This window comes from Nicotiana sylvestris, chromosome 11 (genome assembly GCF_000393655.2).
Source record: "Nicotiana sylvestris chromosome 11, ASM39365v2, whole genome shotgun sequence".
NCBI classification, from domain to species: domain Eukaryota; kingdom Viridiplantae; phylum Streptophyta; class Magnoliopsida; order Solanales; family Solanaceae; genus Nicotiana; species Nicotiana sylvestris.
The window spans coordinates 148,039,690-148,111,778 of NC_091067.1; the positions used below are offsets into that span (position 1 = coordinate 148,039,690).

Sequence of the window (72,089 nt, forward strand, 5' to 3'; positions counted from 1 at the left end):
ACTTGAGTGAGGGCACTGATTGCTTGCCAAATGGGACTCGCAATTAATGAAAAACTAAAAAAAAATAGTCCCGCTTCTCTCTCTTCCACTTTCTTCTTCCTCCCAATACACCCCCTATATCAAATCTCCCCATATTCTTTTCACAATTTCACAATCTACTAATGAAACTTTTATGTTCAAAAATTCAAACACAACAGCTTTGTATCTTTGTCCCCTCTATTAAGAACGAAAGAGTCTTTTATTTACTGGGGTTCAACAAATATTAGTAAAATTAATATAGTCCATCCCAAAATTATTGATCTACTGATGGGAAAAGTTACCTTTTTTTTTGCACGTGTATGTTTCTCTCTAATCTTGTGGATATATACAAAATATTTTACTTTTTTATTGATTTCTAATTTGATGGGTTAGGCCTAGAAAACTTAAAAATACCGAAAAAGTTTCAAATCATGAGCTTTGTTTAATTTTCTACGGTGTTCAAACTGTTTTTAAAGACTGAAATACATAGCAACTTAAAATATTTTTTGAAACTGAAAAAGATAATAGTAGATGGGTTGTTTTTCTATATGGTGATGGGAGGAGGAGGAAGAAGAAGAAAGTGAGAGGAGCGGGTTTTGGGGGGAAGGGGGTTGGGGGCACTTAGGAACAGTTTGGTGAATGGAGAGAGAGAGGGAGTATTTTTTTTAGCTTTTCATTAATTGCGGGTCTGATAACTAGGAATTTTGACGCATTTTATATTCCTTCTTGCTCATGCTTTGATTAGAAACTCATACAAAGAGTCCCAAAAGGCTCGTAAGTTGTACTTGATTGCAGGTTTGATCAACAAAGTGACAAGATGTCAAATATCAGCTCAAAAGGAGTGAAACTTGCACAAGTACCAAAGACAAGACAAGCTCAGGCAAAATACGTATAGTGCGGCCGCACACCACTTTGTGCGGTCCGCACTAGGAGGTTCAGAGGGCAGGTATTCAGGCTAAAAGGCAATGCGGCTGCACTAGATTTAGTGCGGTCCGCACTGGAGTCCATGCGGCTGCACTACCATTCTGTGTGGTTCGCAGAGCCAAGATTCAGAGAAGTTGCAGTTTGGAGCTTTCAAGCCAATGCGATCCGCAATCCATTTTGTGCGGACCGCACTAGAGGTCACCGTGGCCGCAGTCCATTCTGTGCGGTCCGCGGAGTCTGAGTTCAGAGAGCTGGATTTCGGAGCCAAGAGTCCTAGCGTGGCCGTAGTCCATTCTGTGCGGTCCGCACTAACCCCGTAGAGACATTTTTGTCCAGATTTTTCAGCTTAGTATAAATAGATCTTTTTTCCATTTTTAGGTTAGCAGATATTGTAATAGCATAGCTGCGCTCGTGGGTCGACTTTCCTTAGTCATTTTGGGCAACTTTAACTACATTTCATCATTGAATCTTTGTATTTAGCTTAGCAATTAATTAATATGTGTTTATCTTCATCTATTTCTTGTTTTTCTTCTTTGAATATGAGTAGCTAGACCCCATAGCTAGGGTTGTGGCTCAACCCTAGTGTGAGTAATTGATGGGTCTTGTATAAGGCTAAATTGATTATGGGTGTTTGATATTTGGGTCAATTTCATGGTTAATTGTTGAATTAGTGGTTGCAAACACTAGTTTGTGTTTAGTTGACTAGGGCTCTTCTTGATAAAGAGAGCATGTGTCTCCGAAATTGATCCAACAAGGAATTGGGGCATACTCAAGAGATTGATAGCCCCAATTAAAGGGTTAAACCTCGAGAGAGTAATACCCGACTTGAACCCTAAGTTGCTTGTGCAAATTTGCATACCCAGTTGGTCTTGAGAAAGTCAATTGGGCAAAATCACTTGAACCACCGAGAGGTGTAGAGTGGGTAAAGTAGTGCAACGGTTATATCATACTCCCCAATCATGTCAATTGTGCCTTAGACTCAAGTACCCGTCAATTGACCACCTAGGCGGATGTCACTACCCTAGTGCCCTTTAAACTATTTGAACAACCGGTAGCATTTAACTCTTAGCTTAATTTACAATTTGTAGTTTGTTAAAAGTAGAATTATAAAGAAAACCCCCAAAATGATGAGAAGTATAATTTGGAACTCTACGCAATCCTAAGCTAAATAGATACACCACTCCAATTCTAGCTCTTTATGAAAATCGATCCCGACCCAAAATCGGGTAAAAGCTATTGCGACCCTCTCTCGCTAATTATTAGTAGTGCGGAGTAAGTTGCGATCACTTCTTGGCGCCGTTGCCGGGGAGCTAACGGTTTTGGCTATTTATTTAGTTAGTTTTGTGTATTGTTCTTCTTTCCTTCTTTGTTACTTGTTTGTGTCACTACTCATGTACTAAAATGGTATTGAACAACGCAAATAACCCTCTTGGAAATGTGATTGCGGGGGAGGAGGTAGATGATGTTGAACAAGATGAGGTGCCTCTTGTACCTCAAGGACAACGTAGAGGCCGCAATGTCAATGCTAATCCAAATGACAATATTCCAGACCCTCCTCCGCCACCTCCAAGAGTGGTTCCCAGAGTACTTCCGAACCAGGGTTATGCAAGTGCTATTGTCCCACCCAAAATCCGACCGGGAAACTTTCAGATAATCGATGTGACGTTGACTTTACTTGAGCAGCGTGGGTACTTCACGGGCGCTACGGATCAAAATGCCTACAAATATCTCAAGGGGTTCGTGGATACATGCTGGGGGAGCAAATAGACGAATGTGTCTGAGGATGCACTTAGGTTGAGACTTTTCCCATTCTCACTTCGGGGGAAGGCATTAGATTGGCTCGAGAGACTTCCCAACCATTCCATCACAACTTGGGATGAGTTGGCGGATAAATTCATTGTTAAATTCTTTTCACCCGGGCATATGGCGGCACGTTGAGATGAGATATTGGCTTTCAAGCAAGAGCCCATGGAACCTATACCTGATATTTGGGAGCGGTATAGAACGATGGTGAAGGAATGCCTCAACAATAATATGACCGAGGCTATGATACAACAAACCTTCTATCGGGGCATCAATACAACAAATCAATGTATAGTGAACCAGCTTGCCGGGGGAAATTTTATGAGGCTGTCGTATGATGAGGCATGTGATGTACTTGATGAGATGGCTGACACTTCTTCTACATGGCAAAGTAGAGCCAATGTGCCTCAAGGTGACCCTACGATTATTCATTTGCATAAGGAATTACATGACCATGGGCAAGCTATAGCGTAGTTGACGACTACTATGAACCAATTGGCTAAGGTACAGTTGTAACAAGTCCAAAATCCTCGCCAAGTGAATGCCATGGAGGGTGTAAGTATGCTTGTCAACAAGAGAAGGCAAAGAAGGCAACAAAACCAAGGGAATTCTGAGCAATATGATGATGCATGTGATGGGTTTCAAAATGATGGTTATAATGACCAAAGTGAAGAGGTTCAATATACCAACAACTATCAAGGTCAATGGGGCAACTTGTCCAACTAACAACAATGGCGACCTCAAGGCAATTGGGGCAATCAACAACAAAATAATGGTAATTGGGGGAACAACAACCAAAACAATAACTGGGGAAATCAGAACAGTAATCAAGGGAATTGGAATGGTAACAACAATAATTGGGGTGGCAATAATAACTAAGGAGGATGGAATAATAGAAACCAAGGGAACCGGGGGCAAGCTTTCAAAGGCCCTTAATGTACCAACAACCGAACAATCCACCTCCATTTTCATCTCAAGGTCCTAGTTCTTTGGGTAATGTTATGGATAGAATTGAAATGATGTTCGAGCAGATGATGAAGAAGAATGTGGATTCTGATGCACAGTTAGCTTCTCACAACACCTCTATCCGAAACTTGGAGGTGCAATTAGGCCAAATCTCTCAGTCATTGAATACTCGCTTGAAGGGTGCTCTACCAAGTGATACGGTAGTGAACCCAAAGCGTGGGAACAATCATGTTATGCCAGTTACTACAAGAAGTGGGAGAGGCGGTGATGTGGATGCCTCTAAGCAAAAACAAGTCGTGGATGATGATGTTGAGTTGCAAGATGACGAAGTCCCTTTGGTAGTTGAAGATGTGGTTGATGAAAATGTGAAAAATGAAGTGAGGATTGATATTCAAGAAGTCGAGGTGGAAACTCAAAATGATGTGAACCCATCTAGGGAACACATAATTAACATGCTGGAGCCGGATGTGCCAAAAGCCAAGGCTCCTTTGCCAAGGCCACCTCCACCTTATCCTCAAAGGCTCGCGAAGTAGAAGAATGATAATCAGTTTAAAAAGTTCATTGGTATGATGAAGAGCTTATCTATTAATGTGCCTTTGGTGGAGGCACTTGAACAAATGTCGGGCTATGCAAAATTCATGAAAGACTTGGTTACAAAGAAGCGTTCTATGGATTGTGAAATTATAAAGATGACTCACCAAGTTAGTGCTATAGTGTATTCAATGGCCCCGAAGCTTGAAGATTCCGGTGCTATCACCATTCCTTGCACTATTGGGAATGCGGATTTTGCCAAGGCTCTATGTGATTTGGGAGCTAGTGTCAATTTGATGCCCTACTCAGTTTTCAAAACTTTGGGTATTGGGCAACCTAGGCCGACGTCCATGAGGTTACAAATGGCGAATCGATCAATGAAGCGACCTTTGGGCATTATTGATGATGTGCTTGTCCGGGTGGACAAATTTATATTGCTGGCCAACTTTGTGATTTTGGACTGTGAAGTGGACTATGAGGTCCCAATCATTCTAGGGAGGCCTTTCCTTGCGATGGGGAAGGTATTGGTTGATGTTGAAGCAGGTGAACTCACTTTCTGAGTGGGATATGAAAAGATCGTCTTTCATGTTTGCAAATCTATGAAGCAACCCAATAGCACCGAGGTGTGCTCATTTGTAGACCTTGTCACAGCTGTAATTGTGGATGACACCAGTGCTATGATCAACGTGGAGGACCCTTGAGGCCGTGCTATTAAATCTTGATGTCAATGATGATGCAAGCAGAGTGGAGTGCGTGAATGGCTTACATGGAATGGGCTCCTATTCTTATGAGCCTAGGAAATTGTCTTTGGATCTTGAGAATAGAAAGACTCCACCAACCGAACCTTCAACTGAGGAGCCTCCGGTGTTGGAGTTGAAATCACTTCCTCCACACCTCAGGTATGAGTTCTTAGGCTTAAATTCTACTTTGCCAGTTATTCTTTCTTCTTGCCTTACTAACATGCAGGTTAGGTCCACATTGGCGGTGCTTCAAAATCGGAAAAAGGCAATTGGATGGATTTAGCTGATATTCGGGGAATAAGCCCCGCATTTTGTATGCACAAGATTATTCTGGAAGATGATGCAAAGTCGTCCTTGGAGAATCAAAGGAGACTAAACGAGGCAATGCAAGAGGCTGTGAAAAAAGAGGTGATCAAGTGGTTGGATGTCGGGGTTGTGTACCCCATCTCTGATAGCTCTTGGACTTCGCCGGTGCAATGTGTACCAAAGAAGGGTGGCATAACTATGGTGAAAAATTCCAAAAATGAGTTGATTCCGACATAAACCGTCACCAATTGGAGGGTATGCATGGACTACCACAAATTGAATAAAGTGACCCGCAAGGATCACTTTCCTTTGCCATTTCTGGATCAGATGCTAGACCGACTTGCTAGGCGTGCCTTCTATTGCTTCTTGGATTGATATTATGGGTATAACCAAATCTTGATTGCTCCGGAAGATTAGGAAAAGACCACACTCACTTGTCTGTATGGCACATTTGCTTTCTCTAGGATGCTTTTTGGGTTGTGTAATGCACCGGCTACATTTCAGCGGTGTATGATGGCCATTTTCACCGATATGGTGGAAGACATTTTGGAGGTGTTCATGGACGAGTTTAGTATTGTGGGGGACTCATTTGATGAATGCTTGAAGAATCTTGATAGGGTGTTGCCCCGTTGTGAAGAAACCAATCTTGTCCTCAATTGGGAGAAATGCCACTTTATGGTAGAAGAAGGAATCGTTCTCGGGTATAAAATTTCAAAGCATGGCATTGAGGTGGATAAAGCAAAGACAGATGTGATTTCAAGGCTCCCTCCCCTACATCTGTCAAGGGAGTCCGAAGTTTTCTTGTGCATGAAGGATTCTACCGGAGATTCATCAAAGACTTTTCGAAGGTAGTGAACCCCTTGTGCAAGTTGTTGGAAAAAGATGCTAAGTTCGTATTTGATGACAAGTGTATGCAAGCCTTTGAACTTCTCAAGCATTTGACCACCACTCCTATCATTAATGCACCTAATTGGAGCTTGCCCTTTGAGCTCATGTGTGATGCTAGCGATGTTGCAGTTGGGGCAGTTTTGGGTCAACGAGTGAACAAAATGTTTCATCCGGTATACTATGCGAACAAGACAATGAATGATGCTCAAGTGAACTACAAGGTGACCGAGAAGGAACTTTTGGCTATTGTGTTTGCTATGGAAAAATTCCGGCCGTATCTTATGGGTGCCAAGGTCATAGTGCACACCGACCATGCCGCCCTTAGGTACTTGATAACAAAGAAAGACTCCAAGGAAAGGTTGATACGATGGGTGTTACTACTTTAAGAGTTTGATCTAGAAATTATGGACCAGAAAGGTAGTGAGAACCAAGTGGCGGACCACTTGTCCCGTTTGGAGGAGGAGGGGAGGGCTAGTGATGGCCTGGAGATCAATGATTCATTTCCCGACGAACAACTCCTTGCGGTATCGGTAAATGATATGCCATGGTTTGTTGATGTTTCTAATTACCTTGTGACCGGAATAATCCCGTGTGAGCTCTCTTCTAACCAAAGGAAGAAGCTCAAGCGGGATAGTTTGGATTTTTATTAGGATGAGCCATACTTGTTCAAGATTTGCACGGATGGTGTCTCTCTATGGTGGCCATCATGGCGGGGTGAGGACGGCTTCTAAAGTTCTTAGTTGTGGATTTTATTGGCCAACTTTGTTCAAAGATGCGGGTGATTTTGTGAAGAGATGCGACGAATGCCAAAGAGCGGTGGAATTTCGAAGAAAGATGAGATGCTTCTCAATACCATCCTTGAGGTTGATAGTTTTGATGTATGGGAAATTGATTTCATGGGCCCATTTGTTAGCTCTTGTGGGAACACTTACATTCTTGTGGCATTGGACTGTGTTTCAAAGTGGGTTGAAGCCGTGGCTTTGCCCAATAATGAGGCCCGGAGTGTTGTTGCATTTCTCAAGAAAAGCATTTTACAAGGTTTGGTACTCCTCATGCAATCATAAGTGATGGGGGGGTCTCATTTTTGCAATAAGGTTTTCGACACGTTGCTTTCTAAGTACGTTGTCAATCACAAAGTTTCTATCCCCTATCATCCTCAAGCAAGTGGTCAAGTGGAAGTCTCTAACAGGGAAATCAAAAGCATATTATCAAAGACGGTCAATACAAATAGGACTGATTGGTCGAAGAAGTTGGATGACGCTCTATGGGCTTACAAGACAGCTTACAAGACTCCGATTGGTATGTCTTCATATCGGTTGGTGTTTGGGAAAGCTTGCCATCTACCGGTTGAGTTAGAGCACAAGGACATGTGGGCTTTGAGGAAGCTAAATCTTGAGTGGGATGTTATAGCCAATCTTCGTGTGTAGCAGCTTAATGAACTTAATGAATTCAGATTCATGCCTACTCCATATCGTCCTTGTATAAGGACAAGATGAAGTACCTTCATGATAAATATGCTCGTGGAAAGGAGTTTAAAGTAGGTGATTTGGTTCTCTTGTTCAACTCCCGGTTACGTTTGTTTCCGGGAAATCTCAAGTCCAAATGGAGTGGACCTTTTGAAGTGGTATGTGTGACCCCGTTTGGTGCTCTTGATTTAAAGAACAAAAATGGTGAAGTCTTCAAAGTTAATGGGCACTGGGTCAAGCATTATCTTGGAAAAATTGATGACAACCACGTGATGGCGCTTCTTCATTTCAAATTATGTGATGGTAACCTGCGTCATGCCGCGATGTTAAATCAGGCACTTCTTGGGAGGCAAACCATGTGTTTTTCTTCTTGTTTTCTTTGATTTTCTTTGTAGTATAGGATTGATTTTTGGTCTAACTAGTTGTGAGATGTTACAGGGTTGTGTTGATGCAGTGCAAGACATAGTGGAAAAAATGCACAAGTCTCTGAAGTTTCTAGTGCAGCCGTAATACATTTTGTGCGGACCGCTCTGGTGAAGGGTAAAATGATAACCTCTCTGAAGTTGCCACTGCGGTCGCACTATATTTTGTGCGGTCCGCAGTGGACCACTGCGGCCACAGTCCATTTTGTGCGGACCGCAGTGGGTGCCCTGTGTGAACTTGAAGCAAGCAGTTTAGTGCGGACCGCAGTCTATTTTGTACGGTTCGCACTGGTTGGTGAGAATGGGCCCCAGGGCCTTTCTATAAATAGTCTCTAAGGGCCTCCTTTTATCCTTTTCGCAATATTGAACCTCAGCCCTCTATTAAAGTACTGTTCATTATCCCCTTGCCCATAATTAACTGTTTGGAACTAAGTAGCTGAATTTCGTATCACATCTGGTACCTTCCTTTTAATTATTTTATTTACTTTTGTTAATTTACTTTAATTTTTCTTTTCCTTACATCCCTTTCTATGTTTCCGTAGTTTTTCTTTAATTGATTAGGTTTAGGTTGTAAATTTCTTGATTAGGGTAGGCTAGGGTAGGCCTAGGTAGTTAACACAATGGGCAATCATTTAGGGACGTACTTAGATGCATAAATTGGACTAAAATTCAAGAATTCGTAAACCCTAACTTAGTGCCAAATCTGGGCACTCAGTGCGGACCGCAGTCGTTTTTATGCGGTCCGCGGTGCCCTAGTGCGGTCTGCATTACCATTTTGTGCGGACCGCACTGATGAACTTCTGTAAAGCTGAACCTTGGGCAGTGGGACCGCACCACATTTTGTACGAACCGCACTGGACCCTGTGCGACTGCACTACCACTTTGTGCAGTTCGCACTATCAAGATATAGAGGGTAGGTATTCTGAACCCCACCCCTGTGCGGACCGCATGGCCATTTTGTGCGGTCCGCACGGACCCCTGTGCGGCTGCACTACATTTTGTGCGGTCCGCACTAGGGGACTTCTGAGAACTTTCTGCAACTTTTCTTCCCTGTTTTGCAACATTGGTTTTAACTGCTTCTCTACTGCTGCAACTTATACTAACAAAATCATTTCAATTGTGCTGTAGACAATGGTTAAACAATGAGAAAAAGGTTCAAAACAACAGTGCAGAGGTGAATCTTCCCGGGGAGGGAAGCAGAAAATGATAAGACTCATCCCCCAAGTTAGGCAAAGCATCAACAATATGCGGAAGGCAATAAAAGATGCTGACAGAGCATGTGATCAGTTGGGGAGTGAGTACGAGCCCTCCCGGGAAATCTCTTCAGATTCTATGCTTGAATATATCCCTGACTGGCCAGAGAGGCATAAATTGAGAGACACTCTTCAACCATCACCCACTGCCCAAGCTCCAACACTTGTGAATTATGAGTCGTCTAAGGGCTCAACAGCAGGTAGTGGGGATTACTCCACCTCTCCCACAGCTTCATTATCTGGAGAGGATGCAGTAGGAGGTGATGAAGAAGTAGCAGAAGGAGGTGAGCCTCATGTGGGAGGCATTGCTAGAACTAGAAAGCCGGAGGTTTGGCAAGATAGATTTGTGAGTGAGGTGGTGTACCATAAGTTTCAGGAGTGGTGGCCAGTGAGAAAATTGATTTCGGAGAGGAGCTTCATAGATAGAGACCTACTACCTCACAACCCCGACTTGCAGAGACAGTTTAGGACTAGAGTGGGCTGGGAGCACTTTATGGATGACTGTGTGGAAGCCAATGAATATTTGGTCAAGCAATTTTATTGCAATGTAGCCCACATAAAAAACGGCTCCAAAGTGACCAAGGTTCGGAACTAAAAGTGTTGTTTAATAGGAAGTCGATCAATGAATACCTGGGCTTCAATGAGGAGGATAAGACCTTGTACATGGCGAAGATGGAAATGGGCGAGGAGGTCCGTCCATGGCTAGCACAGTACCTGGAAGTCCCAGGTACCGTCCCCGACTAGTTGACTGTTGGAGTCAAGATATTGAGAAGGATCTTGAACTTTGAAGCAAGGGATGTGAGACCTTTGTTTGCAGCCGTTTGGACCCTACCACTCATGACAACACCTTACCTCTCCACCGGGCTGTATTAGTGGCTTCTATCATGGCAGGGTATCACATCAACGTGGGGAATGTTATGTCTAGAATCATTACTATTATGGGCGTGGAGCATGACCGGAAGTATCCTTTCCCCATTTTCCTCACAATGTACTTCCGGGACCTGAAAGTGGACAAGAGGCCCTATGACATCAAGGTGAAGGCGAAATCCCCATTTTCCTGGTACAACATGCAGGGGGATGACAACCCCAAAAGTAAGAACTTCAAAGGTACTGCTACTGCTCCAACTGGCCAGTCTGAAGAGACAGTTGTGGTAGTGGCTCCTGCTAAGCCTACCTCCATTTCTACAGACATCCCTCCCGGTCCTTCCACATCCACAGCCACTCCTGCCGGTCCATCCACCTCAGTAGGCCTGGAGATTCCATCTTCCCGGGCCCATCCTATTACTGCTCACCGACTGAGCCAGGCGCTTCTTAGCATAAACAACTGGATGCAGACTGCCTCATCCAAGTTGTCCACACTCACCATTGTGGTAGAGGCTCAGTCGACAACTCAGCCAGCACAGGTTCCATAGTCGATAGAGGATGCGCTTAAGGAGATACTTGACAACCAGAAGAAGATCCTCGACACTCAGGCAGCGCTCTCCAAGGCAGTGGATGCATATAGCAAGGCTCTCAAGGAGCTTGCTCGGGAGCACAAGAAGCTGAGGAAGACACGGGCCTCTAAAGAGTTCGTGAAGGTGTTGAGAGCTGATGTAGACAGACTGATGTCACACCTCCTTTTACTACACCCCGTAAAGGGTATAAATACAAGGGAGTTTTTCCAATTAAAGGACAATCGAAACAGGATTATTTACATTTAATTCAGAGTCGCCACTTGGGATAATTTATGGTGTCCCAAGTCACCGGTTTAAAATCCCGAATCGAGGAACGGTTGACTCTGTAATACAGTCCGCGAATACAGAAATCTGGGTAAGGAATTCTGTTAACCCGGGAGAAGGTGTTAGGCATTCCCGGGTTCCGTGGTTCTAGTACGGTCGCTTTAATCATACTTGGCTTATTAAAATTGTTTAATTACTGATTTTAAACTTATGTGCATTTACCTTTTAGCGCTTTTTAATCAATAAAATTATCTTGAAACTGGTTACGCGCACGTATACCCATTTGTTTGGTGCGTCAAAAATTATGTCACGCGAACGTGTCCATAATTAATAACGCTTTATTAATGTTAAGAAAATTGGGCCGAAGTTGCGCATACTCCGATTTTGCTTTTAGAATCGTAATTATGTCACGCGAACATGTACGCAATCACGATAGTATTTTATTAAGATTAAGATTGTTTTGCTCAACATTGCGCAAACGCATACGTTGGTCTTAATTCTGGAACCCGTAATCATGCCACACACAACAGAAAAAGTTATTAAAAGGTTTTATGCCTATCAAGTTCTTTCTCAACTTATTCATTCTTAGAGTTTAGCCCAATAGACCTCTCTTTATTTCAATATCTACCAGATTAGCTCACAAAACAAACCAAATAATCATTCCAACAGGCACATCATGAGATATGGAATTTAGAAGCTCTTTGTGATCAAATCACTTCGAAACTGCCTAGGAGGAATTAACAGCATATTGAGATTTGAGATCAAGAGAAGTCCATATCGTTAAGAGCACGAAATCATTAGCCTGATTACTAAACCTCAAGATTTCTTGCATCAATATGTAGTACTTTAGATATGAGCAAGAATCAAAAATATATTTTTTCCTACTAATTTGCAACCATCAAATTAAAGGGCCATAATCATTCGCCCAATTGGTATGATAATCCCTTTTAAAGAAACTAACACAATTGATTTGTAACATTAGGGAACTGGGCCAATCTTAAAACGAAATTGTACCAACCCCAACTAACAATGAAGAACCCTGTTTTGAAGCAAATAGAAGAAAACTCATGCAGCAAGGCCTATCACTTTTATTTCTTATTAATTTTAAAATTTGGGCCCAAATTGAGCCCAAGCAGAAGGCCCAAATTCTTTAAAAGCCTCAGAACCAACACCAATTAAACTCGGCATCGAGTCTGTATCGTGATCCAACGATGGCTGAGCAGTAAAAATTCAGATTGAACCTAAATAGCTAGTCACAACATACAAACAACTCCATGATTTTGAAATAGAAAACAATTAAGGATCCAATTCTTGAGAAACTATACAACATATGATTCTAAATTTTCAAGGCCCTAAATTAACTTGAAATGCTGATATTTAAACCTTAATTAAATCTCACGTTGACGAAACTTGTAGAATTTAAAACAACCAAATCTGCTCAATTGACATGCAAGCAACAGTAGATAACTAGTGAATCATTTTCAACATAACTAAACTAACTTGAATTTCCCTAAACACTGATAGTCGCCAAATCAGTACATTAGAATCTGGTTCTCTCATGAATTCCAGAAAATCATACTAAACTTTCAATATAATCCTTAGACATTTCAAACTCATTCAGGAGCAAATGTAAACATAGAACATGTTTGCCAAATACTTCGAACCATACTGATCTCAAATAAGAATCATACGTACATGTCCAATCACATATACATACAACTATTGAATATACACAGCAGAATGTGCAAATGATAGCTTAGATAACTTCTAAAACTACATATCTATTACAGAATATTAAAGCAGTATGAAAAACAGGGGAAACTAAGTTCAAATGCAGCCTGTATCCAATTAGTATTCCATCTTATTTATATGTTCAACAATCAATCATCATTCAGGGGCTAACAAGGTACCTAAGATTGAAGGGACAAAGAAATAAAGAAGGATCAACAATTTTTAAACAGCAGAAATCGACAGCAGCAACAACACAACCCAGATTCAACAAATGAAACTAGAAAATTGATTTAAAATCCAATGGAACAGTAGTCTTTAACCCAATTTGATCAAAACCTTCCAAAAACTAGTATCAAACCAACTCAAATCCCATCACTGAACATTATTGTTTCCAGAGCTTAAAAGAATCAGGAATTACTGAGGCTCAATGGTACAGTAGAGAGTTTTCAGCTGATTTATTGGATTCTTATTTCTAAAAAATCTGTATTTTTCAATACTTTCAGAATATCAGAATGTTTTTCTCTTCTCTGTCAGAATGTTCTCCATCCTCTTTTGTTCTCTGATCTTCAACCTTTAAATAGGCATTCAATTAGTGCCATTCTCATTATCAATTCTGCTTTTCATTTCTTAACTATCCACTAACTTAGTGCTTTTAATTAATTCAGTAATACAATTTCTACCCTACCACTATAGAGAAGCTTCCTAAGTTAGGTAAACAATCTCCTTTATTAAATGATTCCCAGACTACCCCCTTAAGTTCCTATTATTCAATTAGAATCTCTGAAAGTTCTAAACATTTACAGAATTGCTAGGCAACTAGAACCAAAGGGCAACAGTTTTTGAAACCTAAATAGGTTTAGCATTGAAACAGAGTCAACAATAACCCTTCATATGAACAATCTGAACTGACATTAGCAAGAAAAGAACAATGAAGAGCCCATTTGAGATTCGACCTTTGACACATTTAACACAATCATTTTAACAAGGAATCAAAACATCACGAGGATACTAATATGCTGCCTATTAGAATAATGTAAACATAAATTGAAAATTAGAAACCTGCTGATTCAATGGCAAACTCATGAGCTTAAACAACTAAAACAGAAGCTGGATACAAACCTAAAACTAGACAGAACGGATAAACCAAAATTAGGGCACAATCCTTTTTTAGGAATTAAAATAAAAACTAAAGATGGACAGAAATGAATGAACAAAACAAATTAACCTAATAGGAAGATACTATTATAATTTCAATCCAAAGTCAGACAACTAAAATACACAAAGTAGAAAAGAAGAAGAGATAGAGGTGAAACAAACACTAAACGAGCAGAAATAATGAAGGGAACTTACCGGCTAAACTTGAAATTACACTCGATACTCTGATTCATCCGAAACTGATGCCAATCCTTTGTTCTTTGTCAAGAACAAATGAGCAGCATCGATTTTGTAGTAAATCAATCCTTCTAATGACGAGGATTAGAGATCTGGATCGATGCATGTTATTAGGTTCATGGGAAACCGATTTTAAACTTTTAGGGCTCGATCTTAGATTTGAGATTCGAGAGGTTCTGACAAGATTCGAGGGAAACATATCGGGGATTTGTAAAGAAGGGGTTGTGGTGGTTCTGGGGTATGATTTTGGAGGTGAACGGAGCCGCCGCCGCCACCGGAAGACGGTGGGGAATGGTGGTGGCTGGTCTCTAGGGTTTGGGTGAGGAAGATGAGCGATGAGATAGGGGGGTTATGAGGGGGAGGGGTTTGTTTTATATACTATGGGAGATGTTAAATCCAGGCCGTTCGATCAAAGGAGATCAACGGCTTGGATTATTTGATTAATTTGAACGGTGTCGTTTATTAGGATTAGAGGCTGGATCGGGTTTAGGGGGAAATGGTTCAGGGTCAGGTTAAATGGGTAATGGGTTAAGTTCTGGTCGTTGGATGTGGGGAATGGACGGTTGAGATTGGTTGACATTGAAACGACGTCGTTTGAGTCGTCTTTGAGGTCTTAATTGAATGGACCGGGTGTGGCATGGGTTTTGGGCTAGTTTTTGTTGGGTATTAGGTGTATTTGATTTGGGTTAGGGGATTAAATTGAATTGGCCCAAGAATCATTTTCCCTTTATATTCATTTCCAAACTATTTTCTTCTCAAAAATTGAAATTAAAATCCTAAATTAAATTATAGAAGACCTAAATTAGCTTGAAAATATTAATTAACTTTAAATAACACCTATTACAAATAATTAAACACTAAATTAAAAGAAAATCACACAATTTGACCAAAATACAAAAATATGTTATTTTTTGTGAATTTTTATTTTTGTAAAACACCTAATTATTAATTAGTTCTAAAAAATATAAAAATCAAATCTTAAATGCAAACGTTTTTTTTTTGTATTTTTAGTGCATTAATAAAATTAAACATGCACACAAATACATGCAAACAATCAGGGAAATCACACAATAATTCCTAAAATAACACATAATTAAAGACAAGACCTAATTTTGGGAATTATTTTGGAGTAATTCGTATGAAGCAAAAATCACGTGCTCACAACTGAAGGCGGATCACTTGCCTTTAGATTTATTGCTCCAGGACCCAACACCAGCAGTTCATCCAGAGCCGGAGCAGCCACAAAGGCCTCCAAAGAGGAAGAGGATGATCCCTTGAGCTGATGATGCAGTCATCCAGCTGGCTGACCCACAGAAGATCTCTTCCAGTCAGCCACAGGGTGAACAACCTACAGAGCCTGTCCGGGTCCAGGCCCAGGTCCCAGTAGCAGAGCAGCAGGCCATAGGGTACCAGTCTGAGGTCCTCGAGCACAAAGAGGACCCAGGGACCACACATGACCCTATGTAGACAAACAGGCCTTGAGGAGTTTCCTATATCCTTTTTCTCTTATCTTTTGATGCTTTATTTAGACTAGTTGGCATTGGAGACAATGCTAACTTTCATTTGAGGGGGTAGGCCCTACTATTCATTTGGATGATTGTATATATATTTGATACATTTTTATGCTTTCTTTATCTTTTTATCTTTGGTCTGTATATAATTTTGATATTTCATTATATTTATCGTACTTTTATTTTACTTTGGGTCTGTATATAAAGTTATGCTATTTGTACATATTCATCCCCATCTATTGTATATTCGACAAGTCCCCTCTTGTATATATTCATTCTATTTTTCGCAGAATTTTTTGTTTTTAGCTTCTTATTTATGATTCGTAGCTTTTTGTTTTCGAAGTTTTCAATAAACCTTTGGTTTTATTAATGCCACGATTCTTTCCAAAGGTAGAGTGTTGTGTGAACCGGGGGGCTCTTCCCAATGATGGATGGCGTGACAACCTTCTTAAGGGTTTGAGTCCGTTTTTCTTTTTGTTTTTATTAGTTAGTAGTTAAGGGTGCCTCAAGGAAAGCTTCACTTGGGCCCTAGCACATTTGTCTTTGATCTCATGGTCAAAAACAAATTGTTGTGTTTAGGATGGTGAAAGTCGTGACCTTAAGACTCTTGTGTTGACCGATAATTATCAAGTGGTTTTTCGGGACCATTGGGTGCTCAAATCGTATCTAAGGTCGTTGTGGGCCCCCGACTCTATGTCTTTAGCAATCCCTTAGCTTGTGTGGTGAGTAATTGTAATTTCAAGTCCAAGTCCCGGGCCATTGGTCTAGAACTTGTCCTGAATGCTTGTTGAGGCGAAATCATAAGTGAACTTTGACTTGAGACATGATTATAGGCTATCCTAGATCCAAATGATAGTTTGAACAATTCCATAGCCTACCAATGATAAGATCCCTAGTTAACCCTTTTGAGCCTTAGACCTTTTTCTTTCAAGAACCATGATACAAGCCTATACCTGTTCTAAAAGATACCCTCTCTTGGCACCCAATCTTTCCTTTAGCACATGGCAAAAGTATAAGTTTGGGGGGAGAGACGAGGATTACAACAAAATGGTAAAAAGGCACAAAAATGAAGAAAAGGAAATGCAATAAAAAAGAAAGAAAAACAAAAAGACAAAAAAATGTTCAATGTAAAAAAGAATAAAAAAGGATTCAAGAAAAGCAAAGAATGAAAGGTGTGTAAAGTTGAAAAAGGAGAAAAGGTTTGAAATACTTAAGAAAGAGTGACAGTGTGTCTCTCTAACCCCTTAGAAATAAGTGAAATGACTCAAAGAGTCAAGTGAATATATGCCAAATGAATCAAAAGAAGTGCTTAAGGGAAGACGGAACCTACTTAGACCAAAACATTTCCTACCCTGAACCAAAAGCCTTCACCATATCTCCACAAAAGTCCTATATGATCTTTAGTTGAATGAAGCTTACATTAGTGGATACTCACATAAGGGACAAGTATATGATACTTAGAGCCGGACTTGTGACTTTTTCTTGAGAGAGATGAGTGAATTTCCATTAACCTCGTTTTGCGTGCCACTATTCGAAAGGTGAGGTTTGCTTAGGGAGAGTTGAGAATGTGTGAGTTTGAGTTCCACAATGACCAAAGTAATTGAAAGAGTTCCTTGATGTGTTGAGTCAACTCTTGATGCTCTTGTGTCGCACTTAATCCATGGTGTTTCAAAGGGTAAATGTTGTTAATGATTCATTTGTATTGAGAGCAATTGTTAGTCCCAATTGATGCTAGTTGAGGGTGCTTTAGGACATCTGAATTTTTTTTTGATTTTCCCTTAAGGGGTGGGTCTTATTTTGTTTACTTGAGGACAAACAAAAGTTTAAGTTTGGGGGAGTTGATAACTAAGGATTTTGATGCATTTTATACTCCTTCTTGCTCATGCTTTGATTAGAAACTCATACAAAATAGTCCCAAAAGGCTCATAAGTTGTACTTGATTGCATGTTTGATCAACAAAGTGACAAGATGTCAAATATCAGCTCAAAAGGAGTGAAACTTACACAAGTACCAAAGACAATACAAGCTCAGGCAAAATAGGTCTAGTGCGGCCACACACCACTTTGTGCGGTCCGCACTAGGAGGTTCAGAGGGCAGGTATTCAGGCTAAAAGGCAATGTGGCCGCACTGGATTTAGTGCGGTCCGCACTGGAGTCCATGTGGCCGCACTACCATTCTGTGCGGTCCGTAGAGCCAAGATTCAGAGAAGTTGCAGTTTGGAGCTTTCAAGCCAATGCGGTCCGCAATCCATTTTGTGTGGACCACACTAGAAGTCACCGCGGCCACAATCCATTCTATGCGGTCCGCGGAGCCTTAGTTCAGAGAGCTGGATTTTGGAGCTAAGAGTCCTAGTGCAGCCGCAGTCCATTCTGTGCAGTCCGCACTAACCCCACAGGGGCATTTTTGTCCAGATTTTTCAGCTTAGTATAAATAGACCCTTTTCCATTTTTAGGTCAACAGATATTATAATAGCATAGCTGCGCCCCTGGGTCGACTTTTCTTAGTCATTTTGGGCAACTTTAACTACATTTCATCATTGAATCTTTGTATTTAGCTTAGCAATTAATTAATATGTGTTTATCTTCATCTATTTCTTGTTTTTCTTCTTTGAATATGAGTAGCTAGACCCCATAGCTAGGGTTGTGGCTCAACCCTAGTGTGGGTAATTAATGGGTCTTATATGTTAGGGCTAAATTGATTATGGGTGTTTGATATTTGGGTCAGTTTCATGGTTAATTGCTGAATTAGCGGTTGCAAACACTAGTTTGTGTTTAGTTGACTAGGGCTCTTCTTGAGAAAGAGAGCCTAAGTCTCCTAAATTGATCCAAAAAGGAATTCGGGCGTACTTAAGAGATTGATAGCCCCAATTAAAGGGTTAAACCTCAAGAGAGTAATACCCGACTTGAACTCTAAGTTGTTTGTGCAAATTTGCATACCCAGTTGGTCTTGAGAAAGTCAATTGGGCAAAATCACTTGAACCAGTAGAGTGGGTAAAGTAGTGCAACGGTTATATCATACTTCCCAATCATGTTAATTGTGCCTTAGACTCAAGTACTCGTTAATTGACCACCTAGGCGGATGTCACTGCCCTAGTACCTTTTAAACTATTTGAACAACTCGTAGCATTTAACTCTTAGCTTAATTTACAATTTGTAGTTTGTTAAAAGTAGAATTACAAAGAAAACCCCAAAAATGATGAGAAGTGTAATTTGGAACTCTACGTAATCCTAAGCTAAATAGATACTCCACTCCAATTCTAGCTCTTTGTGAAAATCGATCCCGACCCAAAATCGGGTAAAAGCTATTGCGAACCTCTCTCGCTACTTATTGGTGGTGTGGAGTAGGCTGCGATCAGGGTCCCACAGGTGCCATTTGGCAAGCAATTAATGCTCTCACTGAAGTATTATATGGCATATCTCACTCAAAATAAAAAATTTCGGTTAGAAGAGAGAGAGAAGGGTTAGCAAATTGGATTTAATTGATGGGATAAATATTGACCATTGGATTAAAATAACGGATGGCACAGATTAGGCTTAGGATAAAATAAGTAAAAAATAAAAAAATACATAGAATTCTCTAGAAGACGTGGAGTGAGAGTGTGAAGGGGTGAGGAGGGCGTGTGATGGGCGTGTGCTGGTCATGGGATTCAGACAGTTGGCGCCAATGTGGCGATGATGTGGGGCTCATGTGGCATCTACATGGAAGTAAGGATAGAGTGGATGGGCTGGTAGGTATGAGCCTCTGATTTGGGCTATTTTGTGGCATGGTTAGTTGATTTAGGTGGGTCTAGAAATCTGAAAATATATTATAAGAATTGGCCCTATTTTAAATAACAATGAACTTTACCAAGATGATCCAATTTACATTTAAAAGTTCTTTTCATTTTAAATTTTACTATGCTTCCATAAATTCTAATAATTTATAATAAAATATATTATATTATATTGTTGTAAAAATTAATATTTAGTATGTATGCACTTATATATAGAATAGGAAATAGAGAAATAAATTATAATTGCCAAATAATGCTTGTATTAATTATTACAATGCATTAGCATTAAATAATAATATGATGGTGATTAAGTAACTAAAATAATAATAACGATATAATTACAATAAATATGCTAAATTATATTATATTATATTTTATTTTAAAAATCTTGAGGCTAGAAAATATAACAAATATTTTGGATAAAAATATGTAAAGTATATTTAGTAAATTATTAAGAATTAGGAAGTATAGAGAAATTGATTAGGAAAAAGGAGGGCCAAAATTGCTCGTCAACGTCGTCTCCTTTAAAGGGATGCGGCTTGAAAGCTTACCCTTAGGATCTACTTCGCGAGATCATTGCGGCCTATTCATGGCGAAGCTTTATTGAATGAGCAATTACAAGTTTATTCGGCTAGACCATCCTAGTTAAGAGAAGAAGAAAGGTCCATGCAAGAAGGCTCATGTGATTCCATCCAAATCATGTTAAGTGTGAGAGTTAAGTCTGCTTAGAGATTTCATATCTCTCACACATGTGAATTCATCCTAATAACTATCCATTAGGTTAAAATAAGAAACTCTCAGATGATCAAGGGAGCTCCCTTATCCAGTAGATGATATTAGGGTGAAAGGTATTATATTTTCTCCGACAAGTTCGATTAAGGCTTTCTTTCTGCTTTGACTTACCTTCCTTGTCTTTTAATCTAGACTTGCATGTGTTAGACAATTGACTATATAGAGTTATTTATGTTATTTGACCCGAGTTAGACAAGTTAAAAAATTCTAACATAATTCTAAATTATTTGAACACAGTCATGGTCTATGAATATATAAAGGCTTATAAAAATACCATGATACGAATTAGAGCAGTCAATGTATAGGGCTGGCCCGCCACAACATAGTCCAGGCCATACGGGCTTTGACATTTTGACGGGGTTGAACTAAGCCACCTCACTATTTCGATGGGCCTTAAAATAGTCAGTCCAGTTTTACATGGGTCACGAGCCCACCCTCCCGGGCTGGCCCACCTTTTTAAAAGTTATTTTTTATACTTTTTTAAAATTTAAGTTTTAACCTAAAATGCAATATATTATATATACACGAGTCAAAAATATTTTGTTAGATATAAAGTTTCTGAAAAACTTAAAACTTTTGACATTGCTACAATAGATTACTATAAAACACAAAAATGGAGGATAATATCCATTCATCAAAAGTTAATACTTAAAACAAACTACTTAGAAATTCATTCACGGTGCTCATGGTATATCTAACACCAACAAATCATGTTCATCAAGCACATTTGAATCCTCTTGTGAGACAAAGATGTCATAACATCTCCATTTTGATCTAAATCTATAATTATATGCAGTATTAATTAGTTAATTAAGAAATAACTAAAATTTTAAGAGTAAAAATATGTAAATTCACATAAAAAATATTAGTACCAATTTTTACTTTGAATTGCTCTTCTTGTTATTTTTAGTACCTTATGTTTTTTAATTAAATATGTTTATTGAGCCCATAGGATGCCCCAACCCAACTCAAGCAAGCCTTATGGGCCACGAGCTTACTTGGGTGGGATTTCAAAACCTTATTTTTTAAATGGGCTCTAAATTTTTTAACTCAACCCTATTAAATCACAACCTGGGTTGGGTCGCCCCAATGGGCCAAGCCCATATTAACAACTTTAATATGTATCAACCACAGTACCCTAACAATCCAGAAATTACAAGAAAGTATATATCATCTTGGAATAGAAATGTCATTTGGAGCTCCCGAGAAGTAGATGAGTAAAGAAACATTTATAGTTAATTTTTTTTCTATAAGTCACGAGTTCAATGTGGAAGCAACCACTAATACTTGTATTATGATAGACTGTCTACATCACACACCTAAAGTTACGGTTCTTCTCCGGCCCCTGCATGAATACGAAATGCTTTGTGCACCAGACTGTCCTTTTTTCTTATAGATAAAATGCAATTTCCAGGTGAAATGTTTTCAACAAAACTCACTTTCATAGCATTCTTAGTGCAAATTGATGATATTAGCTCTTCTATTTTAGTTGCACTGTTCTAATTTTGGATTTTTATCAAAAGGAAGGCTTTTGAAGAGTAGCCAAGGACTAGTCAATAAATTTCGAAGACACATAAACTATGGGACGAGCCTCAAAGTTAATGACATTGACAAAAAGCAAAAGAAAAATGTATACCAACAAATAGCAACGAAAAGATTAAACCAACTTGTGTCAATAGAATTTCTTAATAAATCACATGGGAAATCGCCATATGTTTATGAAAACAGTAAATGAAGCACACTTGACTTCCCAAATCTTCATCCAAAAACAAAACATGAAGTAGAAAGCTCTATACACCATGAGTAAAAACATTCAAAGAAAACAAGGGAGATTATCCTCATGGATAGACAACAAAAAACAATATCAAATATTATTAGTCAATAACATGAATGCGAAAATAATCTGTAACCCTCTTTATATCTTCTTAGAGACCCCAAGCCTCAGTCTGAAATCTTCATCCATTAGTGGAAGTCCATCGCGCAACTTGACTTTCGTCAGCTATTTCATGTAATACTCTATTGTGCCATGTGGGTTGTGAAGTGGTTTGATTATTCGCACTTGTATCAAGATCCCGTGTAGTTTGTGATGCTATATGACCAGGATGGCTCTCGAGATGCAGGTTATTTATTATACCTTAGTTGTGCTTGAGTTTCGTAGCTTATGGCGCTATCCGTCTCCCCAGGATTAGAATTATGCACTTTGCGTGCTTGTGGTTGATATTCGGGTATTTCGCAGGTATGAGCATTTTAGCTCGGTAAGTATTTACCTATAGATTATTATGTGTGGATCGGGTGGCATGCCGCCACGGGTATTTTGTTTGGATCGGGTGGCATGTCGCCACAGGTAACACGATTGGATTGGGTTGCACGCCGCAACTGTATTATGTGTGGATTGGGTTGCACGCCGCTACAGTGTGATGTTGAATACAGTTTCCCATATCTATTCTTGTGTGTTTCACTTCTCATTTTCTGAGGAAGGTTCATAACATCTTCTCGGTTGTTTAAATTAGTTGCGTGGGTTGAGCAATTCTTTCCATAGTTTGTTTCCTTATGTATCACATTCGAGTTTGTAGCTGGTTGGCACATTATGGCATCATATGAGACTTTTGGCAGTGTTTGAGGTGGCTTAGTGCCTGAGCAGCTTGTACTGGGTGAGACAAGATTATTGGACCAGGGATCAGTGCGATCAGATTTATGAGGCACATTAAAGAGTAAATATTGATATAGTCCAGAATTAGGTAATGGTCCTCCTCCAGAGGAGAGACTCCATAAATTGTGATTTGGCAGGTGGTTATGAGTTTCTACACATCTCTTCTGTCGTGGTTGTATTGCGGGAGTTGAAACGAGACTCATATGCTTCATGAGGTGTGTTGTGGGCATCAGATTCATGGGATTTCGACTATTGTTGTCAGATGATGTTATTATGGTCATGTGTATAATGCAGTGCATGGTGTGAATTTGGTAAGAGTATACAATCATGTATTGGTACCTTGCATAATGATTGATACAGTGTTCGTATGTTGGGAACAAACCTGGTAGAGAATTTCAGATGTTGGAATTTGGCTCAAAGGCTAAGTTGACTAAATAAAAGGGAGAATCTTCAGATTTGCTCGACTAATGTGCTCAAATAGGTTATGGTAGCACGGTTAGGTGCACAAGGTGTTAAGTAGTGATTTCAGACAACTCCAGAGCAGTTCTTAGCACGTTCGAGGACGAACGTATGTTTAAGTGGGAGAGAGTGTACCGACCTGACCGATCGTTTTGAGATCTAGCGCGTCGTTCGACGGTTTGAGGCCATGAGCAGCTTCATTTCAGGTATCATGACTTGTACGTGTGGTCGGAATTAAATTTCGGGAAGTTCGGAGTTGACTTGGAAAGAAAATTCTCATTTCGAAAGCTTTAAGCTGAAAGAATTGACTAAGTTGATTTTTGAGTAAACGACCTCGGAATCAGGATTGGTTCCAACAGGTTTGTATGATGATTTTGGACTTGAGCGTATGTCGGGATAGGGTTTTAGATGGCCCGAGAGCGTTTTGACGCCTATTGTGGAAGGTTGACATTTTGAAAGAATTTCATAAATTTGGGTTGAAGTGCATTTCAATATTATCGTTGTCCGTTTGGGATTTCGAGTCTGGGAATATCTTCGTATGGTGAGTTTGGAATTGGGAGCGCGTTCAAAAGTGGATTCAGAGTTCCGTAGGTCATTTTGGGGTCATTTGGCGAAAATTAGAAATTTGAAGGTTCTTGAGAAGTTTGACCGGAAGTGGACTTTTGATATCAGGGTCAAATTTCGATTTCGGAAGTTGGAGTAGGTCCGTAATGTCGCATGCGACTTGTATGCAAAATTTGAGGTCAATTGGACGTGATTTGATAGGTTTCGGCATCAAATGTAAAAGTTTGAAGTTCTAAAGTTCATTAAGCTTGAATTGGAGTGTGATTCATGGTTTTAGAGTTGTTTGGCGTGATGTGAGGCCTCAGGCAAATTCGTGTTATTTTTTTAGACATGCGTGGGTGTTTGGTTTGGAGCCTAGGGGCTAGGGTGAGTTTCGGAGTAGCTTCGGAGTGATTTGTTAAGAAGTTGGATTGATAGTTCTGGTGTGATCGCATTTGCGATGTACTGGTCGCAAATGCGACCATTGCATTTGCGAGATAGTGTTCGCATTTGCAAATCTGGGCTGATGAGGGAAAAGTTCGCTTTTGCATTGTTGTCCCCTTCGCATTTGCGAAGAACCTGGTCGAAAAGGCGACCTGGGCAGAGATGACTTGGCTTCGCATTTGCGGTGCATTTGTCGCAAATGCCCATCGCATTTGCAAGCCGGATGTCGCAAATGTGACATCTGCGACGAGAGCCAAGAGCTTTTTATTCTGAGACTTAGCTTATTTCCCTCATTTCCCACTTGGACTTTGGCGATTTTTGAGAGCATTTTGAGAGAGGTTCCATCATCATTAAGAGGTAAGTGATTTCTACTAGTTTTAAGTTAAATACAAGGTTTATATATGGATTTAGACACGAAAAATTATAGAAAATTTGGGATTTGGAAGAAAAACCTAGAAATTGATATTTTTGGATTTTGACCACGAATTTGGGTTTGGAATTGGAAATTAATTATATAGTTGAGTTCGTGGGTTATGGGTAAAGTTTATCTTCCAAAATTTTCGAAAATTGGGCACATGGGCCTGAAGGTGACTTTTATCGACTTTTTGAACGGAGTTGGAAATTATTGTAAATAGGGTTATAATGAGTATTTGAATGTATATTTATGGAATTTTTCAATTATTGACTAGTTTTGGAACGTTGGGCATCCGTTTGAGTTGTTGGAAGGGCTTGGGAACCGGTTATGGAATTTTAGAGCGAGGCAAGTCTCCTTTCTAACATTGTAAGAGGGAATTAACCCCATAGGTGAAATAATTCAATATGTGCTTCTATTTGTGGGGGTTGCGTACGCACGAGGTGACGAGAGTCCGACCGTAGGTATTATTATGCTTAAGTCCGGGTAGTCTAGGACCCAAATCATGCTATACTTGTGATATTTGCAACCTTATCATTAACTTAAATTGCTAAAATCATATTGAATTTGGTAAATAAATTTTTAAAAGGTTAAACTTTGTTTTCTTGACCGTTAAATGAGAATTGACATTTCCTTGGATAATTGCTCCTTAATGAATTCTTGATTGACTATTTAATTATGTTTTTCTTCCGTGAAACTGGCCAACGCCTCGGCATATTAAATAGATACATCTATGGTTCGCACAGTTCGACCCTCGGCAGTGCACATTTTATATTTATATTTTGGATCGGGCCGTACGACCTCAATATGATTTGCGCATGATTAAATTGATTGCCTTGAAATTTATAATTAATGATATCGCCTCATTGGCCTGAGATAAATTACTAAATGATAAGAAATAAATTTGGAGATTTCTTAATTGTAAAAGAATTGCTTATTTACTTCATAATATTGAGCTTACAGTCATTCTATATAACCCATGTTTACATTATATCATTGGCATCTTAATTATAGCCCATAGTAAGTGTCGGAGTCGACCCCTCGTCACTACTTATTCGGGGATAGACTGGATACTTACTGGGTACGCGTTGTTTACGTACTCATACTACACTTGCTGCACATTTTGTTGTGTAGGAACATATATATTTAGCGGCCTTGTGGGCATAACATCGTGGTTAATGTGGGGACTTAGATAAGTTGCATTCTATATTACGACCCGCAACCAGCAGAGTCTTCTTCAGAGTATTTACATTTTTCTTTCCCGTCCAATTTGTATTTCGGACAGATGTTGTATTTCATTTTATTCCCTAGTAAATGCTCATGCACCTGTGACACCGGGTTCTGGGGTGATTATGGGTTATTCAGTAATGTGATTGTTAAGAACATTGTTATTACTCTGAAATTTTCGTCTTCTACTATTTAATTGAAGGAAATTATAATTTCAAAAATATTAAAATAGGAACTAAATTAATTATTTAGTGTTGGCTTGCCTGACAGTGGTGTCCGGCGTCAGCACAACTTTTAATGGATTTTGGGTCATGACAACTAGAAAAGAGAAGTTCGCAGGATAGAGCTAGATCTTCAATTTTTTTATTTTTTACAATAATAGGCCAGTGCCTCGTCTACTTTAAAGGGATGCAGCTTGAAAGCTTACCCTCAGGATCGACTTTATGAGACCAATTCGGCTTATTCATAGCTAAGCTTTATTGAATGGGCAATTCTCTAGAGAAGCAAAACTCGAACGGATAGAACAGATGGTCCAACTACATAACTTTTTCTTTTTCATTACTTCCATGGTCGTGCCTCGTGGCACCCCCATAGAGAGGCAGGAGATGCAGGAGCCGCCAGCCGATCGACCAACAAATGATAGGCCAGAGAGATGGGCTCATTCGACTAATCAGTGATCCCTGGGCCTACCTAACACAGATGTCCCTGAAATAGGGGATTGGTTGATCGGAAAGCTCAGGCAGGAGTAGGACATTCCATACAAATCTTTATTTATTTGGTTAGACCATCCTAGTAAAGAGAAGAAGAAAGGTCCATGCAAGATGGTCCATGTAAGTCCATCCAAATCATGTTAAGTATGAGAGTTTAGTTTGCTTAAAGATTTCATATCTTTCACACGTGTGCATTCATCCTACCAAGTATGGATTAGGTTAAAATAAAAAACTCTTCATATGATCAAGGGAGCTACTTTATCTAGAAGGTGGGATTAGGGTGAAAGGTATTATATTTTTGCAGACTAGTCCGACTAAGAATTTTTTTTTGCTTTGACTTTCCCTTCTTATCTTTTAATCTGGACTTGTATGTGTTACATAAATAACTATATAGAATTATTTATGCTGCCTGACTTAAGTTAGACAAGTTAAAAGTTCTAACATTATTTCTAAAATATTTGAACATGGTTATGGCCTATGAATATATAAACGCTTATAAAAATACCACATTATGAATTAGAACAGTCAATACAGACTGGCCCGACACAGCATAGTCTAGCCCACATGGGCCTTGACATTTTGAGGGGGCTGAACTCTGAACTAGGCCAGCCCACTGTTTCGATGGGCCTTAAAATTGTTGGCCCATATATATATATATTGTTAGATATAAAGCTTCTGAAAAATTTAATAAGTTTTACATTGCTACAATAGATTACTATAAAACACAAAAAATGAGGACAATATCCATTCATTAAAAGCCAATACTCAAAACAAACTACTTAGAAATACATTCATGTGCTCATGGTATATCCAACACCAACAAATCATGTTCATTAAGCACATTTGAATCCTTTTGTGAAACAAAGATGTCATAACATCTCCATTTTGATTTAAATCTATAATTATATGCAGTGCTAATTAGTTAATTACGAAATAACTAAAATTTTAAGAGTAAAAATATTTAAATTCACATAAAAAATATTACCAATTTTTACTTTGGATTGCTCTTCTTGTTATTTTTAGTACCCTATATTTTTAATTAAATACGTTTATTGAGCCCATGGGCCGCCCCAGCCCAGCTCAAACAAGCCTTATGGGCCACAGGCTTACTTGGGTGAGATTTAAAAGTCTTATTTTTTAAATGGGCTCTAAAAATCTTAACTCAACCCTATTAAATCACGACCTGGGTTGGACCGCCCTAATGGCCAAGCCCATATTAACAACTTTAATACGAATCAACCAGAGTACCCTAACAATCCAGAAATTATAAGAAAATATATATCATATTGGAACGAAAATGTCATTTGGAGCCCTTGATAAGTAAATGAGTAAAGAAACGTTTAAGTTTAATTTTTTTTCTATAAGTCACAAGTTCGAGCCGTGTGGAAATAGCCACTAATACTTGTATTAGGATATGTTGTCTATATCACACACCTAAAAATACGGTCCTTCCCGGACCCTGCATGAATGCAGAATGCTTTGTGCACCAAACTTTTTTCTTATAGAAAGAATACAATTTCCATAGCTTCTTATAGAAAGAATGCAATTTTCTTACAGATGAATGATTCCAACAAAACTCATTTCATAGCATTCTTAGTGCAAAATTGATGATATTAGGTCTTCTATTCTTAGTTGCACTGTTCTAATTTTGGATTTTTATCACAAGGGTGACTTTTGAAGAGTAGTCAAGGACTAGTCAATGAATTTCGAGAGCACATAAACTATGGGACGAGCCTTAAAGTGTATGATATTGACCAAAAAAAGCAAACAAAAAAAGTATAAAGTCCAAAAATATCCTTAAACTATGGTATATAGCTCACTTTTATCCTCCGTTAGTAAAGTGGGCCAAAAATATCCTCTCCGTTAGCATAATGTGCCACTAATGTCTTTCAACCTAACAGCCCTCCACACAAGCCATTTTAATCCTACATAGCATCCACGTAGTTGTGGCATGACAACCACATAAGCGGGCAGCCTTCTAAACCCGCTCCGAAACCCATTTCCAAACAAAGATCTGGCCGTAACCCCACATCCAAACCCCATTTCATAACAAAGACCCAATTTCGTCCTAGGCTCAATTTCTCTTCAAAATTTCTGCTCCAACTTCAGCAACAATACTTAGTTACAGTGAATGAGTAAGTCATCCATATATTAAAGCTAGTTGAAAAATGTACAATTGAAAAAATAGAAGACTGAAATTGATTCAAGCGTACTTCTGTATTTTCTTAATGCGATGTCATAAGATTCATAATTTGTTGATCACGTTATATTGGCAGCTCCAAGAGTAGGGTTGCAGCATGAGACACATAAAAAAGGGAGCATTTTTATGTTGTGTGTACGTGTGCAGAAGCCAAAATTCTGCTTAGATGAGTGTACAATTGTATAATCAAGAAAAATTCTTCATGTGCAAAATCAATAGATGGACACGGATCGAGCACTACACTAATGTTCACATAAGTGGAAATCAGGAATAATAACAGAAGGAAGGACCTCATTGTTATGAAGGGAATTGGAGCAGAAATTTTGAAGGGAAATTGGGTCTAGGAAGAAATTGGGTTTGGATGTGGGTTTACGGCCAGATCTTTGTTTGGAAATGGGTTTGAGAGCTGATTTAGAAGGCTGCCCGCTTATGTGGCTGCCATGGCCTCCACATTAAAATGGCTTGTGTGGAGGGTTGTTAGGTTGAAGGACATTAGTGGCCCATTGTGCTAACAGGAGGATATTTTTGGCCCAGTTTACTAATGGAGGACAGTGAGCTATATACCATAGTTTAGAGATATTTTTGGACATTTTCTGAAAAAAGTATACCACCAAATAGCAACAAAAAATTAAACCAACTCGTGTCATTAGAATTTCTTAATAAATCACATGGGAAATCGCCATATGTTTATGAAAACAGTAAATGAAGCACACTTGACTTCCCAAATCTTCATCCAAAAACAAAACATGAAGTAGAAAACTCTATATACCATGAGTAAAAACATTCAAAGAAAATAAGGGAGATTGTCCTCATGGATAGACAACAAAAAACAATATCAAATATTATTGGTTCAATGACATGAATGCCAAAATAATCTGCAACTCTCTTTATATCTTCTTAGAGACCCCAAGCCTGAGTCTGAAATCTTCTTCCATTAGTGGAAGGCCATCGCGCAACTTGACTTTTGGTTCCCATCCTAACAATTCTTTTGCTTTTGTGATATCTGGTTTCCTTTGTCTTGGATCATCTGGTGTATTTTCCACCGATTTGATCTCCACTTTCGGATTGATAAGCTGCAAACCAAATGTATAACAACTTTCATGTCGCTATTCTTAGCAGCAGAAACAAAAGCCACGCGATGTTCAAGCTTTTAATTTTCAAATTCTGGTTTTCAGCTAATCCATGGCGTTGACACACATTTACCATCTTGTAGAGATGCAACAAAAAGGGTATGCTTTACTCGAAATATTAAAATTATAGTTCTCCTGACTAGCTTGAACTTAGGTTCTACCTTAATTCAGTTATAAAGCAAGAATTTACACACATATATGATCCCCTTCTTACATATCAGATGGTTACTTCATGTTTCTCAACTCGTTGTTTTGCTCCTCTATACTACATGGGAAGAGTACTAAATAAAATTATGCGACTTATGCGATCTAGACCTTAGTCTTAAGGTTATCAAAGAGACAAGAGAACAATATAGCTACTTAATGTACAAATGAAATATAAGAAACAAGGAAAAGCTTCATGAGAATATGTGATTACCTCCTTCACTAGTTCTGCAAGCTCAATCATGGTAAATTCACCTGTACAGCAAGATTATAAGTAAGTTCGACCAACATGATATTTTAAACATTAATTTAGCTTGATAATGATATCGAAAGTTTCTTCAATGATGTGGCAGATGTGCACCAATTGATTCGGACCATTGATTTGTGCAAACTACAAAATTATCAGACTATTGCATCTCATTAGGATCTGGCGCGTGTGTGCCGTACTCACAAAAGAAGAATACCACCTTTAAAAGATAAATCAGTCAATCACCTGGATTTCCAATGTTGATTGGCCCTGTGTTTTCCCCTTCCATTAGCCGAATAAGCCCATTAACCTTCAATGTTTCAACGGGTTGGAGAGGGAGAAGATAACATTATGGAGCGAAATTATAAACCAAGAATGATTACAATAGTATTTCATTGCCATACCATATCAGAAACATAACAGAAACTGCGAGTCTGTGTCCCAGGAGCTTGAACTGTTAATGGTTCATCACTAAAAAATGGAGCAAATTAGAAATAACATTTCCAGCCGTAAGTTAAAAGGGTTGGTATATTTAGGTGGGGTATTAATTGATACAAGCAGGAAGATAGCTATATTTGTATATTTTTAGCAGTGACAGCACTTCAGAGAAAGAACTTACCGAAGTGCTTGAGCTATAAAGTTGCTGACAACACGCCCATCATCGATATTCATCCGAGGTCCATATGTATTGAATATTCTAGCAATCCGAATTTCTGTCCCAATACGTCAATATCAATGGATCAGGGAAAGTTATATTGTGGACAACCTGAACAATGTCAAAGGAACAATAGATTACCAATCCCATGTTGTCGGTGGTAGTCAAACATCAATGTCTCTGCCACACGCTTCCCCTCATCATAACAGCTCCGAACCCCTAACAACAAAAGTGATATTGTTACACACATGCTCCACGAGATGCTCAAATATTAAACTGACTAACTCATTAGACCAAAATTGTTGTTTGGATTTCTAGTTTCTAATTCATTTCCTCCTTTTAGTATGTCACTAATCACTTAAATACTTCTGTAAAAGAATTTCTAGTGATCAAAGTTGAGTGAACCAAGTAGGTTAAAAGAGAACAGATAGTGAAACTTTTAGTTGAATCTCCAAATGTCACCACATGCAATTCCGTATTGTCCTCTGAGTAGGTGCAGATGCAAAAGCAGGAGTAACACGCCCAAAACGATATACCTATATATGTATGCATATAGTATATATATAATGTGGTGTTTGTGTTTATTAGTTCAAAAAATGTTGGAGTTCATAGGCTTGTCATGAAATCCAAGAAGTGAGAGGACGTACCAATTGGGTTAACATTACCCCAATATTCCTCAGTCTGAGGATGCACAAGAGGGTCACCATAAACCTCTGAGGTTGACGTTAGCAGAATCCTACATAAAATTACAAAAAATGAGTTGAAGTGAACGCCAAAAAAATGAGGTCAAGAAGCATTTTCAATCTTCAAACCTTGCTCCGACACGCTTTGCTAAGCCCAACATATTTAGCGTGCCAATGACATTAGTCTTTATTGTCTGCCAGCAAAAGAAAATAAGAAAAATGCATCATAAACAAATTTTTCTACTTCGCTAAATCTCTATCCTTTCCTATGGAAGTAAAAGATTATTGCTAAGGATAACCAGATATTGCATGCCATCAGATTTTATACTACCCAAAGCCGAGAGGCTTACTGAGTGATGTTAGATAGAAAAAAGAAGAGTTGCAATGTTGACAAGTTAATGTTCCATTTTCTTCTTTTCTGGGATGACAACAGAAAATCACGATTTACTGCTCGCTAAGAGGAGTTGACAAGAAGAAGAGGATAAAAAATTAAAGCCATTCTGCTTATGGAATCTGTCAGTATGAGCAAGAAAAGAAGAAGATGATAAAAAATTAAAGCTATTCTGCTCATGAAATGTCAGTATGAGCAAGAAGAGAATAAGACGATGCATGTTAGTTGAAGTTGGCATGTTTAAATTACAAATCAGACATACCTTAACAGGATTGTACTTGTAGAATATTGGAGAAGCCGGGCATGCAAGATGATAAATCTGATCAACCTCAACTAACAAAGGCTCTGTCACATCTACAAATGATAAAAAGGAATAAAACAGTTATGCCTCTGAAACTACAGTTAAAATACTTTTACATAAAGAATCCCCAAATACAATCTACTGATCAGTTTCATAACAGAACTTGGTAGTCTTCAATATCATTAAACGATTAAATTACTTTAAAATAAAGATAAGAATGTTCCAGCTTGCTGAATTCAGTAAGTGGTTCAGATATTGGTTAACTAATATATGAATGAAGAAAAGATGAGAGTTATACCATGGCGTTTAAGCTCGAATCTGGGATGACCAATCCATCTTTTAAGATTATCCTTTGAACCAGTGAAAAAGTTGTCGACAACAATAACCTGCGCAACCATAAGCAAAAAAATTTCACTGTATAATAAGAAAGACACAGAAGGGCCATCATACTATTAGCTGGTTTTATCTTTCCACATTAGAGAATGAGAGCCTAATGTTTGTGATGCAGTACCGGAAACATTGGAAAACACGAGAAGAAGCCGATTAACAGAAGAATTTACCTCATTCTTCTCATTCTCCATCAATTTGTCAACTAGATGGGAACCAATAAATCCAGCTCCTCCAGTAACCAAAATTCTCATGTTAGGCTGCCACCGGGGATACAACATATTAGTAAATACCGTATGAAGGTTAGAAAACAGAAATAGGTAGACCTAGTATATATGGTTTTATCTTAGAAGGTCAGTGTGTGGATGATGAGAATTCTACATAAATTTGTGACGCCGGTAAAGCACATTGATTATCATATGTAATCACTATCTCTCTGAGTTTCAACTTGTTGATGGCATTGTAATTAGGCCAAATGAACAATTTTTAACCCCTAAAGAGTTGCCAAATACAGAAGCAAATGTCAATTTCCTATCTCTATGTCAGGTACACATAATCTTTTGTTTTCACAATAAGAGAATAGCAAATCACCTCATCGCTTTAATGATTCATAACTAATGTCTAATCAAATTTTATCAACACATGTTTTTGAGACCAAAATAGTGGTTTGATTGGTGAGGCTAGCCTGAATTGATGAGCGAGACATACGGTACATACCACCCATATCAAAATAATTAGTAGAACAAACTTGTAGTCAAACCTATGACAAAGAGAACAATCAAAGGAATTAACGAAACAACCATAGTAATATTCAGAGCCTGATGGAGCTTGGTTCATTGGATTCAACTGAAGTGAGTATTTTTCAACACGAAACACACACACACAGAGACATATATATACACACATAAGCGCAATGGATTCAACGGCGAAAACTTAAGAGGTTGAACTCATCAAGTTTAAATTCTGGATTCGCCTCTCTAACAACTTACTTGAAAGAACTTTGAGAAGCGCAACGGAGATGGAGTTGGAGGAGGCTTTGTTGTTGTTTGGTGATCTCCATTTGCAGAATTCTTTGCCATTTCTCAGATCTCTCCACCGAGTACTCCTGCAATCATAAACTGATTAATTACTATATAAACATCACCAAGATGCACAAATCCAATCACAGAGTACTACCATTAGATCTACAACATATCAAAAACTCCTATATCAATTAACATAACATCAAAATCCCAACAACAAGAAAAGCAAAAAGACACAAACTTCAACACAAGAAAATCATGTTATATGCCAATTCATCAATCTTTAATATTACATACCTTAACTCTTTTGATCAAAGTCTTTGAATAAACCCAATTTTTTTAATTTGCTCTGCGGGTTCTGTGCCACTAGCATGCAAAGTGATGCTATATATATACACAGACACACATAAACACAAAAAAACAATAGTTATTGAAAAAGAACCTTAAGTCAGATTGCTTATAATTGACGAAACGTAAAGATGACAGAAGGGTAGATAAGAGAATCATAGTACAGTTCAGTGCACCAACCTTAGAATATTTATTTACTTCTTGACTGGTCAGTTCAGAACTTCAGATCTTCACCAAAGTCAAAAAAAAGTAAAAAATATATTCACTTATAGTTACTGCCTCGGTTAAAAAATCAAGGGTATTGCTAATCTCCAAGAATTAAACAATTAATGGAGAATCTGGATTCCGATAATACTGGAAGATAATTTAAAAATATGATTTTATCTTCTTCTTTTTTCCTTTCTTGTATTTAAGTTTTCCGAGTAAAGGAAAAGACTGGAAAAAGAATATTCGAAATAAGAACACTGGAGAACCGTGCATGGGTTTTGTCTTATTTTAATTTGTTATTATTGACTTCGAAAAGTTCGAGGGTGACTTGGACACGTGAGCTTGATTTTTAGCTGGGTTTTTGCATGTAAAATTTCTTTTCTTTTCTTTTTCTTCCTTTTTTTTGGGTGTGGTAATGGGGTGAAAAAGATAAATATTGAACTGGAATATCTTTGCATAAAAACTGAAATATCTTGACTTAGATTTTATTCAAGTAATTGTCATATTTTTTGTTATTTGTGTAAACTCCATTTTCAAATAAAAAAGTAGGGATATTGGAATTAGGGATTGGAAAATTCGTGTGATATGCTCTTAAAAGAATTCTAATTTTATCACATCATTAAGTCATTCTTAACCGTTATCTTAGGACCGTTTGGTTATAGATTTTGTCAAAATAAATTTGAGTTTTATTTGGCAAACACATGTTTGATTATAGATTTTCCCTATATTTTAGTAAAATCTCAAATCCCAAAACCAGCTCTGATTTTGGGCCAAAATATCACTATTATATTTTTTAAAAATTGCCTCAAACCTTTGTATTTTATAAAAGAGCCCACCATTTATTATTTTGTAACAATATTGTTTTATCTTCTCGTTCATCTGATAGTGTATCATGTAGTTCATTATAAAAATGATAATTTTGTACCAAATTTATTTATGTTCAGGACTATGGTTTACGATAATATAATGAATGTTATTGATAATGGTATCGTTGGGTATTTGTGATAGTTTTTAGAACTTGTGGATATAAAGTCATGTTTCATATTTTTCCAAAATAAATTTGGGAAATATGTTTTGAAAACTGATGTCCAAACACATTTTCATCTTAAAACCAAACTTCACCCAAATCAAAATTTTCAAAATAAATTTGGGAATCTATGGCCAAACACTGCCTTATAAAGTTGATATTCGTAGAATCAGTGTTACAGCGAAGAAATGGGGCATCGTGTACCTTTACAATTATAAAATTAAAAAAATAACTTTTTAAATTTCTTACGTGTAAAAATAAATCTCTCGCGTGTATAAAAAGAGATAGGGTCATAAAACTAAAAACAAGTTTGTAAAAAGTCAAAAAAAATCTTTGACCCTTTACAGCTGAGCCACAAAGATAAATCTTTAGTAAAATTAGGAATTAATCCTGTCATAATTCAGAGTATTGTCCAAATTAAAAGTATTATCTTAATTTAAAGTTTTACCTAAATTAGGATCTGGATTTGATTCTCTACACTTTTTCCTTTCATGGTTTTCTAAACTTGGTTTTACTTAATTTAATTTGATTCTACGTCCAAGATTTTTATGATCCTATTATGAAACAATAAAAGAAGAAGAGTATTGCAGAGAAAAGTAGAGAGAGAATTTTTATTACTTTGAGATGATTTATAATGGAATAGAATCCTTTATTTATAGGGAGATGGTGACTTAGCCACCAAGTAATAAACCCTAGAATCTCTCTAAATATGGACATTCACCATAAATAAAATTCTATTTATAACACTCCTCCTTGAATGTCTATTCAACAGATAATGTGCCTTGTTAAAATCTTGACTAAAATAAAACCCAGTGGGAAAAAAATTCTAGAGAAGGAAAAAGAGTACACATATTTAATAATACGCCTTTTGGTTGCCTCATTAAAAACCTTGCAAGGAAAACCCAGTGGGACAAAACCTTGTAAGAGAAAAAGAGTGCAGCGCGCATTAACTCCCCCTGATAAGAGCATCAATTCACATCTTTAAGCATTTGCATTCTAATCTTGTGCACCATCTTCAAAAGATCTTTGGTAGAGATTTGATAAACAAATCAACCATATTAACTTGAACGAATTTGTTTCACTTTGAAATCATCATCCCTAATAGATGTATTGTCTTCATATGATCTTGTTGGAATCGTTAGTTCAATATCTTCACATAGAGGTGAAAACTCTTGCTATCATATTATCATGCTTATAGTTATAGCAAGATACATTTGTGCACAAATTGCACTGAGGAAGTGATACCTCAAGATCAAGAATTGCAGATGCTTCAAGCAACTTAAATCCTGTATGGATTTAAGTTGGTTAGCGTCTACTCAATTGGTTAGAGTCTCGTGTTGATAACGTGTTATGAAACAATAAAAGAAGAAGAAGAGTATTGCAGAGAAAAGTAGAGATAGAGAATTCTTATTGCTTTGAGATGATTTACAATGGAATAGAACCTTTTATTTATAGGAGATGGTGACTTAGCCGCCAAGTAATAAATCCTAGAATCTCTCTAAATATGGACATTCACAATAAATAAAATTCTATTTATAACAGATCCTAATTAATTTGGTACTATTTTGAATTAGTCGCTAAAATCTTCTTTTGAACCTATGATATAGAATAGTAGTTTTACCTATAAACAGTTTTAAAATCTTGTTTCTCCGTTATTATTATTCCTTGGAAATTTATCTCAATTCTCATCTTCAAAGTGCCACCGATATTCAAAAGTAAGTTTTACAGAGCGGTGGTTAGACCGACCATGTTGTATGGGGCTGAAGATTGGCCAGTTAAAAACTCACATATTCAGAAGATGAAAATAGCATAAATGAGCATGTTGAGGTGGATGTGCAGGCATAGTAGGATGGATAAGATTATAATAAAAATATTCGGGAGAAGGTGGGCGTGGCTCCTATGGATGACAAGATGCGGGAGGCAACGATCATATGGTTCGAGCACGTACGGAGGAGAAGCTCAGATACCCCGGTAAGGAGGTGTGAGCGATTGGTTTTGATGGGTACAAGAAGAAGTAGAAGGCGGCCTAAGAAGTATTGGGGAGGGGTGCAGATCAGGCATGACATGGCGTGGCTTCAGATTTTTGAAGACATGACACTTGATAAGAAGGTGTATGGTATAAAGGTCGAGCATTAGGGTTGTATGTTAGAAGGTAATTGAGCATTTCTCTACTTCGTACCGATATGAGGCCAGTTGATAGGGTTTTGTCTTCGACTGCTAGTGGTTAATGTTGTGTTCACATTATTCTCCCATTTTTCATTGTGCCGGGCCTTATTTAGTGGTTATTGCTATTGCTTTTCATCTATTTTCTGTTTCTTATGATGCTGTCATTATTTCTTGGTTTTCTGTTGATGGTACTAATATAGTGTCTCTTTTCATCTTCTTGAGCCGAGGGTCTTTCGAAAACAATCTCTCTACGGAGTAGGGGTAAAATCTGCATACACAATACCCTTTACAGACCCCACTTGTGAGATTTTACTGGGTTGATATTGTTATTGTTGTTGTCTCGTCCTCAAAGTTTGAAAACGAGTGCTTTTATCCCCAGTGCCGGCTCAAGCCTAAAGCAAGTCAAGGCCCCCAATAATTTAAGGCCTTAAAATTAGTACTACTATATAAAAAATAAATTTTGTATAACTAAAACTTTATCATTAGTAGATGTAGTATAAGGTCACAAATATCTTATAATTAAAACTGTTCTAGTTCTGTTATAAATAGAGTTTTATTTAAGGTTAATGTCTATATTTTAGAGAGATTTTAGGGATTTTACTTAGTGGCTAAGTCACTCTTTCCCTATAAATAGAGGGGTCTTATTCCATTGTAATTCATCCCAAATCAATAAGAATTCTCTCTCCTTACTTTTCTCTGCAATACTCTTCTTCTTCTTTTAATGTTTCATAACATGTTATCAGCACGAGACTCTAGCCAATTGAGTAGAAGCTTTGTGATTGAGCATAATAATTGTCAGTTATTCCATGAACTTCCTTCATGATTAAATTCTAGATTTAAGGTAAGTATTTTACTTTATTTTTCTCTTTTAAATTCTTGAAATTCTATAATTTGATTTTAAATATAAGCAAAGACAATAAATTTTGATTATAACTCTAATGGAGTTTGTAAGAAATTATAACCACCCAAAGTGGTAAAATTTCTATGTCTTGCAATGATCAAAGTCATGTATGATCGTGAGCACAAGAACTGAAAACCAATCCCATTGAATTTGCTTCATTCTCATTCCCTTAAGAGAATGTGGTAGCAATATATAATAAGTCTGAAAGAAAACAAAATTATTACCGTGAAAGTATCAATGGATGTGGACGTGGTAATAGATGAAATTATAATCGTCATCATTGTGGTAATGAGAATAATAAGGATTCTCAAAATAATCCTTCACTCTATGAAAGTAATGTTTCTCATCGATTTGACATGAGATTTTGTAAAGCACATATAAATAATTATGGTCTATTCATGATGTGATGTGACGACATGTGATTGATGAATACATATTCATTTTTGAAAGAATATGAGCGTGCTAGTGATATATACCACACTCACCTCTAGAAGGAGGTTTGAGAGGAAATGAGAAAATAATGTCATTATTATGATATAAATGGTCATTGGTCGGGTACTTATTGTACGCCAAAATATTTTGGCATTGATTATTAAAAGACAACGATAATGCAAGAAACAAATCTTGCATATAATTTTGACCATAACTATAATGATATAACTTTCTATTTAAAAGAGATATTCACCATATGGATGTTGATGAATATGTGGAACTACGAAAATAATTGAGAACTCTACAAGAGCTAATTATACTATTTTGGAGAAACACAATTGATTACCAATAAGGTATTGTGTTTTAGTAAGTCACAAAGAAACTTATTCAGTTTCCAAAGTATACGCGAAAACGGTTGATTATATTGAGACTATTAATAAAAAAATATTTAATATCTTGTATTACTAAAATTTGTAGCATGGTAATACGTATGTGAAAAGCTACCCGCTTTAATCTTCAATTTGTACTACATAAACAAAAGAATGCCACAATAAAGTAGAAGTTTATGATATAAAAACTCATATCATAATAAACTTGGAGTTTATTCATAATTGCACACGTCATAGTGTAAACCTAAAGTTTATCAATATTGACAAGTTATCCAGTTGGCATAATTAGTTTAACCATATTAATTTAAGTATGATGTGCAAAAATAAAAGAGAATTCACATGGGTAAATATTAAAGAACTAGAAAGTTCTTTACGAATTCTCTTATGTTGCTTGTTCTCATTAATTAGTAGACTAATTAAAATTGGGATTGAATCCCATGAATACCGGAAATATCAAAGGTGAATATGGGCTCATTCATCTGTCATGTATACCACAGAAGATGCATCTATGAGATGGTTACATGTGCGATTATTATTAACCCGCAACCTGGTGTTTGCGAGGTAACTTGCTCAATAATTTGATTTACAGCATAATTTCCAGATTTTTTATTCAAGATAGTTTATCTTGATAAGTTGGTTTACATCACAACTGGATTAGCAAAATGGTTTATTGAGTGCCTCCACTTAATAGCTAAACTACTTTTTATGAGAACAAAGTTATATTTGATATACATAATATACGAAAGTATATTATTTTCTCCCCTCACAAGTGGTTTGTTATTATTATTATTATTATTATTATTATTATTATTATTATTATTATTATTATTATTATTATTATTATTATTATTATTATTATTATTATTATTATTATTATTATTATTATTATTATTATTATTATTATTATTATTATTATTATTATATTTTGATTAACACCATAACGCACAAAGATAGGTTCTCAAAGTTGAGGAAACAAGTTATTTTTCTAACATGAGGGGGGAGAAAAGATAAACAATTGAGAAAAAGTTACGTGGAATGAATTATCATGTGTACATCTAGATCCTCGAATAAAATAATATGAACTTGAAGTTCATAAAAGGATAATTCATTTGCAATATATTGCAAAGCATGCCAAATGCATTTGCTGACCCATAGAAAGTAACTATATTCTCATTGCAAATGCTCATATTAAGTCCTAGAAGGACAAAGTCTATGGTACGCTTAAAACGTATAGACAGATCGGTTTCAAATAAGCTCTTGATAAAGAAGATGAGCAAATGATCATAATAAAGGAGGCAAGTGATCTAGAAAATCACATGACATAAAACTTCATAAAATCTCAAGAGAGATTCAGGTACCTGAAAATATGAATGAAGAGATCTTTATGTAATGTCTTTATGAAAAAAAAAAGTTGGAACCGATATAAAATGTTCGTCGATGACATCTATATAGTGCTAAGTATAAATTAGGATCTTAAGTCTGTCGAATACGGACATAAAAATATTGGCTAAATAAAAGAGATAAAATTCGAATAGAATTTGGTTCCATATGAAAGACATGTAGTTTTGGACATAAAGTTCAAACACTCGAAAGTGTAAAGTCAATAGGTATGCGCAATCACTTTCATGTATTTTATATGTCGGCATGACATGAAAACTTGATATGCATCTAAAGTCTATTTAAATGACTCATATGACTATACTTATATGATAATCCCTGAAGGATTTAAATTGCTTGAAGCATATACAATTCTTGATCTTAAAGTACCACATCCTCAGTGCAATTTGTGCACATATGTATCTTGCTATAACTATAAGCATGATAATATGATAGCGAGAATACCTTTATGGAGATAGTGAAAAGCCATTCCACGACACTACATGAAGACATTACACTTCTATCAAGAATGATAATTTCAAGGTGCAACATATTCATACAAGTTGATATGACTGATTTGTTTATCAAATCTTTACCAACGATCTTTTGAAGATGGTGCACAAGATTGGATGCGAAGGCTCAAAGATGTGAATTGATGCTCTCATCAGGGGGAGTTAATACGCGTTGTACTCTTTTTCTCTCACAAGGTTTTGTCCCACTGGGTTTTCATTGCAAGGTTTTTAACGAGACAACCAAAAGGCGTATTGTTAGATATGTGTACTCTTTTTTCTTCATTAGAATTTTTTTCCACTGCATTTTATTTTGGTTAAGGTTTTAACGAGGCACATTATCTGTTGAATAGTTATTTAAGGGGGAGTGTTATAAATAAAATTTTATTTAAGGTGAATGTATATATTTTAGCGAGGTTTTAGGGGTTTTACTTGGTGGCTAAGTCACTCTTTCCCTATAAATAGAGGGCTCCTATTCCAGTGTAATTCATTCCAAATAAATAAGAATTCTCTCTCCCTACTTTTCTCTGCAATACTCTTCTTGTTCTTTTATTGTTTCATGACAAGTTCGTTCTTTTTCTTCATATAAATCACATGTTTTTTAGATTCTCACGTTTTAATTGGGAGGCAGTCAAGCTGACAAGTGACTAAAAAGAAAAAAAAATTGCAGTATTTTTTTCTTCCTTCAATCTTCAGCTAATTCAATTCTTGTTCTTTATAAAGTCAAATTCTCTTTTTTCTCTTCTCGTACTCATCTATCTATTCTGCTAAATAACAAGGTTACCGAATAATTTGAGTTGCGTGATTTTTTTTTTTGTTCTTCCACGCATTTTTCTTAAACTTTCGATTCAGTTAAAGTTTGACTTTAGGCCACCATATAGATTAAGACGCCTCTGATCCCCCTTATAGTTTTCAAGTGGTACCATAAATAGCCTAATATTTCCTGAAGGCTAACATAAACGGTAATCTATGTATATTCTGCCAATTATTTTAACAAGATTAAACCACTTATTTTGGGATAATAATATGCGTGAGAAATCGAGACTTTAATATTGGTCTGATTGAACTTTTATTGGTGAAGATCTTGATGCACGAGCTATAGACTCGTGCTATAATAGATTCTTAATTTGTGATTACTGTTCATAACACAGCCTAAAAAATGAAATTCACAACTACTTACTTTAGTGTTTTGCAAATTTAGTTTTACTTTTTTATTTTTACGAAAAAGAATGAATTTATTTTTACACGGAAAAGATGTTTGAATGGTCATTTTCTTCTAATTAAATTGCAATGGATTACGTCAACCATTAGCCTCTACCGCAGTTGATATTACTTAAAAATTTCCTAATTGCTCATGCAATATAAAAATGACATTTACAAGAAAACATAATCTGAACTAACATGAATTCAACAACTCCACCACTATTATGATTTCCATATGTGTTAGGTATAAATTGACACTCCTAATATTGCAGAAATTGTTGAAACTTGAAAGTGGCAGCTCATAATCAGAAGCGTGGGTTGCAAGATTTTTGATAGTTTAAGTCTTTTTATTATATATTTTTAAAAATTCGGTGCGAAAAAGTCAATGTTTTTAATTTACTTTAAAGCATCGATTACTGTTTCTATCATTATTAAAAACGAAAAGCTAACACGATAAATTTTGAATAATACAGGACTATAAGAAACACATGTTTGTTAGATAATAATACACAAACAAGTTAACAACATTGGATTAATGAAATTGGCCACGATAAATGAGTTTATTAATAAATACTGGAATTAGACGAGGAAGGGTTAGTTTAAGATCGATTCCATTAGAATATGGGGCTAATTACTAAACAAGGCACCGATGCTAATGGGTCAGATCAACCACTCTATACACATGGCATATAAATATCGTATAATTTCCAGCCTCCCAGATTTGTTAAATACAAGTTGCTTAATTTTCCAGTTTTTGCAAAATAGAAAAACACGTCCAAATTTTGTTTCATTTTCTAGTGGCATGGTCTAAAATAGGTTTCCGATAAAAGAACACCTTGAACCTAATTTTATCTTAAAAATTATATTATTAAGTGATAATTATACAAAATCATATGAGGAGACAACAATCTAACGTTTTATCTAAAGCGAGACACTCTAATAGGAAGAAGATTTGTTGTCATTTGATGATCCTCGTAACGCCATAATTGGGTAAAATTAGTCGGTTGGATAAAATTAATTGTATTCGCTACCCAAAAAGTATATTAAGGGCCCGTTTGATCATATACAAGTTTACCTGAGATATATATAGATTATACATTGGTATGTAATGACTATTCTATCCTTACAAGAGATTGGTACAAATTAATATACTTATCACCCCCCTCAATCGATACAGGGTCTGAAAGAACGTTGAGCTTGTTACGCAATGTAACGACCCAACCGGTCATTTCATGAGTTACCGCTCCATTTTCCCCATTTCTACTTCTTATTGCCTTGTTCTACTGTATTAGATGTTATCGGGTTGGTTGGCTCGGGTTCGGAGAGGTTTTGGTAAGGTTTGAGACACTTAGTCTCTTTTGAGTAAGCTTAAGTTGGAAAGTCAACCGGGTGTTGAGTTATGTGAAAAAGGGCTCGGATGTGAATTTCGATGGTTCGGATAGCTTCGAGAGATGATTTTGGACTTAGGAGCGTGATCGGAATGTGTTTTAGAGGTCCGGAGTAGATTTGGGCTTGAATTAGCGAAATTGGAATTTTGGTGTTTTCGGTTGATAAGTGAGATTTTAATATAGGGGTCAAAATAGAATTCCAGAAATTGGAGTAGGTTGTGTCATTTGTGACGTGTGTGCAAAATTTCAGGTCATTCGGACGAGGTTTTGATAGACTTTTTGATCAAAAGCGGAATTCAGAAGTTTTTGGAACCTTAGGCTTGAATCCAATGACATTTGGTTGATTCGATGTTGTTTTAGGTGTTTCGGAGATTGGTATAAGTGTGGATAGTGGTCTATGACTTGTTTGTGCTTTTGGTTGAGGTCCCCGGGGTCTCGGGGTGATTTCGGATGGTTGACGGAAAGTTGGAGTTGGAGAGTTTGCAGCTAAAGCTGCTGAAGTCTGTCATAACCGCACATGCGGCTTGGGGACCGCAAGTGCGGGCTCGCAGAAGCGCCCAGAGGGTCGCAGATACGGAATTGGCCATGGGAAGCTGGAACCACAGAAGCGGCTATTCGAGCGCACTTGCGATAGCGCATGTGCAAGTGTTTTATCGCAAATGCGGAAATGGGATTTTAACTGTAGACCGCAGATGCGGTACCGCAGGTGCGAGAAGCCTGGGCCAGAAAGTGTATAAACCCTCCTTCGCGATTTTCAGCCTTTCTTCACCATATTAAATCGATTTTGGAGATTTTTGGGGGATTTTGAAGAGGGAATCCAAGGGAACTTCATTGAGGTAAGATTTTTGATCATAAAACTCGTCCCTATGGTGTTATTTCATTGATTAGGCTTGAAATTTATAGAAATTTGTGGGTAAATATTGAAGCAATTAGGGCTTGATATTGGAGTCTTTTAATTAGGGATTTGAGGGGTCATTTGTGAGCGAATTTTGGTACTTTTGATATGAATGAACTCGTGGGGAGAATAAGGACTCCATTGATGTGAATTTTGTTGGATTCCGAGACGTGGTCCCGGGGGTCGGGTTTTGACCAAATTCGGGTTTTTGTTATAATTTGATTATTTTTGAGTGGGCTTTGTTTCCTTAGCATATTTTGATGGTTATATACTGATTTTGGTTAGATTTGGAGCATCTGGAGGCCGATTCGAGAGGCAAGGGCATCGCGGGCTAAAGTTTGGACCGGAAGAGGTAAGTAATGATTGTAAATGCTGTCCTGAGGGTATGAAACCCCGAACTTCACATCGTTATGCTACTTTGAGGTGACACACATGCTAGATGACGAGCGTGGGGTCGTGCACCATTAGGAATTATGACTTAGTCCATCCCGTATGATTGTTTAATCGCGTATTTGATTAAAAAATATTTGCTATTATAATGTTTTGGGATGAATGCCATATTTGGGCCTCGTGCCAACTGTTCTGGACTCTTAGGGGATTTTTAATACTATTCCTCACTATTTTGACTTCATATTTGTACTCAGTCACACTGTATTCTACTATTTTCACAACTCAGCCATATTTACTCCATTTTGACATCTTAAATGGTATTTTTGGGCTGAGCATTGTATTTTACTGTGCCCGAGTGGCTTTTTGAGATTTTTTACCGAATGAGGCCGATGGCCTATGTTGTTAGGTTATTATGGGATCGGGCTGCGCGCCGCATCGGTATTGTGCTGATTCATGATTATGAGGCCGAGGGCCTGAGTTGTTACGCCACAAGATGGCTTGATATGAGGCCGAAAGCCTGTTTGATTATGCCACGAGATGGCTTGATATTGCGCTTGGGCCGTAAGGGGCCCCTCTCGGAGTCTGTACACCCTCAGTGAGCTCGGGTACCCAGTGTGGGATGTGATATAGCATGAGGGGCTAATTTTGATTATGTTATCACCCGAGGGGCTGGTACGAGTGATTGTGAGATAGCCCGAGGGGCTGATTCTGTTGGTATTTTGCCCGAGGGGCTATTTTTTATGTATCTATCCTTTCTCCCTGTTTTTTTTCATTCACTCGTTTAAACTGCTAAAAGATATTTTAAAGAGGTTTTTACTGAACTAGGTGTTTCCACGAGTTTTTACTCTTTTATTGCATTGTTCTAGTTTTATACTGGCTCGTTGTAGCATTTTGTTGTGTTTTACGTGTTTTCTTATCACTCATCTACCTTTACTTTTATTACTTACTGAGTTGGCGTACTCACATTACTCCCTACACCTTGTGTGCAGATTCAGGAGTCTCGGGCCAAGCTAGCGAGGGTTGATTTACTTCCACCGCAGACTTATTCGGAGTTGACTAGGTAGCTGCTCAGCGTTCGCAACCCAGTGCTTCTCCTTCCTATCTTTACTTTCCTTGTACTAGCTTTGTACTAGACTGTGTAGTCTTTTCATACTCTTAGACGGATGTTTAGATGCTCATGACTGGTGACACCCCGATCTCGGGCTGTGTTATTTTCTCAATTGTTCTATTCTACTCTATGTTTTGGGATTTATAGTTTATTTATGACTTTAAATTAATTATTATAACTATCTTAAATGATTTAAGTGTGTGTGTGGGCTGGCCTTATTTCACGAGAGGCGCCATTACGACCGAGTCCGATTTGGGGTCGTGACAAGTTGGTATCAGAGCCTAGGTTACATAGGTCTCACGAGTTATGAGCGGGTTTAGCAGAGTCTCGCAGATCGGTACAGAGATGTCTGTATTTATCCTCGGGAGGCTGCAGAACCTTTAGGAAAACTTCATATCCTTGAAATTCTTGTCGTGCAAATCTGTTGATCCGAGTACTAAACTTCTGTTATTCTATCTCTCACAGATGGTGAGGACACATGCTACCGGTCACGATGGACGACCACTAGTACCACCAATTGGGTCCACTAGAGGCCGAGGATGCGGTCGAGGCCGTGGTAGGGGCAGGGGTGTAGCCCGTACAGCAGCTAGGGCAGCACTTGCAGATCCACCAGCCGCCCCAGTTCAGGATCAGGTCCCAGTTGTGGATGCTCCAGCAACACCAACTCAGGCACCAGCTGTGCCCATTGTGATTCCAGGTCTTCAGGAGGCCCTGGCTCAGATTCTATCACTGTGCACTGGCCTAGCTCAGGCGGTCTCAGTTACTACGACCACAACTACTTCTCAGGCCAGGGGAGGCACTCAAACTCTCGCCGCTCGCACACCTGAGCAGGTCGTGCAGGGACTTCAGACACCGGGGGCACCTCCAGCCCAGCCGGTTGTAGCTGTTCAAGACTATGTAGCTCCTGCTATGCTAGAGGACGAGCAAGGCAGGTTGGAAAGGTTTGGTAGACTTCATCCTCCGACTTTCAGTGGGACAGAGGGCGAGGATGCCCAGGGTTTCTTGGACAAGTGTCAGAGGATTCTTTGTACAACGGGTATTCTGGTAACCAGCGGGGTCGCATTTACTACTTTTCAGTTTTCTGGAGCTTCCTTCACTTGGTGGGAGGCTTATGAGAGGCGTAGGCCTGTTGGTGCAGCACCCCTTACCTGACAGCAATTCTCCATTCTATTTTTGGAGAAGTATGTGCCACAGTCTCGCAGAGAGGAGCTGCGCAGGCAGTTCGAGTGGTTGCGTCAGGGAGATATGATTGTGATGCAGTATGAGATGAGGTTCTCGGTGTTAGCTCATCATGCTGATTAGTTGGTTCCTACAGATAGAGAGAGAGAGAGGATTAGGAGGTTCGTTGATGGCCTCATGTATCAGCTTCGGATTCTCATGACCAGGAAAAGGGTGTTCGGTGCTACCTTTGAGGAGGTTGTTGACATTGCTTGCGAGATTGAGTCAGTTCGTCGCCAGGAGCGAGATGAGAGGGAGGCAAGAGGCCTCGGGGATCTGGTAGTTATGGTGGTGCTCCTTCAAGAGGTCAGTTTCAGTACAGTAGAGGCCGTCCATTCAGACATGCTCAGTTAGCTCGCCAGGTTATCGTGGGGCGTCATTGGGTCATGGTTCTCATAGTTCTCATCAGAGCCATTCATTACTCAGTGCCCTTCGAGCCCAGAGTTTGTCTCGTGCTCCATCGATTCAGGGTTCTTCTATGCCAGGTGCATCTGCTAGTCATTCCGGTGCTAGGGGTTCCCTTCAGTCCCCATCTCCAGCACCAGAGAGTTGTTATGAGTGTGGAGAGTTAGGTCACATGTGGAGGCAATGTCCTCATCATCTTGGAGGTTCATCTTAGCAGAGGAGTCAGCCATCGGCTTCAATGCCAGTTACTTCACCACCACCCACCCAGTCAGCTAGGAGTGGAGGTCAGTTAGCTAGGGGTCACCCCAGAGGGGGAGGTTGATCAGGTGGTGGTCAAGCCTGTTTTTCTATGCACTTCCAGCTAGACCCGATGCTATTGCTTCAGATGCTGTGATTACAGGTATTGTCTCAGTTTGCCACAGAGATGCCTCTGTGTTATTTGATCCTTGTTCCACTTTTTCATATGTGTCATCATATTTCGCTCGTTATTTGGATATGCCCCGTGAGTCTCTTGTTTCATCTATTTGTATATTTACTTCGGTAGGCGATACTATTTATGTGGACCGTGTGTATCGATCGTGTATGGTGACTATTGGGGGTTTGGAGACCCGAGTGGACCTGTTATTGCTTTGTATGGTGGATTTGATGTGATATTAGGCATGGATTGGCTATCTTCGTGTCGTGCTATTTTGGACTGTCATGCTAAGACAATGACATTGGCTATGCCAGGTGTGCCACGAATTGAGTGGCGAGGTTCGACTGATTTTGTCCTTAGTAGGGTGATTTCGTTCTTGAAGGCCTAGCGGATGGTTGGGAAGGGTTGTATCTCATATTTAGCTTTTGTGAGGGATGTGGGTGCAAAGACTCCTAGTATTGATTCTGTTCCTGTTGTGAGGGATTTTCCCGATGTGTTTCTTGCAGACCTGTCGGGCATGACACCGGACAGGGATATTGATTTTGGTATTGATCTGGTGCCGGGCACTCAGCCCATTTTTATTCCACCGTATTGTATGGCACCAACGGAGTTGAAGAAGTTAAAGTAGCAGCTTCAGGAACTTCTTAATAAGGGGTTTATTCGGCCTAGTGTGTCGTATTGAGGTGCGCCTATTCTATTTATGAAGAAGAAGGATGACACGATGAGGATGTGCATTGATTACAGGCAGTTGAACAAAGTAACAATCAAGAACAAGTATCTTTTACCTCGTATCGGTGATTTGTTTGACCAGCTTCAGGAAACGAGAGTGTTCTCCAAGATTGATCTCCGTTCAGGTTATCACCAGTTGAAGATCAGGGACTCGGATATTCTTCAGACAACTTTCAGGACCCGATATGGTCATTGTAAGCACGTGATTTTTTGCCCTATATGAGAATTACTCCCAAAAAATTCAAAAATAAAGTAATTTTTCTTGGTGTGCAATTTTGTGATATTTTGAATAATTATTTGTATTTGTCTGTGCATGTTTATTTGTTAAATTAATAAAAATACAAAAATACGTCGCATTTTGCATGTAGGATTTAATTCTACAATTTTTAGTAATTAAATTAGTTTTACAAAAATTAAAAATTACAAAAATAGGCATCTTTTGCATTTTTAGCATTTAATGTCCAAATGAACAATTTTATGCTTAATTATTACTTAATTGTGCGTTAATTGTTATTGAGAGTTAATTTGCGCTTTTATAACTTAATTTAGTTCTTAATAATAATTTAAGTACTTTTATAATTTAGTTTTAGAAAATAAAAGAAGAAAAGAGAACAAAAATACAAAAGAAAATCGGATTGGGCCACTTCTTCAATTGTAAGCCAAAGGCCCAAAAAATTGCCCAATCTTCTCCATGACCCAGTCCACTTCAGACCGGGTTGACTCGGTCCGCCCCATTAACCCAATACCCAACCCTTTTCTTCATTTTTTGATCTAAACACAAAAACAAAACAAAAAATAACAAAACAAAAAAAACCTAACACTAACATCCGCCTCCCTCCTCCATCTTCTTCTTCTCCAAAACTAAACCACCCCAAGCATCCATGGCTGCCCTTTATCTTCTTCTTCGTTCACCCAGACCACCCTCATCACCCCCACGACCTAGCTGCCCAGCTTCCCGTCCCAAACACCACCAAACGACACAACCTCCTTCGCGTTCAAACGACCCCAGCCCTATCCGCCATTGGTGAAGCTCGTCGAGCTCAAGCTTGAGCTCGACGTCTATGTCGCTGCTGCTTCTGTTTCAACCAAACAACCTGCTACTCCTGCCTTCTACTTCATCGTCCAAATAACCAAACGACCACAGCCTCGACGAGTCAGCTGTTGATCGAAGCTCCCATTGCCGCTGCTCGTCACGGCCAAGCTCGCACGCTGCCATCGGGTCCAGTCCGTTCCGCCATGGACGTCGTCGACCAGTTGCTTCTGCTTGCTGCGTCGACCAACTTCACTGCTTCATCTTCCCCCATGGCCAAATGACTTCCGTTACTGCTTCGTTTCTCCGAGCTTGGGCATCACCATGGCCAGGCTGTCGCCGAACTGCTGCTGCTCGCGTTTCTGGGAGTTTAATCCGCTGGCCATGGCAGCATCGTCATTTGCTGCTTCTGCTTCCTTCGTCGTCCCGTTTTGCTACTGTCCCGTCCAGCTTCTTCAGTTACTTCTTAATCGCGTTCGTCATCGTTGGTTCGAGCTTTGGTCGAGGCTCATCAAGTTCGTTGTTGGTTTAGTCGTTTGTTCGTCGTTTCAATCCGGTTAGTAGTTTTTGAATTTTATTTTGTCCGTATTTCATTTTGATATTTCTCGAATCTAAAATCGATAGATATCTGATTTTTTGTTTTGAAATGGTCATGTGTTTTGTTGAATTAATTTTCAGATTTCAAATGGAAATTAATTAATTTGTTTTTCAGTTTATTTCATGTTAATTTTATTTTGTAAAAAAAATTGTTAGTTTAAGTTTAATATTGTTAGATTTAGTTTAAATCGCTTGAATCCGTTGTTTGTTTAAAATAGATTTAATTCATGTTCATTTTTTGGTTGAAGTTCGTTTTTCAGTGATTTAATGTGAAGTTATGTTTTGAATCATGTATCTTTGTTATAATTTTTGTTGGATTTAATTAAGAAAGATTAGTTGATTATTTGAAGATTAATGATTTGAATATGTTTATTTGTTTTGTTTAAGTTTAATTTGAAGTTTGAACAAAGTTTGTTTGTTATTATTATTGAATATTTTCATTCATGTTCATACTTTGTTTGGTTGATCTTGAATCCGAAATTTGTATAGTTTGATTTCTTGTTTATCATTTATGATTATTTCTTGAATTTGTCTCATAATCTTGTTTAAGTTTAATATAAGAATTGTTTGTTGTAATGTTGTTAGAGTAGGTTGATTTTAAGTTCAATATTATTGAATTTAGAAATCTAAATATACTTGTTTGTTGTTGTTGTTGAATCCGAAAATAGGATTGTTTGTTGCTAAAATATTGTTCAATCAAATTTTAGTTGTTCTTTGTTGTTCAATTTGTGTTCATGTGATTTGTTGTTGAAATGTTGAAGAAATCATGTTCATGAAATTTGTTGTTTGAACATTGTTAGAAATTAATCATATTGTCTATATTTTGGTTAAGTTTGATTAAATGATGTGTTATAGCTGATGGGTAGTTTGGTAATTTGTAGTACGTTCAGGGGTAGTTTGGTAATTTCAGTAAGGTCGGAGGGGTAGTTTAGGAATTGTACATTTTGTAATTGTTTATATGAAGCATGGGAGACAAAATGTAATGGGGTGGGTTGTGATATAGTTATTTAATATAAAGGGGGCACAAGACAAAATTTAGTGGGGGAATCTTGTATTATTTTATGTTAGGCATGGGGGACAAAATATAATGGGGTGGTGTGATATGTTTATTTAATGTAATGGGGATGAGTGGGAAGATAATGGGTTGGGTAGAGAAAAAGTATTGATTTTAATTAATTGAAAGATTTATGGGATGGGTTATAAGAAGTCTTGAAACACAAGAAGACAGATAGGAGAGGATACAGAAGAGAAAGAACGATTCTGAACAGAAAGAAAATAGGAGAAAGAAAAAAAAGGGCTGAACATTTAAGAGAGAGAAAATTCCGAAAAAATATTTAAACTTTCAAAAAAAAAAACTAAAAAAAAATCTTTTGCTTTCTTTCATTGTTTGAAATCAGAATTAATTGTTTTTCATCAAAGCTTGAAGCTTTTGTTTTGAGTTTAATACTCCACCGGTTTGCAAACTCTGTTCCTGGATTGTTACTGCTATTGGACTTTTGTTGCTGTGCTGTTTGGTTATTACTACGTGGCTGACTTTCTTCTTCTTATACTGGCAATACCAGGTACACAACTGTAATTTTGGCATTTTGTAAGCTGAAATGAAGAACGGAATGTTAAATTTTTAATTTAGTTTTAATTTTTTTTGTATTGTATTTAGATTATTCATGTATTATTATTCTGTCAATCACTGTCATTTGGCATAATTAGACATGTTATAGCGATATATTAAATAACGCCTTAACCGGATTATTAGGAAATATATTCAAGACGGATTACTAATTAAAACTGTTTAATAATCAAAATAAAAGAAATAACGTAAAAAATGACGTTATTGAATCAGTTTGGCAAAAATTGATTACTTCATTATTCATAAGGTTTTTTTTGTCAACATTAAGTTAATCGGAATCATGTAGTTAATTTCAGTTAAAACATGAATTAATTTGCGAATCAAGTATTAGGACATGATGTGAATTAAAACAAAGTTAGTTAAGTTTAAATTGTTTAACTTCTAGAAATATGGTTTAGTAATCAAGTTTTTTTTTTAATTTTCAGTATTTGTAAATAATTAATTTCAATAAGCTTAAGTCATACTAACAATATGTTTTAATCCAACTATGGGATAATTAGTTTTTTTTTTTACTTTTTGGGAAATTCCATGTTGTTCGTAATTATCATTTTAGTAATATTACTTTCCATTAATATTTGTTTTGAATTAGTAATTAATATGTTATTTTTAAGTATGTAGAGATTGACTTCATAATTATGGACAAACTTAGTAATAATAAAGATGTAGTCATTAAAGGGTATTCATAAAATAAGGGAGGATCTCGCTAACAAATAAATAAATAAATAATACAAAAAATTGCAGTCCTCCAATTTTTTTTTAATATAAGAAAATACCTAGATTCCGAGATGGGCGATTTAGTAAAATTCACAGTCCTACATAATAGTATCATAACGCGTAGTATTTTGGCGCATATTTAATAAGGTTATTTTCTTAAATACGGGTGTACATTTATGTAACCCAAATCACGATCTTGACGAAGTCAAAATGCGTCAAAAAATCACGTGTGCACTGGTTGTGGCGTGGTTCGAGATGCGTTTTCACGACGTTGCAATTTTGTATAAAATAAATAATGATAAAAGCGGTTTTAAAAGTTAAATTTGCATATAAGTTCTTAATTGTTTAAAAATCAGACAAATGAGCCAAATATGACAATTGAGCGACCGTGCTAAAACCATGGAATTCGGGAATGCCTAATACCTTCTCCCGGGTTAACAGAATTCCTTATCCGGATTTCTGGTTCGCGGACTGTACTATAGAGTCATTATTTTCCTCCATTCGGGATTAAAATTGGTGACTTGGGACACCCTAAATCTCCCAAGTGGCGACTCTGAAATAAATAAATAAATCCCGTTTCGATTGTCCTTTAATTGGAAAGAACTCCCTTCACCCCTCGCGGGCGCGGAAAAAGGAGGTGTGACAGCTCTGGCGACTCTGCTGGGGAATTTTATTGGTAACCCAGAACCACTGGTTCGGGGTTAGAGATTCGAGCTTAGATAAATTGTTATATTTGGCTTTATCTGATTTTTACATGTTTGAGCCTAATGTGCTAAATGCTGCTTTTACCGCTTTGATATTATTTGACTGTATATATAAACTGTGCCGAACCCTTCTCTCTTCACCTCCGGGGATGTGCTTACGGGTTGAGACTCCCTATTCTGTTAGTGTTATACCCTGAAATAAGAAAGAGGTCGGACAAGTTACGAAGCCGGATGGCCTTTTGGTTCCCGGTAAGTTGCCCCCTCCTCGACTCGAGTTGTCCGCTCGGGTACACAGTCTAGTACACTGACCCAGGTTTTGAAACCTAGTATAACGAAACCTCATGTCGGATCCCTAGTAGGAACGCTTATTTGCATCACGTTGCATTTGACTTAGGGGACTCAACACAGGGGTTGGGTCCGTCTAGGACTAGCAACCTGAAATGAAAAGACCATTCTAATGCATCCTACTTTCTCTGTACATATATTTGTTTCGAACTTGCATGTTGACCGGTTTCTGAATCTCGGAAATGTTGGAAAATTGAAGAAAAAAAAAAGAGAAAAAAAAGAGAGGAAAAAGAATATATCAGTTAGGGAGTTAATTGATTATTTTAGAAAAAATCAATGACCAATTACTGGCAAAACTCTGCCGAAATTTTGAAAAAAAAGAGGAAAATATTTTATTTTGTTTTACTAAAAAATATAGAAAAAAAGAGTCTTTTATTTTTGGAAAAATAGATTGTTTTATTGTTTGTTGAAAATAAAAAATTGTTATTTTTTCTTTTTCAAAAATAGAAAAGGAAAATAGATTGTCTTGCCAGAAAAAAATAAAATGGAAAAGAGTCATGTCTTAAAATAGTTCGGTTAATTTTCCCGAACTGCGCGGGTTTGATTCTCACCGGATGTGAGATACGTAGGCAACCCTCATCGGGTCCAACCCCCCTTTTGCTTAAAAAAAAAGCCAAAAAACAAAAAAAAAACAACAAAAAAAAACATGTCAAGATTTTTAATTTTGTCATAAATAAGTCGGGTGATGTCCAATTTCCCCTTTTACAAAAAAAAAATAAAAATAATAGCAAAATATATATGTCAAATTTCTAAGAAGTCGGGTGACGCTGTTTTATGAAGACATAGCCGAATGTTCCCGAAGGGGACGCCGGAAGGCTGACTTTGCATAAACAGCCACTTTTGGGTCATATTTAAGATTTGGTCCAGTTGACCCACACAACCTTAAAAATCTTCGTCCCCGAGACGTTGAAAGGCCGTGTTTGCAATATTGAGTTTCCTAATTTGAAAAACGATAAAAAAAGAGTCATAAATAAGTCAGGTGATGTTGTTATGTCATAAATAGCCAAATATTCCCAAACGGGGCACCGGAGGGCTGACTTTGCATAAACAACCACCTTTGGTCGTATTTTGATTTTTGACCCTCACAGCCTTAAAATTTTCGCCCCTGAGGCGCAGGAAGGCCGTGTTGCAATATCGGGTCTTTTATCTAAAAATATTAGAATTAAGAATTGAGTTCTTCATTTGAAATATAGGGTTAATTTTGAGTCGATAATATAGATAGTAGTTTTTGGAGTTAAATAAAAGTTTTCTTTTGCTTAAACGCTTTAATAAATGTGCAGGATGAGCACGACAATAAATGAGCCTTTTTCAATAATGACCAAAATCCCTTTTGAGCTGCAATTGTGGTGGAATGATTTGGGCAAAGAAGGGCAAGACGAAGTGAGAAAATATTTGAAAGACCTTCCGGATTTATTAGACATTCAGCCTCGGGGGGATATCATCAGGGCATTGGTCGCCCATTGGGATTCGGCACATAATGTGTTTCATTTTTCAGACTTTGAACTCACCCCAACAATAGAAGAAATAGCGGGGTACATTGGAAGTGACCAAGCTCCATTGAGATTCAAATACTTGATTGCTCCTAGAGCCATTACCATACATCGATTCCTGGATTCCTTGAAAGTACCCCGGACAGTTCATCACCCAGATTTTGCAAAGGGTTTCTGCAGTTTCCGCTTCGTGTATGATAGATATGGCCATGTGGGCGGGTTCAATAATCCAGACTTTAAGCTTTGCAGCAGAAATAGCCGACAAAAATGGGAGAAACACAGGCGAGTGGCATTTATGGTAGCTTTTTTGGGTCTCGTAATATTCCCAAGGAAAGATGGTAATATTGATTTGAAAGTAGCAGGCGTCGTCAGTACTTTGCAAACCATGGGGAAAAGCACTTTAGCACCTATGATTGTGGCTGATATCTTCAGAGCTCTCACTGCGTGCAAAGCTGGGGGCAAATTTTTTGAGGGATGTAACTTATTGTTACAAATGTGGATGATTGAGCATTTGTGCCCGCGCTCTCAGTTATTGAGTTATGGCTCGGCTGAGAAAACTTGTATAGGGGAATTTTGTACGAGAATCAAAGGGGTTGGTCTACCTGAAGGAGTCACAGCTTGGGCATTATTATTTCGGAACCTCGAGGCTAGCCAGATACAGTGGGTGCTTGGATGGTTGTCTGTCGAGGAAGTCATATATATGCCAGCAGCCCGACCGCATTTTTTGTTAATGGGAATCAAAAGCATACAACCTTATGCACCGTATCGGGTTCTGAGGCAACTCGGTGTATATCAAGTAATACCGAGAGATGAAGATTTAAGTACCCAAGTGGTCGAAATTAGTCCTGACGGTCGATTCCCCGAGGAAGAGGTTCGTCAAATTTGGAGTGAGTGTCAATATCTGATGGCAAACACTTGTGTGTCTGATAGGGTCAGAGGGGAAATTGCTCCAGGGTATCACGAATGGTTCAGAGGTGACGTGGCATATGGAAGACCGGCTAAAAGACCTCATCTCGAAGATTTCGCCAAGTCGTCCCAAGAGCAGTGGGATTGGTTAGCAAAGGAAGAAAGCTATCGAGTTGAGATTGGTAAATTAAAGCAACAAGTCGAGAGTCTGAAATTCGAGAGCAGTGTACAGGTTGCCGAGGATCAAGGTGAAAAGAATAGACTAGCCAGAGAAAATGACGCTCTTAAAGCCCAAGTCCGACAGTTGAAGATAACCATCGATAAGCAACCGAGGAGCCGATTCGATGAACAATTGGTAAAAAGATTGGAAAGCAAAGTCAGAGAATGGCGGGATGAGCTAGGAAAAGCTGAAAATGTCATGGCAGAACTTAAAGCACAATGGGCGACAAGAACCGAAGAGCGTCGCCAATACTTGAATCAGTTGAAAAGGGACCATGAGAAAATTGTTGCCAATTTAAAGAGAAAAGTAGTTGCCCTTGAAGGTAGAGCGGTTAGGCAGGCTAGAGACTTCGAAACTGAAAGCGGACATTGTTACAACTTGTTAGCCCAAATGGAGGCAGAAGTGCAACAGCTGCAAGACCAGCACTTGCAAGACTCCCGAGCTTTAAAGACGTGCAGCGATCAGATAAGACGCTTGCTCATAGAAAAGAAGCAAACAAAAGACAGGATTAGAGCCATTGCTCATGCTATTGTCAGGAGATGCCGGGTTTGTGAAGACATGACCCGTACTACTTTTATCTCAGCAGTGATGATCTATGTGAAGCGAACCATGAATGAGTTAGAGCAGCTTGAAAGGGATTTGGATCCTAGACCCGCGGCGAGGCCGAACGACGCCCCGCGGATACCTAAGTTTGAAGCACTAGAATATGCATAGTCCGTGTCTGTGAGTGTCTACCATTTCGAGTCAGTCTTTTGTACGTCCGTTATCTTTCTGGATTGAGTATGTTTGCAGCTTAGAGTTTTTGTTTGCTTTCAGATTGCGTTTGTTAGTTTCTTTCCAAAACAAAAGATGTCGAGTTTGTAAGAGTCTGTTTATTAATGAAAGTTGAGCATTTTATTTCCACCCTTATTTTTACATTTATCTTCATGAACTACGCTTGGTTTGATTCGTGCGGGGTCACGATACGTAGGCAATCTCCATAAGATTCGACCATAACCGAAAAGGAAACAAAAAGAATGAAAAGGAAAATATAAGGAAAACCAAGAAAAATAGAAAGAAAGAAAAGAGCGGAAAAACAAGAGAGAGAAAAGAAAAAGCACAAGAGAGGGATAAGGCGAGGAGAAGAAAAATGAAACAAGGAATGAAATGCCGGGATGACGCATGCAATCGGGCAAACGCATAATAGAAAGGAATAACTGTATAAGTGCATTCATGCCAACGTGTGGTTGTTAAATCTGTTAAGACCTAATCGCTAACAAAGTGGTTGTCTAAATGTGTGATACCAGGCAGGTGGTTAATTGATTGGCAATTCTGGCAACTCATCCATACAACACCCGGTCGAAAGATCAAGTAAAAATGACAGGGCAGGATTCGGAAATCAGCATCGTAGACCCTTCGAATGAGGTTGAGGTAACAGATGTGGGTGCTATGAAAGAAGAGATGAGGAAATTAAAAGCACAAATGGCTGAAATGCATCAGGCATGGTCGCAGGGACACCCAGCACCACTATATCCTGCCAACCCATCTTACATCCCACCCTTGGCTCAAGCTCAGGAGCCTATCACTCCCTACGCATCTTCAGTTTTCCCTTATCAGGCCCAGGGTTATGGTACCACGTCATACGCTCCCCCAGCTCCACCCTCCAAACAAAACCCTCCACCACCCATGGTTCCCGTCTTTGTGGCACCTCCCCCAGCTCCACTACATAGATCATCCAGTGAGCCGCTATTCCAAGCTCACGACACCCAATATTACCCTCCCGAACCCACTTTCAAAGCGCCTGAGCCATATACCTCCTCTCCCCATTTTGAAATCCCGGGAGAAGTTGAGAAACCGGTTAAGAATGCAGAACAAGAGGAGGTGATTCGTAAAGTCAAAAGCCTGGAGCAATCCTTCAGGAACATGCATGGTTTAGGAAACCAAGTTAGTGTCGCATACAAAGATTTGTGCCCTTTTCCTGATGTACAGTTGCCTGCGGGGTTTAAAATGCCGAAGTTTGACTTATATGAGGGGCACGGTGACCCAGTAGCCCATCTGCGTGGTTTCTGTAGCAAAATGAGAGGGGCCGGGGGAAAAGATGAGTTGTTGATAGCATATTTTGGGCAAAGCCTGAGCGGGTCAGCACTAGAATGGTACACGAGGCAAGACCCCGGCCGATGGTATACATGGGATGATTTGGCCCAGGCATTCATTGGCCATTTCCAATATAACCTCGAGATAGTCCCTGATCGTCTGTCATTGTTGAAACTAGAAAAGAAGCCTGGGGAAAGTTTTAGAGAGTTTGGTTTCCGCTGGAGGGAACAAGCTGCAAGGGTTGATCCTCCCATGCGGGAGAGTGAGATGGTAGATTACTTCTTGCAAACATTGGAACCTACCTATTTTGGTCATCTAGTGACATCTGTCGGGAAGTCGTTTAATGAAGTGGTAAAGATGGGAGCCATGATTGAAGAAGGATTGAAATCTAACAAGATCTTGAGCTACTCGGCGTTGAAAGCAACCACCCAGGCCATCCAAAGCGGTACTGGTGGTGTGCTGGGGAAGAAGAAGAAAGAAGAAGTTGCTACAGTTGAAGCTAATATTTGGTCCAGGCACAATAATCGTCCACTCTACTACAACCAACCCAGACCCCACCACCCAAACTATCAATATACCCCATATGGTCCACCACAACACTATTATCCACCACCAGAACCACACTTTTCTATTCACCACGCCCAAACCTACACTCAACCCCCAGTGCACTCGCAATGGCGTACACCAAGTCCCCAAAATACACAGCCACACCCACAAAACACCTATCCACCTCCTAGGGCTAACAGACCAGGAACCAGCTTCCGCCCAAACCAAGCTTTTAGAAATGAGAAGGCCCCAAACAAAAAAACATTTACTCCGCTGGGAGAATCTTACACTTCTCTCTTCCACAGATTGAAACAGTTGGGGATGCTGACCCCAGTTGAATCCAAAGCACCAAATCCTCTTCCCAGAAACCTGGACCACTCTGTTAGCTGCGAGTATTGCTCAGGGATGCCGGGGCACGATACTGAAAAATGTTGGAAGTTGAAAAATGCAATCCAAGAGCTCATTGATAATCGCCGTATTGAGGTACAGGCTCCAGAGGCCCCGAACATCAATCAAAATCCGTTACCAGCGCATTATGAGGCCAACATGATCGAATTGATACATAAGGAGGCAGAGCCTAAGAAACCTTCGCAGGTGGTTATGGTGATTCGTTCTACCGAACCAAAGAAAAGACAGTGAGTGCAAGGCCAGTGGTTCAGTTGAAAGCAATAAAAGACAAGCCAGTGCTATTAATGGGAAAGGGACCGTTTGCGGCCGAGAAAAAGCAGGAGCCAGTCAAGATAGTGGTACCAAGGTCAGTATCCACACCCGTGGTGGTTGTGAAGGGAGCCTATGTAGAACCGGTTGTCATAAAACCGGTAGTCCAGTTACCCATGGTTGATAGCAAAGTCGTACCCTGGAAATATGACAAAGTAGTGGTGACATACAAAGGAAAGGAAATTGAGGAAGAAAGTTGTGAAGCACAGGGACTGACCCGGTCGGGACGTTGTTTCGCCCCCGAAGAGTTGAGAAAAGCTAAAGGCGCAAAAGACAATCCAGTACCAGTTAAAAAGGCTATAACAGAAGAAGAGGTAGAAGAGTTTCTGAAAAAGATGAAAGGACAAGATTATTCCATTATTGAGCAACTGAGAAAAACACCAGCCCAAATCTCGTTGTTGTCATTATTAATTCACTCTGATGAGCATTGCCGAGCTTTAATGAAGATATTGAATGAGGCTCATGTGCCTGGCAAAATTTCAGTAAACCATTTAGAGACAATTGCCAACAAGATCTTTGAAGTGAACAGGATAACATTTTCTGATGATGAATTGCCTATGGAAGGCACAGAACACAACAAGGCTCTCTATTTGACGGTCAAATGTGAAGGTTCAATGGTTACTCGGGCACTAATCGATAACGGGTCGAGCGCTAATATTTGCACGTTATCCACATTGAACAAGTTAAAGATTGATGAGGATAGAATCCGCAAAAATAGCATTTGTGTTCGAGGGTTCGATGGAGGGGGAACAAACACAGTAGGGGATATTGTACTCGAATTGACTATTGGCCCAGTCGAGTTCACGATGGAATTTCAGGTGTTGGATGCTGCAGTATCCTATAATCTTTTGTTGGGTCGACCGTGGATTCATGCGGCAAAAGCCGTGCCCTCCACACTGCACCAAATGATCAAATTCGAGTGGGACAGACAAGAAATTGTGTTACATGGGGAAGATCCCACATGCGCCATGAATGATGCCATTGTACCCTTTATAGAGACCGAAGATGATAAGGGGCCATGGGTGTATCAGATCCTCGACACGGTTCCGGTGAGCAGGGTGCCTGAGGGTAAAAGCATGCCATGTCCTAGGGTGTCAGCTGCGACCGTCATGGTAGTGTCAGAAATGTTGAATAACGGGTTCGTGCCCGGGAAGGGTTTGGGGGTTGAACTGCAGGGCATTACTCAACCTGTGTCTTTGCCCAAAAATCTGGACACCTTCGGGTTAGGGTTCAAACCAACAGCGGCAGATGTCAGAAAGGCCCGTAAATTGAAGAAGAAAGCTTGGGTGCTCCCTAAACCAATTCCTCGATTGTCCAGGTCCTTCGTCAGACCAAGTATTAAGAAACAGTCATTGGCAAAGATGCCAGGTTCGTTAATTGAGGCGGATGGGAATTTGGATAAGGTGTTTGAGAAAGTATTTGCTGAAGTAAACATGGTTGAGGCCGGGGAAGGGTCAAGCAGAGCAGACATACAGTACATCGGACCACGTGCTAACATCAACAATTGGGAAGCTACTCCTCTTCCAGTTCGGAGGGAGTCGTGGTAGTGGGTTTTGTTTTCCTTTTTGTCACCTGGATTATTCCAGGGTTTGTAATCCAGTTGTTATGTTCCGTCCGTTTGGATGAGTTAAAACCTTGTTGTCTTTACATTTAATGAAATGCAATTTTCTTCGTCCCTAATTCTCTTTCCATTTTCTTTTCTTTTCTTTGTACAGTTCTTTTTATGCTGATATCAATGACATGACATGCATGAGGAATCTTCGGCCCAGTTTTAAAAGCCAATCTAGTTCAGAAGTAATAATACAAGAGATCGAGTGTGATGATGGGATGGATTGTAATAATGATGAAGCTTATGAGGAAATTAGTAAAGAATTAAGTCACTTTGAAGAAAAACCCAAACCTAACCTAAATGACACAGAAGCAGTTAATCTAGGGGACCAAGACAATGTACGGGAAACTAAAATAAGTGTTCATTTGGAGCCACAACTCAAGGAGGAGATAATTAAAGTATTGCATGAGTACAAAGACGTTTTTGCATGGTCATATGATGATATGCCGGGTCTAAGCACCGATTTGGTGGTTCATAAATTGCCCACTGATCCAGCACTCCTCCCTGTCAAGCAGAAGTTGAGAAAGTTCAAAACAGACATAAGTGTGAAGATCAAAGAAGAGATCACCAAGCAGTTTGAGGCAAGGGTCATTCAGGTTACACGGTACCCCACTTGGTTAGCCAATGTCGTGCCTGTGCCAAAGAAAGATGGCAAGACCAGGGTGTGCGTCGATTATCGAGACCTTAACAAGGCAAGCCCAAAAGATAATTTCCCACTGCCCAACATCCATATACTGATCGACAATTGTGCCAAACATGATATTGGCTCTTTTGTGGATTGTTATGCGGGTTATCATCAGATTCTAATGGATAAGGAAGATGCAGAAAAGACGGCATTCATCACGCCGTGGGGAACGTATTGTTATCGGGTCATGCCGTTTGGTTTGAAAAATGCTTGGGGCAACTTATATGAGGGCCATGACAACTATCTTCCATGATATGATACATAAAGAAATCGAGGTATACGTGGATGATGTGATCGTGAAGTCTAGACAGCAATCTGACCATGTCAGAGATTTGAGAAAATTCTTTCAAAGGCTTCTCAGGTACAATCTTAAGCTCAATCCTGCGAAATGTGCTTTCGGGGTGCCATCTGGGAAGTTGTTGGGATTTATAGTTAGCCGGAGGGGTATTGAATTAGACCCGTCAAAGATCAAAGCTATTCAGGAGTTGCCACCTCCAAGAAACAAAACCGAGGTGATGAGTTTGTTGGGAAGACTGAACTATATCAGCAGGTTCATTGCTCAGCTCACGGCAACGTGTGAACCAATTTTCAAATTGTTAAAGAAAGATGCCGCGGTCAAATGGACTGATGAATGCCAGGAGGCTTTTGATAAGATAAAGGGGTATTTGTCAAACCCACCCGTGTTGGTCCCACCAGAACCAGAGAGGCCTTTGATTCTATATCTGACAGTTGTGGACAGTTCATTCGGCTGTGTACTGGGGCAGCATGATGTTACGGGCAGAAAGGAGCAGGCTATCTACTATCTCAGTAAGAAGTTCACATCTTACGAGGTCAAGTATACTCATCTGGAAAGGACATGTTGTGCCCTAACTTGGGTGGCACAGAAATTGAAACATTACTTGTCATCTTACACCACTTACCTTATATCTCGCTTGGACCCGTTGAAGTATATTTTCCAGAAACCCATGCCCACAGGAAGGCTTGCAAAGTGGCAGATCTTACTTACAGAGTTCGACATTGTCTATGTGACACGGACTGCCATGAAAGCACAGGCATTAGCCGATCACTTGGCTGAAGAACCCCGTTGATGAAGATTATGAGCCTTTGAAAACTTATTTCCCTGATGAAGAGGTAATGCACATTGATGAATTAGAACAAGCTGAGAAGTCGGGATGGAAACTTTTCTTTGATGGGGCTGCAAATATGAAGGGTGTAGGAATAGGAGCAGTACTTATTTCGGAAACAGGTCAGCATTACCCCGTTACAGCTCGGCTTCGTTTCTACTGTACAAACAACATAGCAGAATATGAGGCGTGTATATTGGGATTGAGATTAGCTGTGGATATGGGTGTACGGGAAGTCTTGGTCATGGGTGACTCGGACTTACTGGTACACCAGATTCAAGGGGAATGAGAAACACGGGACTTGAAGCTTATACCGTATCGGCAGTGTCTGCATGAGCTTTGCCAGCGTTTTCAGGTCATAGAATTCAGACACATTCCAAGGATTCATAATGAGATTGCTGACGCTTTGGCTACTTTGGCATCAATGTTGCACCATCCAGATAAGGCCTATGTTGATCCATTGCAGATTCAAGTCCATGATCAGCATGCTTACTGTAATGTGATAGAAGAGAAAATCGATGGAGAGCCGTGGTTCCATGATATCAAAGAGTACATCAAAGCGGGAGTATATCCAACGCAGGCCACCAGTGATCAGAAAAGAACAATTCGACGGTTGGCAAGTGGGTTTTTCCTTAGTGGGGGAGTACTGTACAAAAGAACGCCAGAGCTCGATTTGTTGAGATGTATAGATGCACGGCAAGCCACAACTATCATGACTGAGGTGCATTCCGGAGTTTGCGGGCCGCATATGAATGGGTATGTTCTAGCAAAGAAGATTCTCCGAGCAGGTTATTATTGGCTCACGATGGAGCGAGATTGTATCAGTTTTGTGCGTAAGTGTCATCAATGCCAAATACATGGAGATTTGATTCATGCTCCACCATCAGAATTACATACGATGTCCGCGCCATGGCCTTTTGTTGCATGGGGCATGGATGTTATTGGGCCAATTAATCCAGCAGCATCAAATGGGCACAGGTTTATCTTGGTAGCTATAGATTATTTTACCAAATGGGTGGAAGCGAAGACATTCAAGTCTGTGACCAAGAAGGCTGTAGTTGACTTCGTGCATGCAAATATCATCTGTCGGTTTGGGATCCCAAAGGTAATCATCACAGATAATGGGGCTAATCTTAATAGTCATTTGATGAAGGAGACATGTGAGCAGTTTAAGATTGCTCACAGGCACTCTACTCCGTACCGTCCCAAGGCAAATGGTGCGGTTGAAGCGGCCAATAAGAACATAAAGAAAATACTCCGGAAGATGGTTGAAGGATCTAGACAATGGCACGAGAAATTGCCTTTTGCATTGTTAGGATATCGCACCACCGTGCGTACCTCGGTAGGGGCGACTCCTTACTCATTGGTATACGGTACCGAGGCAGTAATACCCGCAGAAGTGGAAATCCCATCTCTGCGAATCATTGCAGAGGCTGAGATCGATGATGATGAATGGGTGAAAAGCCGTCTTGAGCAGTTGAGTTTGATCGATGAGAAAAGATTGGCATCAGTGTGTCATGGCCAACTGTACCAACGAAGAATGGCAAGAGCATACAACAAAAAAGTACGTCCAAGGAAATTTGAAGTCGGGCAATTAGTACTGAGGCGGATCTTGCCTCATTGGGCTGAGGCAAAAGGAAAATTTGCCCCAAACTGGCAGGGACCATTTGTAGTAACCAGAGTGTTGTCTAATGGAGCATTGTATTTGACAGATGTGGAAGGAAAATGTGTAGAAATGACCATCAATTCCGATGCGGTCAAGAGATATTATGTATGATTTCTTTATTTTCTGAATGTATCTGTTCGTATTTGGCATATCTTAAAGATTGAAATGATGAAGGCATTTTGTTCTGCTATTCAAACACTCCTATCCCTTGTTATCCCCTTCGAGCCTTACTTATTTTTCATGCACCTCTTTCGGAATCAGCGGCACTATCAGAGAACACAAGTGCCGAACATAAAGAAAAGAAGGAAAAAAAAAAGAAGAAAAGAAAAAGAAAGGAAAGAAAAGTGAAAAAAGGGGAAAGAAGAGAAACATAACAACGTAGTCTCTATGAAATGAACTACGTTTGACTTGATCCCGAAAGGGTACGTAGGCAGCCTTACTCCGAGGTTCAGTCATACCAAATAGAAATCCAAAAATCCCCAAGCAAGAAACTGGGGCAGAAGTGGTGATTGTTATGAAAGTGGGATTCCGAAAGTTGTAATTTGAACCCCATTTGACTTCTTTTGAGCCTTTTATACCTTTCTTTCTAAATCAATCCAAAAGCTTACATTACGGACCAAAGAAAGACCTTATGATCAGTTTTGAGAAATGCCAAGATGAACAAGTAGGAATAACCCACGACAGGGGCAACACTCTGGTTCGAGCAAGAAGAACAAAAATAAATGAGAGAGTCTTATGGGTGTAAACCCTCACGGGCACCGTAAGGCGACGGGAGCTGAGAGAAAAATAAATGAGAGAGTCTTGTTGGTGAAAACCTTTACGGGCACCTCAAGGCGAAGGTGAGATAAGAAATGGAAAACTGAGAAAGGTCTGTTGATAGAAACCGTTTCGCGGTACCGCAGGGAAACAAGGTTAAGGTCTGGATAAATCAAACAAGTGATGGAAGTTCTGGGCAATGAGGTACGACAATTGAGAGTTTGTTTGGTTGGACAGATTGGGCTGATTAATCCAAAATGCATGTCATGACCATTGGTACTAGTTTGTCTCGCTCAGATAAGTTTCTTTTCCTTCTCTTTTCAAACAGTCATCTGGTTTTGGATTCTTCTTATCCTTAACTCAAGAATCATTGCATTTCATTTTCTTTTGAGGGTTTTATCTAGCTGAGATGTTTCAGTGCCAGTTTTGTTCAATGCAAGCAGAAAGGACTTCAAAGTTCACTACCAGCTTCTAGAATTGTAAAGCACAACGTGGTCAGAGCATGTCAAAAATAACTTGATGTCAAGTGGAATACAGGGAATTAACGGAAGTTTCATCGGTGAAATGATTGGGGAATGTCGTGGGAAAGGCAAAAGCTCAAACAAAAAGGTCAGAAAAGTGAAATAACAGTAGGGGTGTAAAACATTTAGGTCGCCAGAGGTTGGGAAATTTAAAAGTTGGTCAGAAAGTCAAGCGGTTCAGGGTCAGTGCGTGGAAATTAGTCAACACAAAGCAAGGCAGTGGAAGGATTTTTCAGCAAGAATGCCATCAACTAACCACCATTTTAAACTGACAAAATTTTCTTTGATTGAGCAGGGGGAGAAAAGTTAGTTGTTGAAGAGGAATTCTCCAGGAGGGAAAAACAAGCACTAATCAGGATAAAATGCAAGTTATCAGGAGTCCGCCTGGAGAATAGAGACATTCATTTCAAATTTAGCAATCAGGAGTCCGCCTGGAGAACAGAGACATACTTTTCAAGTTTGACGTCAAGAGTCCGCCTGAAGAACGGAGACATACAGTTTAAATTTCAAAAATCAAAAGTCCGCCTGGAGAACAGAGACATTCAATTTTAAATTTAGCAATCAGGAGTCCGCCTGAAGAACGGAGACACACAGTTCAAGTATTGGTTGAAGTCAGGAGCCCCCCTGAATAACAGAATGGCGATTTATTGGTTGAAATCAGGAGTCCGCCTGGAGAACAGAGACATACTTTTCAAGTTTGACGTCAGGAGTCCGCCTGAAGAACGGAGACATACAGCTTATATTTTAAAAGTCAGGAGTCCGCCTGGAGAACAGAGACATACTTTTCAAGTTTGATGTCAGGAGTCTGCCTGAAGGACAGAGACACATAGTTTAAATTTTAAAAGTTAGAAGTCTGCCTGGAGAATAGAGATATTCCATTTCAAAGTTAGCAATTGGGAGCCCGCCCAGATAACAGAGGCATACATTTCAGTCTTTATATTTCAAGCATTGAAGTTGGGAGCCCGCCCAGATAACAGAGGCATACATTTCAGTCTTTATATTTCAAGCATTGAAGTTGGGAGCCCGCCCAGATAACAGAGGCATACATTTCAGTCTTTTCATTTCAAGTGTTGAAGTTGGGAGCCCGCCCAGATAACAGAGGCATACATTTCAGTCTTTACATTTCAAGCGTTGAAGTTGGGAGCCCGCCCAGATAACAGAGGCATACATTTCAGTCTTTACATTTCAAGCATTGAAGTTGGGAGCCCGCCCAGATAACAGAGGCATACATTTCAGTCTTTATATTTCAAGCGTTGAAGTTGGGAGCCCGCCCAGATAACAGAGGCATACATTTCAGTCTTTAATTTTCAAGTATTGAAGTTGGGAGCGCACCCATATAACAGAGGAATACATTCAGTCTTTAATTTCAAGTATTGAAGTTGGGAGCCCGCCCATAGAACAGAGGCATACATTTCAAGATCAAGTCAGAGGACAATAAAACAGAGGGTTACAATAGGAATCCCCAGCAGGAAACAACAAAATTCCCCGGCACCGGGAAACAGAAGGTTGCAACAAGAGGTCACAGTACAAACTCAAGTACATGTGTCATAAGAAGAAAAGCACCGGAAGAAATGCAAGCAGACAAGGAAGCAAGGCAACAAAAATAAATTGTACTCTAGCCTAGCTTCTTGTTTTCTTTTAAGCATGGTGTAACAAGGAGATCGGTAAGCAGTGGTAATAGCATGCAACAACAGTAACATTGCAGTCCCACGGTAGTCCCAGCTACCAAAACTTCCCGAACTACATTGACCTGATTCCTGTTTAGCCCAGGATATGTAGGAAACCTTTGAAGCAAAGGTTCGGTCAAATCTTTTTCAAAAAAAAAAAAAAATGCTTCACACGGAGTACTCAGATGGGCAAAAATCGCTCGCTTTATCTTTGCACGAAAACCCTTCGTGTCTTCGGGCAAAGAGGGGCAGCTGTAAGCACGTGATTTTTGCCCTATATGAGAATTACTCCCAAAAAATTCAAAAATAAAGTAATTTTTCTTGGTGTGCAATTTTGTGATATTTTGAATAATTATTTGTATTTGTCTGTGCATGTTTATTTGTTAAATTAATAAAAATACAAAAATACGTCGCATTTTGCATGTAGGATTTAATTCTACAATTGTTAGTAATTAAATTAGTTTTACAAAAATTAAAAATTACAAAAATAGGCATCTTTTGCATTTTTAGCATTTAATGTCCAAATGAACAATTTTATGCTTAATTATTACTTAATTGTGCGTTAATTGTTATTGAGAGTTAATTTGCGCTTTTATAACTTAATTTAGTTCTTAATAATAATTTAAGTACTTTTATAATTTAGTTTTAGAAAATAAAAGAAGAAAAGAGAACAAAAATACAAAAGAAAATCGGATTGGGCCACTTCTTCAATTGTAAGCCAAAGGCCCAAAAAATTGCCCAATCTTCTCCATGACCCAATCCACTTCAGACCGGGTCGACCCGGTCCGCCCCATTAACCCAATACCCAACCCCTTTCTTCATTTTTTGGTCTAAACACAAAAACAAAACAAAAAATAACAAAACAAAAAAAACCTAACACTAACATCCGCCTCCCTCCTCCATCTTCCTATTCTCCAAAACTAAACCACCCCAAGCATCCATGGCTGCCCTTTATCTTCTTCTTCGTTCACCCAGACCACCCTCATCACCCCCACGACCTAGCTGCCCAGCTTCCCGTCCCAAACACCACCAAACGACACAACCTCCTTCGCGTTCAAACGACCCCAGCCCTATCCGCCATTGGTGAAGCTCGTCGAGCTCAAGCTTGAGCTCGACGTCCATGTCGCTGCTACTTCTGTTTCAACCAAACAACCTGCTACTCCTACCTTCTACTTCATCGTCCAAACAACCAAACGACCACAGCCTCGACGAGTCAGCTGTTGATCGAAGCTCCCATTGCCGCTGCTCGTCACGGCCAAGCTCGCACGCTGCCATCGGGTCCAGTCCGTTCCGCCATGGACGTCGTCGACCAGTTGCTTCTGCTTGCTGCGTCGACCAGCTTCACTGCTTCATCTTCCCCCATGGCCAAATGACCTCCGTTACTGCTTCGTTTCTCCGAGCTTAGGCATCACCATGGCCAGGCTGTCGCCGAACTGCTGCTGCTCGCGTTTCTGGGAGTTTAATCCGCTGGCCATGGCAGCATCATCATTTGCTGCTTCTGCTTCCTTCGTCGTCCCGTTTTGCTACTGTCCCGTCCAGCTTCTTCAGTTACTTCTTAATCGCGTTCGTCATCGTTGGTTCGAGCTTTGGTCGAGGCTCATCAAGTTCGTTGTTGGTTTAGTCGTTTGTTCGTCGTTTCAATCCGGTTAGTAGTTTTTGAATTTTATTTTGTCCGTATTTCGTTTTGATATTTCTCGAATCTAAAATCGATAGATATCTGATTTTTTGTTTTGAAATGGTCATGTGTTTTGTTGAATTAATTTTCAGATTTCAAATGAAAATTAATTAATTTGTTTTTCAGTTTATTTCATGTTAATTTTATTTTGTAAAAAAAAATTGTTAGTTTAAGTTTAATATTGTTAGATTTAGTTTAAATCGCTTGAATCCGTTGTTTGTTTAAAATAGATTTAATTCATGTTCATTTTTTGGTTGAAGTTCGTTTTTCAGTGATTTAATGTGAAGTTATGTTTTGAATCATGTATCTTTGTTATAATTTTTGTTGGATTTAATTAAGAAAGATTAGTTGATTATTTGAAGATTAATGATTTGAATATGTTTATTTGTTTTGTTTAAGTTTAATTTGAAGTTTGAACAAAGTTTGTTTGTTATTATTATTGAATATTTTCATTCATGTTCATACTTTGTTTGGTTGATCTTGAATCCGAAATTTGTATAGTTTGATTTCTTGTTTATCATTTATGATTATTTCTTGAATTTGTCTCATAATCTTGTTTAAGTTTAATATAAGAATTGTTTGTTGTAATGTTGTTAGAGTAGGTTGATTTTAAGTTCAATATTATTGAATTTAGAAATCTAAATATACTTGTTTGTTGTTGTTGTTGAATCCGAAAATAGGATTGTTTGTTGCTAAAATATTGTTCAATCAAATTTTAGTTGTTCTTTGTTGTTCAATTTGTGTTCATGTGATTTGTTGTTGAAATGTTGAAGAAATCATGTTCATGAAATTTGTTGTTTGAACATTGTTAGAAATTAATCATATTGTCTATATTTTGGTTAAGTTTGATTAAATGATGTGTTATAGCTGATGGGTAGTTTGGTAATTTGTAGTACGTTCAGGGGTAGTTTGGTAATTTCAGTAAGGTCGGAGGGGTAGTTTAGGAATTGTACATTTTGTAATTGTTTATATGAAGCATGGGGGACAAAATGTAATGGGGTGGATTGTGATATAGTTATTTAATATAAAGGGGGCACAAGACAAAATTTAGTGGGGGAATCTTGTATTATTTTATGTTAGGCATGGGGACAAAATATAATGGGGTGGTGTGATATGTTTATTTAATGTAATGGGGATGAGTGGGAAGATAATGGGTTGGGTAGAGAAAAAGTATTAATTTTAATTAATTGAAAGATTTATGGGATGGGTTATAAGAAGTCTTGAAACACAAGAAGACAGATATGAGAGAATACAGAAGAGAAAGAACGAATCTGAACAGAAAGAAAATAGGAGAGAGAAAAAAAGGGCTGAACATTTAAGAGAGAGAAAATTCCGAAAAAATATTTAAACTTTCAAAAAAAAAACTAAAAAAAAATCTTTTGCTTTCTTTCATTGTTTGAAATCAGAATTAATTGTTTTTCATCAAAGCTTGAAGCTTTTGTTTTGAGTTTAATACTCCACCGGTTTGCAAACTCTGTTCCTGGGTTGTTACTGCTATTGGACTTTTGTTGCTGTGCTGTTTGGTTATTACTGCGTGGCTGACTTTCTTCTTCTTATATTGGCAATACCAGGTACACAACTGTAATTTTGGCATTTTGTAAGCTGAAATGAAGAACGGAATGTTAAATTTTTAATTTAGTTTTAATTTTTTTTGTATTGTATTTAGATTATTCATGTATTATTATTCTGTCAATCACTGTCATTTGGCATAATTAGACATGTTATAGCGATATATTAAATAACGCCTTAACCGGATTATTAGGAAATATATTCAAGACGGATTACTAATTAAAACTGTTTAATAATCAAAATAAAAGAAATAACGTAAAAAATGGCGTTATTGAATCAGTTTGGCAAAAATTGATTAATTCATTATTCATAAGGTTTTTTTGTCAACATTAAGTTAATCGGAATCATGTAGTTAATTTCAGTTAAAACATGAATTAATTTGCGAATCAAGTATTAGGACATGATGTGAATTAAAACAAAGTTAGTTAAGTTTAAATTGTTTAACTTCTAGAAATATGGTTTAGTAATCAAGTTTTTTTTTAATTTTCAGTATTTGTAAATAATTAATTTCAATAAGCTTAAGTCATACTAACAATATGTTTTAATCCAACTATGGGATAATTAGTTTTTTTTTACTTTTTGGGAAATTCCATGTTGTTCGTAATTATCATTTTAGTAATATTACTTTCCATTAATATTTGTTTTGAATTAGTAATTAATATGTTATTTTTAAGTATGTAGAGATTGACTTCATAATTATGGACAAACTTAGTAATAATAAAGATGTAGTCATTAAAGGGTATTCATAAAATAAGGGAGGATCTCGCTAACAAATAAATAAATAAATAATACAAAAAATTGCAGTCCTCCAATTTTTTTTTAATATAAGAAAATACCTAGATT

At 38.5% G+C, this 72,089-nt stretch overlaps 1 protein-coding gene across 2 annotated transcripts; it reads right to left on the bottom strand.

Moving 5' to 3' along the window:
* Positions 1-29,506: 29,506 nt before the first annotated feature.
* On the bottom strand, positions 29,507-34,588 carry LOC104241261 (UDP-glucuronic acid decarboxylase 6). Of its 2 annotated transcripts, none has more exons than XM_009796191.2 (13): positions 34,427-34,588; positions 33,866-33,981; positions 33,050-33,136; positions 32,788-32,875; positions 32,451-32,542; positions 31,927-31,991; positions 31,762-31,850; positions 31,256-31,333; positions 31,079-31,172; positions 30,864-30,930; positions 30,706-30,769; positions 30,427-30,467; positions 29,507-29,951 (listed from the first exon to the last, which is right to left on the bottom strand). In XM_009796191.2, the coding sequence occupies exons 2-13, from the start codon at positions 33,953-33,955 to the stop codon at positions 29,766-29,768; spliced, it is 1,041 nt and encodes a 346-aa protein (XP_009794493.1). In that variant the 5' UTR covers positions 33,956-33,981; positions 34,427-34,588; the 3' UTR covers positions 29,507-29,765. The 2 variants fall into 2 exon arrangements, with proteins under 2 accessions (XP_009794493.1, XP_070018970.1); XM_070162869.1 differs by lacking the exon at positions 34,427-34,588 and adding an exon at positions 34,196-34,301.
* Positions 34,589-72,089: the final 37,501 nt, after the last annotated feature.

Coding starts and splice junctions, on each gene's coding strand:
- LOC104241261 (XM_009796191.2), bottom strand. CDS start 33,955: ATGGCAAAGAATTCTGCAAATGGAGATCACCAAACAACAACAAAGCCT. Junction 31,992..32,450: donor ACAAGTACAATCCTGTTAAG/GTATGTCTGATT, acceptor TTTTGCTGGCAG/ACAATAAAGACTAATGTCAT. Junction 30,770..30,863: donor TCTGTTATGTTTCTGATATG/GTATGGCAATGA, acceptor GAAACATTGAAG/GTTAATGGGCTTATTCGGCT.